The sequence below is a fragment of the Mus musculus genome, chromosome 16, assembly GCF_000001635.26.
Source record: "Mus musculus strain C57BL/6J chromosome 16, GRCm38.p6 C57BL/6J".
Taxonomy (NCBI): Eukaryota; Metazoa; Chordata; class Mammalia; order Rodentia; family Muridae; genus Mus; species Mus musculus.
The window spans coordinates 31399434-31465913 of record NC_000082.6 but is presented as its reverse complement, the minus strand read 5'-3'; the positions used below and the strand labels follow the sequence as shown (position 1 = coordinate 31465913).

Below are 66480 nucleotides of genomic sequence, written 5' to 3'. Positions count from 1 at the left end.
TCACACCACGCGTCAGCGGTTAAGACAACCGAGAATGCTTCCAAGTAGGGAGTACAGAACACCACCTCAGGGACAGGGAGAGGTTGCTTCACTAAGGGCTCATTTACACACCCTGGGGACAGGCTCCCCCCTGTGGGGGTACAGGGTAGCAAATGGAGACAGTTTATGACACTGTTGAATCTCAAGAGGCTTCACTGGAAGGAAACAAGATATAAATAGGAAATGACAAGGTGTTTTCCAGACATGGAATAACCCTACCTGAGAAATGGAATAAGTGGGTGAGCTGAAACCAAATTCCTGGAAGTATTGTGTAGGGCCCAGGCTTCCTCCAAGGCTCCTCAGACCACTGGCAGCCAGATGATGAGAGCAGTTATGTGAGAGTCTGCCCATCCTCACTGAGGGCTCCCAGTGGTCCCCACCAGTGGGCACAGGTACTTGAATGAGCTCCAAGCCAGAAAGAGACTTTTGGAGGTTCTACCAGACATCTGAGTGTTATTACAGTATACACAAGAGAAAAAAGACCCACGAGGCGCCAGAGGCTTTATCTTCTCCTCTGTCACTGTGCTGGCTAGTTAAAGTTGACATGAAGACATCTGAGAGGAGGGAACCTCGGTTAAGAAATGCTTCCGTAGGATCAGGCTGTAGGCAAGCCTATAGGGCATATTCTTAGCTAGTAATTGATTGAAAAGGCCCAGCCCATTGTGGGTGGTGTCATCCCTGGGCTGGTGTAATGGTTTGCATATGCTTGGTCTAGGGAGTGGCAATATTAGAAGGTGCGGCCTTGTTGGAGTAGGTGTGTCACTGAGGGTGTGGGCTTGGTCCTAGCTTCCTGGAAGCCAGTATTCTGCTAGCAGCCTTCAGATAAAGATGTAGAACTCTCGGCTGCATCTATACCATGCCTGCCTGGATGTCATCATGTTCCCGTCTTGATGATAATGAACTGAACCTCTTGAACCTGTAAGCCAGCCCCAATTTAATGTTGTCCTTTATAAGACTTACATTGGTCATGGTGTCTGTTCACAGCAGTAAAACCCTGACTAAGACAGCTGATATCCCAAGTTCTATAAGAAAGCCAGGGTAAGCAAGCCAGTAAGTAGCACCCCTCCATGGCCTCTGAATCAGCTCCTGCCCTGTTTGAGTTCCTGTCCTGACTTCTTTCAGTGATGGACTGGTACACTGTGGAAAGTGTCTGAGTTAGGGTTTCACTGCTGTGAAGAGACATCATGACCATGGAAACTCTTACAAAGGACAATATCTAATTGGGGTTGGCATACAGGATAATGGACCAAACCATTATCATCCTGGCAGGAAGCAGGCAGACATGGTGCCAGAGACAGAGTCGAGAGTTCTACATCTTGATCTGCAGGCGGCAAAAGTGAGATGATGTGTTTCATACTGGGCATAGCCTGAGCATGTAAGAGACCTCAAAGCCTGCCCCAACAGTGACACACTTCCTCCAACAAGGCCACACCTCCTAATAGTGCCACTCCCTATTGGCCAAGCATTCAAACTACCAAGTGTAAGCCAAATAAACCCTTTCCTCCCCAGTTTGCTCTTTGGCCGTGGTGTTTTATTGCAGCAATCGAAACCCTAAGAACCTCATCCCCTTACAAGTGCCAGGCTGGGAGGATGAGTTTCCAGTCTGTCTGGCTCCCTACAACTTGTAGGACTGAAAGTCAAGGGTTGACAGGGAGGCTCAATGGTTGGAAGGCATAGAGGATCAGGAACAGCTCCTCGGAGCAGGCCTCTGTGAGCCTCTGTGGGCTCCCACGGCTCCTACGTGCAGCTAGTTCCATGTGGTCCAGCTGCCAGGGAGATGCTCTGTGGGTGAGCAGAGACGAGTCTGAGGTTTTACCATCTGACCCTAAGGAGCAAAATACTCTGTGCCCCAAGCTCCTTGTTTGTTGTTCACCTAGAAACTTTATTCACATAGAAAACATACAGGATGGGGCGGGCTGGGGTGGGGTGGGGGGATTAATTACGGTTCTAAGAAGCTTGCAGAGAGTTTCTTTGAGTAGAGCTTGGTAGAGGTCTTAATTTCAAACCCAGGTGGCAGGTGAAAATGTATCTCATTCTTTCCACTCGGAGATATAAGGGTTTAGATGAGAATGGTTTCCAACTGCTCATGCATTTGAATGCTCGCTCCCTAGCTGATGGAACTGTTTGGGAAGGCTTAGGAGGCATGGCCTTGTTGGAGGAGGTGTATCACTAAGGGTGAGCCCTGATATTTCAAAAGCCACCACTAGACCTGGTGTCTTCCCCCTCTGCCTTCAGATCAGGATGTAAAATGCCCAGCTGCTATTCTAGAGCCACACCTGTCTGCTGAAGGTAGACATGAAGGAACCCTCTAAAACTTCCAAAAAGCTTTCGGTTAAATGCTTTCTTTTATAAGTGTGTCCTTGGTTACGGTGTCTCTTCTCAATAGAAAAATAACGGAGCTAAGAGCTCACACTCTGTCCCTGCACTGCCAAACCCCAGGGACTCAGGAGTCTCGGAATGTTCCATAGTACAGGCCCTGAGAGATTCATGGCTGTCCTAGAGCATGAGGGAGGTCTCTGAGGTGTGGTGGGGGTGTGTGGGGGGGCAGAGTAATGGTTGGGCTTGAATGTCACCGCCATCCCGCCCAAATGCTGCTTGGATCTTCACTGCAGTGACACACACCACAGCATCTCTTCCCTTCTCCAGCCTTCTGTTTTCTAGCTGTTTCCTTGAAGAACTAAGGTCCTGGGCCCATTCTACCTACTGGCTCCAGGTGTTTCTTTGTGGTGCTGGGGAGAGACCTGGAGCTTCCAGTTTACTGGGCTCCCACCACACCCCCTACCGGGACTCTGTAATTTTGTTTTGTATCTTTGTTGTTTAAACCAGTTTCCGGGGAGCTCTGTATGCAGCTAGCCTTGGACCCAGGGACTGAATGGCTTTTGAGATCCCACTTAAGCCAAACAGCCTTTGGATGTGTCACCCACCCCTTCCACCTATTCCTGGTGTTGCAATTCAGAACTCCCCAGAGTTCTGAACTTTCCTCTTAAGGACGCTCTCTCTTCAAGCTCCAACCCTTAGCCCATCAGGCTGGGCCCTCTGGAAACCCAGCCTCCCACAGAGAGAGCCTGCAGCCTGCCCAGCCCGATTTGCCTTCTCCTCCCCAGGTGTTGGTTATGTCATAGCACCAGGCTGTCCTGACCATCAAATAGTTCCTAAAGTGGTGTGGTCTTCCCACCCCATCCCCCACCACCTCAATTCACACGGCTAGGAACTCCTTGGGCTAAGAAGAAAATCTCACCCAGAATTTTCTGTAGTCTGATGAGAGGTAGCTCTCAGTAGTACCTTTCCACCCCCACCCCCACCCCCCATGTTGGAGAAGAGGTGGGGCGGGGTTTGTTGGAGAAGAGGTGGGGCGGGGTTTGTTGGAGGTGGGGCGGGGTTTGTTGGAGAAGAGGTGGGGCGGGGTTTGTTGGAGAAGAGGTGGGGCGGGGTTTGTTCTTTACTCTCTCTCCTTGACGGCGCCCTTGCATCTGCACGACAATCCTGTTTCCTCAGTTTACCTTCCTCCTTGTTCTTTTTCTCCCCTTCCGGTCTTGCTTTGTATCCCAAGCTGGCTTTGAACCCCTGACACCTTCCAGCTGTGACTGCAGATATGCAGCACAGAGCCTGACTTCCACCTTTGCTATCCCCTACCCTACCGCACCCCTGCCCTGCCCCCAGTACTAACAAGGTCCGACTCTGCTTAGTTTCTGAGGTCAGGCAATATGGGCATGTCTTTGTTTCTTATGGTGGGTCCTGCAGCCCTCTGTCACAACTTTGGCCAGACATTCTGAGCCAAAACTTTCCTGCAGAACACAACCGAGGAGGAACGAGGCCAACCAGCCCTTAAGTGATGGCTTCGTTTGAAGCTGAGAAAGGCAGCCAGTCCGCTCTGCTTCTGAGGAGCTCGGCGTGCTTACCCCAGGAGTTGTAATTAAGTGTACCTCTAATTTGATAAGTGAGACTAGCCTGACATGTGAGAGAGTAATTAAGTCTCACCGAGAGCAGCAGCAAGCATCTCTGGGCCCTAGCATCTCCGGAATTCTCTCTCATTCTCTCTCATTCTTTCTCTCTCTCTCTCTCTCTCCCTCCCTCTCTCTCTCTCTCTCCTCCATTCCTCTATCCTCCCCTCCGATGCTTCCACTAATGTGGAGGCAGGATGACCCTGAGCCCCGCCTTGGAATCTCTCCTGCCCCTGCTCTCCCAACCCTCACAACAGGGCCATGGCCATTCTACAGTACTTCGGACATGGCAGATGAATGTGCCATGAGGAAGTTGGGCCAACACTCTGCCTTCTCCGAACTCTAGTCTAGAAAGAGGTTGGCCTTAATGCTACCACTGTGTCCATTCTATTAACTGAGATAAGTCTAGCCCAAATCTGCACTCCTAATGGGAAGTCTAGGAAGCAGGCCTAGAGACAGAAACTAGAATGCTGGGTTTGTCTTGTCACTCTGTCTTTCTGGCTATGATCTCCCATAAATCTTGCCGCCTCCCTGAGGCTCTGGTTTCTTATCTGCAAAGTGGACTTAGCATTCCCCTACCGTACATTGCCTGCTTCCCATGGAAGATGAATGGGGGACAGAGCAGTTGTTAGGGCACGTGCAAGTGGGCAGTTGGTGGCACCTCGCCAGAGGTGACAATTTCTTGGCTGCTTGAAGGGAGCTCAGGTGGCCATCCAGCCCAAAATGTGTCTCCTGGTACACCAGTGACTGGAATCGCCTTTTCAAAGAGGGAGGTGTAGGGAAATCTTGTCAAAAGAGGGATCTGGGCTTTTAAACCTCTCTTAGCCACCTCTGAATATCAAGAACACTAAGAATGTTTAAGTTGCTCTGTGGAGGTCTGGGTCAGAGCCAGGTGCTAAAGGAAGGATGTTAGACAGAGGAGGCAGCTTTAGCTCAGTCAGTCTTTTTGAGCCCAGGAAAGCCTTTCCCAGGTAATGAGGCCCCTATCACCAGCAGGGTTCAAGTGCAGAAGAAGCCTGGTCCCTGTCCCATCCTCGGACGCTCACCCTATGCCTTCTGAAGCTGCCTCATCCTTTAGTGCCTGTGCATGCCAGGAAGGCTCTCTGTGCCCTGGGGTTGACTAGGTCATCAACACCCGAGTCCTGGTGCTTCCCGTCGCTCTTCAAGTAAAACTGAGACTATCTGTCCCAAGCTCTAGTCCTGTGCCTCCCGACCTCCTGGAGGGTGTGGGCCCAAGTGTTTCTAAAATCTGTCCTCTGAAATGCCCACTGGCCACAGTATCTATCGGCCCTGCAAACGCAGGCTGCGGGCCAAAAGGTGACTGGTGGATTCCTCCAGGAACACAGTCTCCCTGGGCGCCATGCTTAGAATACCAAGGGGGTGGGGGTGGGGGTGGGGGTGGGGTGGGAGAGCTGGTTCGCGTGGCCGTACTCTGTGATTGTTACTATGCATGAGCTTAAAGATTCCTCTCACTGTTACATAATCGAGGTATTTTTTCCCCTCCTTATTTTAGATCCTGGTACCATCTGCCCTGCTTTTCACGCATCCTTGGCTCTGGGCTGGAGGTGAGCTCAGGCTTGGCTAGTCAGCTCGGTCCCTCAGGTGATGAGAGACTTGGGAAAGCCTGTTTTCTTATCTGTAAAATAGATCTTGACCCCACCCTGCCTGCCTTCCTGCCTGCCAGCCGGCCAGGGCCGCCGGGAAGATCAGGTGAGAGGAGGCATAACTGGCTGGGTAACTCTGTCTGGCAGGGCACAGGAGTCTGGTTCTTACCTGGCTCCCAAGCTGGGAGAGCCGGCTTGCTCACCTGTCCAAAGGAGAGCACAGGGTTGAGATACAGGAAGTGAGCAGGCTTCACCTTGAGAGTCTCTAGAGTCCCTGCCATAGGGCGGGGTGGGCGGGGAGGGGTGGGGAGGGGGGCGGAGCCCTAGCAGCTTATGACAGGCAGGGTACCTGGTCACACAGCCTTGTGGCCTTGGTGTGGGATGCTAAGTTCAGCACATGTTGAGCTTCTAGAAGAGTCTTGCAAAACAAACAAACAAACAAACAAACAAACAAAAACAAAAAAACTTGTTTCCAGTCATCAAAGAATTGGTTCATGCTCGAGGCAGCAGGCCAGTGAACTCAGGGCCCAGCCTGAGCCGTACCCCACCCCCACCTCTACCTCCAGCCACCCTGCATTCCACCCCCTGCTCAAAGGTTTGCTTTCTCTCATCTTGCCTGTGGTACTGTGGCACCAACTGAGGCTCCAGGGTACAAACAAAGGTTTTGACAGGTGGGATGCAGTACACACTCCTAGATCCTCTCCCTACCTGAAAGGCCACAAGAAAGCAGTCAGTAAGACAAAGACTGCTAGGCTCCTGGCTATATTGGTCAGCTTGGCAGTTAGAACAACATGCCATCATAGAGGATTAAGCAACAACATACAAAAAACATGCTCACATAATTCTGGAGGCTGGACATTCTGCCCCCACCCACTGATGCTGGGTGAGTCACTTTCCTCTACTGGGCCTCAGTTATATGATCTATAAAATGGGAACAGCCTGTGATCTGCCCACCTCATCTGTTTCATAAAGATCAAAGGTAGTTCTGTGGACAAGCAGGCTGGTAGTTGCAGCAAGTGAGGGTAAGTGGGAGGTTTCAATTACCATTGAGATTATTTGGAAAGAAGGTACCCTGGACTTTTGTTTTCTGAGGCGGGGTCTTATCATGTAGCCCAGGCAATCTTGGAACTCACTATGCAGACCAGGCTGACCTTGAATTTACAGAGATCTCACTGCCTCTGCCTATGAAATTCTGGGATTAAACGAGTGTGCCACCACTTTTCAGTTACTAGAATAAAGACTAAAAATCAAGGCCAGCAAGATAGTCAACAACTAGCTGTAAATAAAATAAATCTTAACAGCCTGACTAGGCAGTCCTCGTTTACAGTTTAGTGCGAAGCAGGACTCAAGTATGTGTCACCTCCAGCCCCCTTCCGGTTCTCAGTGATGGATGGATGTACTGAGTGTAATTCCAAGCCACTCTGCGAGTGTTATGACCAATCTCTTTATTAAACACGGATACAAATTCTCCCAAGGTGTAAAATGCCACTGAAAGACGCCAGCAGGAGGCAGGCTCTGCAGTACAAATGCATCCCGCTGTCAGGTAAATTCGTGGACCCTGGGGCCCTGGCTCCCTCTCACCTTCCCTCTCAGGCCCTATCTACTTTGCTTTGAAGACAGGAGCTAGAACAGTGCACCTCTGTTTGTATCCAGAGGGGTTAAAAGCCCAAACCGGCAGGCTGAATTCGCTCTCTGTGGGACCCTCTTTGTCTCAGCACTGCCTGCACCCGCCTGTGGCTGTCCAGGTTCCTTTGCTTTCTCCTGGCGCTGGGCTTCAGTTTCAGGCTAGACACTGCCAGGAGTGTAGGATCGGTTTCCAAGGGGGTCTTTGCTCTTCTCTTTGTTCCCTGGCAGTGTCCAAGTAGGTGGTCAAACACTCTTGAAAAGACCCCAAGTTTGTGTGAACGAAAACGCCCGGGCCTGAGCAGGCTCCAGTTGAGGGGGCAGCGCGCCCTCTAGTGGCAGTCCTAGACTTTGCAACAAGATGCACAAAAGTGTAAAGCTGAGATGTGTGTAAAGCTGGCACTTAAATACCCGGCCCAAGACTTGCTGCCACCTGGAACGTGGTGGGATTTGGTTTGGATCCAAATACTGAGACCCTAGGAAACTTCAGGGACAAGCAGCCTTCAAATGCAAAAGTCCCTTGATTGAGAACACAGGCTCTCTAACTGTGTCTCAGTTTAATTAAAAAGAAGTTCCCAATACAAAGAAGAGGTGACCACCCTGAAGTCTATGGAGCAGGTGTGTGTGTGTGTGTGTGATGTGTGTGTGTGTGTGTGATGTGTGTGTGTGTGTGTGAGTGCATGCACACACGCACCCACATGTGGGAGCACCACATGAGCACACAAGACAACAGGCATCTAGACCCATTGCTGGGCAAGTGTCTCAGTGCCCAGCCTTGGCACCACTGGTCTGTTTGCAGCACCAAGCATAGCACCAATCCTGTCCTAGGCAAAACCAAGCTGCGCTCTTAGCCGGACAGCATCTTCACCCAGACCTAACTCGAATCTTTAATGAGAATGTCAAGATCTCAGCTGAAAAGTCTCTGGATTCCCCCACCTGGAGCCAGCAGAGAGTCACTGACTGCTGGCCACCAGTCACACAGAGCTACGGACGCACAGAGACATAGCACACAGTGACCTTTGGTGTGACTGGCTCAGGAGAAGGTACAGAGTTGGTCACAGGGTTACTGGACTGATGGGTTCAAGTGTCTGTGGGACACAAATGTGATTTGCCTTTGCCGTAACACTGGCGGGACTCCGTGGACACAATGAAAGAGGTGTCTCGTATGTCCTCTGCGATCTGCAAATTCTTTCATGCACACAAGAAAAAAAAATTCTGTTCTGTTTACTCATGAGACTTACATAAGGATCAAATGGGATACAGATTTCGAATGGATGTTTTGGCTGGAAAATGATTTTGGATTCTATTCCAATAACCTGCTTTTAATATAAAGATATTTCCCCACAAATCTTTATATAAAATCAACTCGAGATAGATAGAAGCACCATATTGGCCCTGAGGTTTAGGGCCACCCACCTGCGCCCTCCGCCCGCCCCCCCCCTAATTTGTGAAGGCCCAAACCATTCACCACATTGAACACGTAAGGTTAAAATAGGTCTTCCTAAGACAGTGGGTAATCCTCAACAGCTAATCAAAAGGTAAACTCCCTCCCCTCATCTTTCTCCCTCCCACCAGGTTCCCTGGCGGAGACCGAAGGGACCTCTTCAGCTCTTCAGTGTATGTAGATCTTGTCAGAGATGGCTCCAGGAAAATGGGTCATGATCTGCATCCGAAGCCACCAGTAGTAGTCCATGGGATGGTAGCGGGTATACGGGGTGGCGGCGGTCAAGGCGTGTGTGACAGCGTTGATGACAGAGGAAGTATCTGTGGAACCGCTGTTGCAGTAGGTTTCCATCTTGGCAATCTTTTCATCGAAGTACTTCCTGCCATAGTCCTTGCGGACGACCTCAGGCAGGTCATCCCACATCTTCTTGGCGATGGCCTGGATGCGCTCGGGGCTGTAGAGACTGGTGGCCGCTATGAAGTTGCCAGGTTCCACCACACTGACCTTGACACCCAGAGGGTGCATCTCATAGCGCAGGCAGTCCGAGAAAGCCTCGATCCCAAACTTGGTGATGCAGTATGGCGAGCGGGCGGGGTTGGCCATGCGGCCCAGCATGCTGCTGATGTTAACGACGCGACCTGTAGAAGACAGCAAGCGTCTCTTCAGATGGTATTGAGTGACATGGAGGCCTGGCAGGGATAGCTTTAAAAGCATCTGGAGTCTGGGGCCTCGGACCACCCAGCTAGTCAGTATTTCCAATCTTCCTCAAGGACTCTGCTGTGCCCAGCAGGACAGTGGACTAGGTAACACCCAACTAACTGATAACCAGCCAGAGCCTGCCCCGTGGTAATGCCATGGGGTAAAAACACAATGGAAGAGTGAGGGAGAGGGATGGCCATGTCTGTGTGGACCTGCAGGCTCACTTTAAGGGTCTGATGCTGGTCAGGGAGAAACACAAACCAACCACCACCCCCAACCCCCGACCCAGGGAGCTCAAACCTCAGCCTTCCCAGCCTGATACACACAGAAGTAATATGCAAAGCCAAGGTGGGTACTGACTGCTGGCAAGGGTCAGAAATACAGTCCAGGACAAGGCTGGCAAAAGGGAGCCTAGAACACTCCAGAAGAGAGGAGGACCCGGGTTGGTGGACTTTTCCCAATACCAGATCCAGAAAGAAGTGGGCTGTGGCATGAGCAGGGGGCAGAGTCTACAAAGATAATACTGAGGCTTAACGTGACCGTGGCATTGCCAGACACAGGCATACAGAAAATGGGGACTTCAAATGGGCTCTGTCACAGGGCTAACCTGGGAATAGAGGGACCCATCACAACTTCTGCATCGGGGGCAGTGAGGGTGGGGCAGATCCTACTCAGCCCAGGCTGACCTGAGACCAGCCTGCCTAAGGAGCGCCCCTAGGAAGGAACATGACGTCATGGAAAGGCTGAGCGTCCTTTTAAGGCTATGAGCTGCACCCTGCTCATTCCTGTGCTGCCAAGGCCTCGGGACAGCTCTGGGGATGTGGTCCCTCTTTTTCTCAACGGCTTGCTGTTCCAGGGAGAAAAATCAGATCTCGTTCTCTCTCTCTCTCTCTCTCTCTCTCTCTCTCTCTCTCTCTCTCCCTCCCTCCCTCTCTCTCTGGCTATGGAATGAATATGCTAACATTTGTTTAACATTACCCTGGATAGAAAAGCACGTAGACTCAGCTGGATCACAGATCACTGCTTCTCTGGAATCGGCTCTTTCAAGAGCGAGCCGCTACGATCCGTAAGCCCTGGGTGCACAGACCTTTGCCCAATCTCTTCTGTGTGTTTTTGAGACAGGATCTCACTACGTGGCTCAGACTGACCTTAACCTCAGGCTCTTCCTGCCTTAGCCTCCCGAGTGCTGGGTTTACAGATGCACACCACCGTGCCCAGCTCGTCTGCTCCGGTTCTGAAAGCTGCAGACCCCCTTTCCTACTTGGCTACTTATTCACCACGCCCACCACCATTCCCAAGCCCACCATGGCTCTGAGACTCACTACTATGGATGCTGGCAGGCACCAGGATGGGTGGGCAGGAAGATCTGTCTTCCTGACTTACCTTTGGCTCTTCGGAGAAGGGGAAGGAAGGATTTTGTGGTGCGCACGGTTCCCCAGAGGTTCACTTCAGCCACCTCCTTATATGTCTCCATGCTGGTGAACTCCACCTCCCCAAACGTTGAGATGCCTGCGTTGTTAACCAGGCCCCACATTCCTGGACAGGAGAGGACACAGCCAGTCACTGTGTGGGAAGTCGGGAGACAGACTTGGGAGCTGTGGCCCAAACGCCAGCCTGCCTCCCTCTTCTGTGATCTCTTCATCCCATTACCCCCTCCCAGCCTCTTACCCAGGGCTCTCAGGAAACATTTCTAGAGTCACCCAAGAATGAAAGGGGGGAGACCCCACATCTTGGCTGATGCCATGTCCCTTAGATGGAATATTCAGGCTTCGTGTCACTGATGCCTGAACCCATCAGTTCTCAGCCCTTGGCTGAGCCTTGTAGATCTCTGCCTGTGTCTTGCTTCCCTCCAACACTGTACTGGTTGGTTGTTGTCAAGTTGACACAAACCAACCAGTATCTGGTGATGTTGATTGAAAAATGTCTTCATAAGGCTCTTAGGCAAATCTATAGGGCATTTTCTATTTGGAAGGGCCCAGACCACCACGGATGATACAATGTCTTGCCAGGTGGTTCTGGGGCGAATAAGAAAAGAAATTGAGCAAGCCAGTAAGCAGCACTCCTCCATGGCTTCTGCTTCCGTTCTTGTCTCCAGGATCCTGCTTTGAGGTTCTACCCGGACTTCCTTCAGAGATGAACAGGGATGTGGAAGCTTACACGCCAAATAAACCCTTTCTTCCCAATGTGCTCTTAGTCATGGTGTTTATCACAGCAACAGAAAAGTAATGGAGACAGATTTTCCCTCTCCCTCACGTGACCTCAAGTCCGCAGCCTGCACCTAGTCACCAGTTAGCTAAAGTCCGCAGCCTGCACCTAGTCACCAGTTAGCTATTGTTTCTATCTGCCCTCTTGCCAGCAGCCAGGGAAACCTCAGGAATTTCCCAAGCTAGGCTCACAGAAGGCCACAAAACTCCAAGGTCACCCATTAGGTAATAGGCTCTGCTGCCAAGCCTTGTTCATAGTCAGGCCCCACCCCTCTCCACCTTGGGACTTTTAACAATTCTCTCTTCTCCCATGTCCCTCCTCTGAGCATACTGCTGTTTGCTGCTGTTCACATTTTTAAGGGCCCTTGACTCAGTAGCCTATTTGCCAGCATCTCTCTTCTTCCCCTCTCTGGAGGACTGTGTAAAGGTACAGGCTCTGAGGAGATGCGGAGATGCTATTTCTCATGGTCCAGTTGGCTGTTTTATAACAAAAGCAGCTAAGGGACAGCTGGCTTTTGTAGGCCCAGACAACATTGGTTCTGGAAAGTTCTTGGCGTTTATTTTGTCTGTTAACAGCAAGAGAAACCAAAGCTGTCAAGGGAAAAGACAGATTTAAGTCTCATCATTAAGTCAGAGGCAGAGCCCAACCTGAGCCAAGGGGTTATTAGGTCTTTTTTTCGGGGTTTGTTTTGAGTTCAGTTTTTGGGGTGTAAGAAGTGGATGGCTAGAGCCCCAGGGCACAGCAGGGTGCTGCCTCTTTGAGCTCCCCAGACTTTGATCTCCTAGGACTTTGTCTCCTGCCACTAAAAGCCCTGTGCTCCTTGCAGGGGCTTCAGACGTGATGCCTGCTTGTCACCTGTGAGAACGAGGCCCGGGCCTCGTTCTCTAGTGCATCATGGGAAGGAGTTTGTGTAACTGACAGAGTAATTGATCTCCAGTTGCTTTCCCAAGTTAAAGCTTGGTCAGCTGACCTCTGGAGCCTTCTCCTTCAATTATGGGGAATTAAGGGCATTTACGAAGAAAAGGAAGTTGTTGTTAACTAAGTGTTCAAAGAGTACCCTCCTCCTAGCAGCTAGCTGCCTGCTGGAGCTTCCTGCCCTCAGCTCAGGCTGAAAGCTGTGACCCTCAGGCACAGCACACAAAATCAGAAGCGACCGAGAAACTCCACAGCTCCCAGGTCTGTCTCCTGACCTCCCCGAGTCTTCCCTCCTGTTGCCTTAAGCCTCTCTAGCATCCATGGCTAACCCATCAACCCACGCAACCACAGCCCTCAGTCCTTCCTCCCCTCCTTATATGAAATGCAACCTCTCCCCGTGACCCAGCAACCGCCCTTCAACCCGGTCTGCATTAGGAAGTCAGTGTATGTGCGTTGGGTGGAGAATGACTACAAACATCTCCGCGTCCCAACGAGCCTTCTTTGAGCTGGGAGGTGGTGACACACATCAGTGTAGCCAGCCTGGTCTACAAACTGAGTTCTGGGTCAGCCAGGGATACACAGAGAAACCCTGTCTTGAAAACAACAACAACAACAACAACAACAACAACAACAACAGAGCCTTCTTTTAACCATCCTCTGTGCTCCTGCCTGTAGCTGGCCCTCTGAGACCATTCCCTGATCCTATCCTCTGAGACACGCCCCCCCCCCCCCCCGCCCCTCCTCCCCACCTCTATCCAGTCACACACCGTGGACTCCAACCTCCACCCACTGCTCACCATGTATTACTATGGCTTCCAAGAGGCCGCCATCTAAGCCCCGCCCCATCTCCTTTCTCTAGCTAGACATCACCCACTAATGCCCCACGGATATCAGCTTTCTCCTTGGTGTTGGTGGCACCCAGTATCCCCAGTGCCAACTTTACACTTTGTTCTACCCGCCTCCACCCCTAGCAGGCACACCCAGCGTCCTCTCCTCAGCCTGGCTCCCCTGAATGCTGCCACCGTTTCCTCTTCTGCTTCGTGTTTGTGGAATTTTCCCTCGGCTCTGTTTGACTCAGGTGGGGCAGTATCACACGACCTAAAATGCAAGTGTGCATGCTCTACCTAAAAGTAAAAGTTTTCTATCTGGCGCTGCTATCCAATAAGGATTAATTACGCATGACCTGGGAAAGTATGCGGCAAGATAGGTCTGCTGAGCTGACGAGTTGCGGGGATCTCTGGGGGGGGGGGGGACCGACCTAGTCGCTCTATGGAATCTTTAGCCAGCCGCTCTTCTAAACAAACTCCAACCGCACTCCTGCCGGCCTTGAAGGCAGCTGTTTTCCCAGAATGGCCTCAACCTTACCTCCGTGTCCAGACAACTCCCATGTACCCGTGGGGTGCATGGATCCACAACTCCTCCTACGGTCCCTTCCATCTGAGCTCCACGGTCCTAACTAACCCTAACCACAACTAACATGCTGAGCCCCCGCAGTGCATCTGCTCTGCTCTGTTAAAGGTATCACGTTCAGTCCTCCAACTCCTTCACTTCTCCTGATCCACTGTGTCACCCAGGGCTGGAATGACAGCTACCAGGTCCTGGAGTGGCACTTATGGATGTCACCTGACCCTCATAACTAACTCACACAGTAGATGCTAATCCAGGCCGTAGCTGAATGGGCTAGCTGAGGCTCAGAGTGGATAAGCCTGTGCTCCTGTCACCAGTAACCAGGTGAGGACGCGATTTGGACCCAGCTCTGAGGACAAGCCGTCACGCTTAGCCCCACAGTGTTGTCAGTTTCCTTTGCTTTGGCAAAGAACCAGTTCTGTTTCCTCCTGAATTAACTTGGGTCCTGGTTTACCCCTCCTGTGCTATCAGAGACGACCCCTCCAGGTCTCCCTGCCCCCATCTCTACTCTGCACCTGTAGCCAGGTGAAAGGGTGACAATCTATAGGCTGGTAATCCTCCCAGTGGGACCTAACCTGCTTTTTCTTGATGGGCCAGAAACGTCAACTACCCCTGTCAATTATTTAACAGATGCTCAGTGGGTCCACAACACACCGGCTGCTCCTGGAGAACACAGGGCCCCAGCATGGCCTCTAGGAGGGCAGGTGGTGCCACTGAACTGCTGAGGGGACACCAGAGTCAGACCCCTAAGGAACAAACAGCCTCTTTGTAGCTAGCCCTGTCACAAAGACCCTTCCCAGAGAAGGTAGCAATTTTCAGCCTGGCAATTTTGGTTAGCCATACCACACAGGTGCTGGTCGCCCGGCCCCTTCACTGGACCCCACCCTGCAGCTGTGCAGCTGAGGCTAGCCCCCCTTTTCCTGACCTACCAAGAAGCTCCAAGATCAACAACACAGACTGGCTCTTCCACAGGGCCTGCTGTGCGGCTCAGCTCCATGCGTCTGGGTTCCACTTAAGTGGTCCCCACACAGGCAGAACTGGGAGGACACAGGTGTTCGGGCCTCGGGGAGCCTCTGCAATGTTTGACCTTTTGGCCACCAGCTCACCTTTCTGTGCCTTTAGCTTGGAGGCACTCTACCCAACTCATGTGGGTCTGTCTCCATCCTCCCTGGGTCCTAACTGCTTGTATCCCCTCTGGACATCCCCCCACCCGCCCCATCTTCTCACCCCTCCCTCATCTTGCTCTTAACATTGAAGACACCAGCTATGGAAGCCAGACACCTCTTGCTTCTTCTTCATCTCTATATCCAAATCAAGCCAGTCAGCTTTGCTCTCCCAGCACCACTAGCGAGCTCTGCCTACCGCCAGGTTCAGGGCGTACCACCCACATTCTCCTTTAACCCACCTTTCCCCACTCCAGTGCAGCCTTCAGAAGGAGCTTCATGAATCCAACCAGGCCTCAGGGCAGACCCTTTATTCTCCAGCATCTTCCACAAAGCAGACAGTCTCCTGCCTCATTGGCTCCCACCACCAAATCAACCATTTGCCACACTCCAGCACTTTCTGTCATTGCTCAAAGTCTGCCCTTCTTCCAACCTGTCCTTCCTAGCTCTCTGCCACCCTACCATCCCTGCCATACCCGGCACTGAACTCAGGCCCGTCCCCTGCCACTCAGTCCCTGACCATGCCCTGCTCTGGGATGGTTGAAATCAATCCACTTACTGAACTGTAAGGTCCTCAGGGACAGAGAGTGCCTCAGCTGTCCTTATTGTCCCCACCAGTGCCCAGTGCCTGGCCCAGAGTGGGCATTCAACGAGCATTAGATGAACTGGACTGAACCAGTATGTCCATCTGTCACTCCACAGATTTCAGACTTGCCCCTGGCCATATTTTACTGCCCTACTGCACAGACATGATTAACTTAATCCACTTCCTCTCACTGAGCAGGAGGAAGAGTTTAACAATAATGAAAGGAGCCTTTTGCCAGGTTGCCAGCAAATGGAGGGCAGCGTTGAGCAGGAGCCATAGAATAGGCTCACAGATGAAGCCCGCAGTCTCCCGGTGCCCTTACCCTTCTCAGGATCTTTCAGGCCGGAGCGGATCGTCTCCACCGCCTTCTCCACCTCTTCACTGTTGCAGACATTGAGCTGGATGGTTCTCAGTCGGTCACTCTTCAAGCTGTCCAGTTCCTTGACCCCAGCATCACCTTTGTCCTGGGGGAGACAGGGCTGAAGTCACCTCTGTCTGTCCCTCCCTGGGGCAGGCTCTGGATTTAGGACCCAGCCCAGATAGGGACTGACTCCAGTCGCTTGCAAGGCTTGCACTGACGCACGCATGTGGTGTTCACAGTCACATATTCAAAATAGCCATAAGCCAACCAGTTTTTAAATAAATATCCTGAATGTAAGGTTATTTTTACTTTTATGCAAGGTTGTAAAATGTAGTTTGGGGCTGGAAAGACAGCTAAGAAGTTAAACATGCTTGCTCCTCCCGCAGAGGACTTGAGTTCAGTTCCTATCACCTACATCGTGGCTCATAACTATTTCTATAGCCCCAGTTCCAGGGGATCTGACACCCTCTTCTGGCCTCTGGAGGCACCAGGCACACATGTGATATACATATATGCAGGCAAAACATTCATACACATAAAAAAATTAAAACTAAATATTTTACTTAGTTTATCTAGGGTGCAAATGAGCAAAGTACTGCCGTATATCCATATGATCAGTAATAATCTGCAGAAAAATGAGCTATGACACAATACTGCAATATAGAGAACCCTCAAAAACAGGCTAAGGCCAGATGTGGTAGGGCACGCCTTAATCCCAGCACTTGGAAGGCTGACAAATGGATTTCTGTGAGTTCCAGGCCAGCCAGAGCTACACAGTGTGAGACTCTGTCTAAAAACAAACATTGTGCTATGTGAAAGACAGAGTAAGAAGTCCTAGCATCCCTGAGTCTAATGTGAGCAACGTCCAGAGAAGGCTAGTTTAGGGGGGTGGAAGTGGCTGCCCAGGGCTGGAGGTGTGTGTGTGTGTGTGTGTGTGTGTGCGTGCGTGCACGTGTGTATGTGTGTGTGTATGTGTGTGAGTGTGTGTGTGTGTGTGTGTGAGTGTGTGTGTATATGTGTGTGTGTATGTGTGTGTGTATGTGTGTGTGTGTGTGTTGGGGGAGGGAGGAATAACTGAAAAGAACCAAAAGAGAAAACTGAGCCAAGGAAAGGCTCTCAAAGTAAACAGTAGAGGTTGTGGAAGTCTCTGACCTGGGCACAGTCCCCTAGTCACATGCAATTTCATGCCCTAGTACTTTCTCCATGTACCCTAAATGCCACTAGATGTCCCAAGGCAGCTAGCTCTACACTTCTCCAGCTATGCGTGGGCTGTCCCTTCTGTCTGTCAGGTCATCTCTCCCAGTCTCCATCTATGACAGCATAATTCAGTCCACAGCTCTGAACGAATGTGGCCTCCCTGTCAAGTCAAAGCCAGTATCTTCTCTGCACTCCCCCTGAGCATCCTTGAATATGCTTGCGAGTGATTTCGTTCCAGTTCTTCGGCTGTGTCTATGCATAGTGTCCTCTTACCCCTGGGGGACAAAGAGCTTCCTGGGTGTGCTGGCTAGTTTTAAGTCAACTTATCTCAAGCTAGAATGACAGGAGGGAATCCAAACTAAGAAAATGTCTCCAAAAGATCAAGTTGTAGGTAAGCTTATAGGGCTGGCTGGATGGATGGATGGGTGGATGGGTGGATGGGTGGATGGATTGATATGGGAAGGCCCACCCATCAGGAGTGATACCACCCCTGGGCTGGTGGCCCTGGGTTCTATAAAAAACAATCAGGCTGAGCAAGCCAGTAAGCAGCACCCCTCCATGGCCTCTGCATCAGTATCTGCCTCCAGGCTCCTGCCCTGTTTCCAGCTTTCTACAGAGAACTGTGATACAGAAATGTAGGTAAAATAAATGCTTTGTTCCATAGCTTGCTTTTGGTCACAGTTTTTGTCACAGAAATGGTAACCCTAAGACACTGGATCTTGGACCAGTCTTATTCCATAGCATCTAGCAAAATGCCAGGCCTATCAATATTATTTGACAAGTGAATAAGTGGCAGAGGAATGGATGGATGGGCGTGGGGACTGGTAGAGGGCTGGGTGGCTGGCTGGCTGGCTGGCTGGCTGGGTGGGTGGGTGGCTGGCTGGGTGGGTGGGTAGGTGGGTGGGTGCATGCATGCATGTAGCAAACAGCTACATAGAGCAAATGAGACTGAAGTGGGAAAAGTATAGGCTGTTTTAACAAGAGAGAGAGAGATTGAGAGAGAGAGAGAGAGAGAGAGAGAGAGAGAGACTGCTTGAACAGGGTAAAAAAAACGGCCCAGCCTTACCTTCATCAAACAGCCAGCAAATACAAGGAAGCCTTTTGAGTGCAGATGCTTGGCCAGTGAGAACCCAAATCCAGAGTCACAGCCTGTGATCAGGATAGCTTTGCCACTAGCCTGTTTTAGAGGGTTAGACTCACATTAGCAACCCAGGATCCTTCAGTAGGGTAGGCAGCCCCTCTCCCCCAGCCCTCTAGGCCAAGCCTCATCCTCCTAGCTGGCTCTCACAGTCTAGAGAACCACAAGTACCAAGGTACACTGAGACTCAGAATCAGGAGTCCAGGCTCCAACCTAGAGTCTGCTACCAACAAGACTGGTGGGAACTGACTCCTGCTCTCGGATCTACAGTCACCACGATGCTTGCTGTCCTTGTCATCTTCATCAAAGCGAGGTTCATGCAGCCTACTTCCTGAGTGCAAGGTGCTCTGCTCATCCCACCCCCACCCCAAACCATCCGTGGTTCTCAGCCTTCCTAACACTGTGACCCTTTAATACAGCACCTTGTGTTGAGGTGATCCCCAACCATAAAACTATGTTATGAAGTTACTGCTTATAACTATAATTTGTGACTGTTATGAATCATAATGTAAATCTCTGTGTTTTCTGATGGTCTTAGGTGACCCCTGTGAAAGGGTTGGTCATTTAACCCTGTCCCTCAAAGGGGTCATGACCCACAGGTTGAGAACCACTGCTATAAGAGTGTGATTATTTCATGTCACCAGTGAGGAAACAAGAGATGCTTTTGAAATGCCCAGTGCAGTTAATGATAGGGCTGGAACCCAGATGGGACTGAGAGATCCCAGAGCCTCACTCTAAACCCCTAGCTCTCGGCTTCCCAGTAGGCATCTTACAAGCTCCCTGGCTAGGAGGAATAGATTATGGCATTACTGCTCCCCTGTGCATGGGGAGAGGGTCTCCCCACGGATGGGGGCGCCTCAAAGAAGGGTTAAGGAGAATGTGGGTCACAATGTCCTGACAGCTCCCAGGGAGCTGGCTGCCACTCACCGCATCTGCCTGACTGGCGTAGGTCCGACGGGTGTCAGGGCTGAAGGATGCTGGATAAAACAACAGTGTGTGTCTGTAAGAAAACAGGAAACCATGAATGCAAGGCCCTCATCCCTCCTCAGACCCCACTCCTGGGCAGAAATACTGTGGAATGCCTTCAACCGCCATCTAGGCTAAGGTAGCTCTGACTTTCTCCCCACCCTGGGGACTGCTCCTGCTGCATATAGACCTCTCCCCGATTCCACCTCAAGCCGGGCAGGCCACCAGCCATTACAGCAGCCATCTCTGACATTCCTGAGAAGAAAGCCAACCCAAAGGCTACTTTTTTCTAGAGGCTGTGCCAAAACTTGACTGGCTCATGGCCTGCTCCAGAAATGTTCACTCTCTGCTTTCCAGGGTGCACAGATGGTCAGCGCTCCAGGGTAATCAAAGTGTGCATACGCTTTCAGAAAACAGCCTTCTGCAGGCTGCTGAGAGGGCTTAGCCCGTAAAGGTGATTGCTGTCAAGCCGGACAGCCTGAGATTCATCACCAGAACTCCGGGGATGCTAGGAGAGAGCACTGATTCCTGCAGGTTGTCCTCTGACCTCCACATGTATACACAGACACACACACACACACACACAGACACACACACACATACAAAGCAAAGCCTCCTGCAATTTCAGTGTTTTAATTCTCCCTAAGCTCAATGCTGCTTCCCCATAATTGTTTTTAAGCATTGTATTTGGGAATAATTACAGATGTACATACTGTTAAGAAAAAATGCATAGGGGCTGGAGAGATGGCTCAGTGGTTAAGAGCACTGATTGCTCTTTCAGAGGTCCTGAGTTCAATTCCCAGCAACTACAAGGTGGCTCACAACCATCCCTAATGGGATCTGATGCCCTCTTCTGGTGTGTCTGAAGGTGGTGATACTGTATCATTGTATACATAAAATAAGTAAATGAAGGAGGAGGAGGAAGAAGAGGAGGAGGAGGAGGAGGAGGAGGAGGAGGAGGAGGAGGAGGAGGAGAAGGAGAAGGAGAAGGAGAAGGAGAAGAAGAAGAAGAAGAAGAAGAAGAAGAAGAAGAAGAAGAAGAAGAAGAAGAAGAAGAAGAAGAAGAAGAAGAAGAAGAAATAATAATGCATAGAGTAGAATGAAGGCAGGCTTGTAATCACAGCTACTTGGGAAGATGGATCAGGAGGACCACAAGTTCAAGGCCATCCTTGGCAACTTGGTGAGACCATACCTTATTATAAAACGTAAAAATGGGGCTGCAGATACAGTTCAGTGGTCACATGCTTTCCTATTGACGACAAAAACCTAGGTTCAATCCCCTAGAGAGAGGAATGGGAGAGAAAAGGGAGAGAGGAGAGGGGAGGGATGGTGAGAGGGAAGAGAAAAGGAAAGAAAAGCAAGTAAGCAAAGAGATGTTGGGTACTACTTGCCCGATGTCCATTCATGGTAGCATTGCACAGTGTGCAGCATCATAGTCAGGATACTGACAAAGATTCAGCAACAATGCAGAACTTCTTGCGTCTTTCTCTTTACCCTTTTTAGAGCTACACACACACACACACACACACACAGTTTAATCTGTTCTCTACCACTACAACTACCACTTCAACAATGTAAAGCCAAACATGGCAGCTTAATCTGTAATCCCAGTACTCAGGGGGCTGATGCAAGAAGACAACTGGAAGTTCTAAGCCAGCCTGGGCCACAAAGTAAAATTCTGTCTCAAAAACCACAAAACAGTGGGGACAAAGTAAATGCTATAAAATGGATCATACAGTGCATAGCCGGCCGATCTGGCTTTCTACACTCAGCTTGGCTCTCTGGAAACCCATCCAAACCGTTGGATACAAGCTTTCCTTTTTTGTGTTTAAGTCACCCTCTCTAACTTGGGCTATTGTATAACTGTTTACTTGCTGAAGGTCATCTGGGTTGTTTCCAGTTTGGATTTATTATGAATAAAGCCGCTATGAAGATTTCTGAGCAGGATCTTGTATAAACATATTTCTCTTGGATAAACTCCCAGGGATGCAAGCATTGGGTCATATGGTAGGTGCATACTTTGTTTCTAAAGAAACTGGGGAGCTATTTGCAGCTCTAGAGTAACAGAAGCATGCCACATTTCCAGCAGAGGACCCAGCGCCGCCACACACTTCCCAGAATTTGATGGCATCACTACTTTTAGTAGTGTGAGGGCATCGGATCCCCTGGAACTGGAGTTACGGTTGTGAGCTGCCATGTGGGTGCTGGGAATTGAACCCTGGTCCTTTGGAAGAACAGCCAGTGTTCTTAACCACTGAGCCAATTCTCCAGCCCCCTCCTCTTAAAATTTTTATTTATTTGTTATTACAGATTTTTCAGACAGAGTCTCATGTAGGCCAGGGTAGCATGAACTTTTTACAGAGAGCAAACTGACTCAAACTGCCCAGCAGCCTCCTGTCTCAGCATCCCAAGCCATGCGATTACAGGCGTATGGTTTCATGCCTGGCCACTGCTGTTTTATTTTAGCCATGTTGAAAATCATGCATGACTATCTCGTCATGGTTTGACTTTTCAATTCTCTAGTAGCTAATGATGTTTACCTACCACCTGTCTCAGGTCAGACGGCTGGTAAATACCACAGTGGGCGTGAATGATTAAGCAACACGGTGGTTCAGGAAGGGGGAAAGCTAACAGCTCTGCAAGCTGGGAGCTCAACTTCAAGGTGGTGATGGGGGCGGGGGCCTACTTCCTGGGCTGACATTTTTGCTGTGACTTTACTTAGCAGGAGGGGATGGTGGGGGTGTTTTAGACCTCTGTCACAAAGCCCCTAACCCACTGATGAAGGTGGCTTCATGACCTAACACCTCCTAAGACCTTCTCACACCAGCTGGTATGGCTGCTTTGAACTGTCAACTTGGCAGAATTTGGAGGCGGCTCCGTCTGTGAGGACACTTCCAGAAAGGATTCGCTTAGGGTAGGAGAGCTACCTCCACTGGCTGCAATATCTAAGGAAGGGCTCATATTCAAAGAAGCCTGACGGAAAAGCTGCTCTCCTACTCATGATTCTTCCTGAGCTGTGCACACTACGGCTAACCGACTCCAGCTCCCTCTGCCTTCCAGTGATGATCCCGGGATCTTCCAGCCCCCCCAACCCAACCCCCACCAGCACTGGTTTGAAACTTCGGAGCAGTTGCTGGGGCCTCTGGCTCTCTGGTGTGTACACAGGCATTGTCCAGACTGGCCAGCCTCTACTGTGTAAGCCAATCTAATGCATCCCTTTAAAAGTCCTCCTTCGGGCTGGTGAGATGGCTCAGTGGTTAAGAGCACCAACTGCTCTTCTGAAGGTCCTGAGTTCAAATCCCAGCAACTACATTGTGACTCACAACCATCCGTAACAAGATCTGACGCCCTCTTCTGGAGTGTCTGAAGACAGCTACAGTGTACTCATATATAATAAAATAAAATAAAATTTTTAAAAAAGTCCCCCTTCCCTACTCCTCTAGAACCACAATCCACCAGCGCCGAGGGGAGCAGGATTTCGGCGTATGCCTTTGGAGGTCACACAAGCGTTCAGACCACAGCCCAGGGGATACACATCCCGAGTTTGTCCACGCTCTGTGCGGACTCTTCTTTCACTGATGAATTTTGAACATATTTTAGATGCTTTAGGAGGTTTTCCAACCCATGAAGCCTAAAATCTTTTCTGCTCATCTATAACACACCCCCCCTATGTTTTTTCCAACATAATGTTTTTATTGATTCTTTGGGAATTTCACACTGTGCACCCTGACCATACTCACTTCCCAATCCTTCCATGTCTGCCCCCACCCTTGTGACCTGCCCCCCAAAATAAAATTAAAATTAAAATTAAAATTAAAATTAAAAAGCAAAGCAAAATAAACAGACCTAAGTCCGGTTTATGTTATCTATATACTCAGTGGAGCTTGATTAAACTCTTCAGTGTCCTGTCCGGACTGTGGTGGCACTGGGCTCTACCATTATCACCTGTCAGTGACACAGTTTTATGTTTCCAGAGAACTCACAGCCCCATACCCTCTGCACCCAACCTGGAGAGGCAGAGCGCTGCAGAGGGCTGATTCTGCCCGCCCCTGTCCAGCACGGGACAGCTTCAGCTGGCACGAGTGTCCTGCTGGGCTCTGCCTGGCTGTCTGTCCCCTCTCACCACTGCCAGACATGCCTCCTCTGCTCCGATTTCAACGCTCTCAGTCTTGCTAGGCTTCCCACGCCTGTGCGAGATCCTGGGCCTGGGGCTGCTTCTCGGGTGAGGAGCAGTCCTTGCTCATGACCATTTAAAGCAGACTCCCCAGGGGGAGGCAGATGGAAGCACAGCTATTCTGTGACAAGGGCCTGTGGCAGACACCACTGCTGATCTGAACACTTGCATCCAGAAACCCTAGGCCACATAGGAAAGGCTTCCAGGATGATGGAGGTGTCCATTCTAGCCTTTGCCCTTTCGTACACCAGGCTTCTATCTGTGTTATTGCCCTCACCATGAGTGTCGATCGGTATCCAGTAACTGAACTGGTTCCCACCAAAGGAGCCACAAGTGAAGTGGGCTCAGTCTAGTTAAGATTGGGTTAGAAGACTGACCCAAGTGCAGCTTGGGAGAAGCATAGTCTCGCAATGGCCTCTAGGGGAAAACATTCAGTAAGAATCTCCAGTGTCACCCAGCTGCCAAGAAGGGGTGTTCAAACCCAGGGTGGGCAGCTGAAAACACCAGCACCCCCTCCTATACGGCCGGACCAGAGCCTTAAGCTGTTCTGCTTTCGACCTGCCTGGGCAGATCACTAGTGCAGGTATAGGTGGAGTGTCCTGGGTGGGAACACATCAGGACACCATCTTCTGGAGGCACCAGTGTCTTCTGGCACAGCCAGATTCTCCTAAACACAAAGGCTACCAGGGCCATTAAGTGGAGCAGATTGCCAATTGTCGTGGCGAAGCCATAGCCAGCCACTCCTTGGGACGTCTTCATCTGCGTGTGTCCTGTGAGACTACTCTGAGGCCGGTGACCAGCAGTGGCTGTGCTGCCGAGGCATTTCACAAGGGAAGGTCACTTAGGAGGAGCCGGGTAGATGGAACAAAGGTGACAAGGAGATGGGTACTAGATGGCATGGCCTCCAAAGAGAGATGTGACTGTGACTATAGAGATAGACACAGGAACAAAGGGTGCCATTTACAGGAGAATCATTTCCACTCACTATAAAGAAAGACTGTATAGAGAGCTGTCCAAAGACACAAGACTTCCCATCAATGGACACATTCACATGCATCAAGCCTTGGCTGGAAGACGCTGGTCAAGGTTGCTAGAGCAGCAAGATTCACCCTCAGGGATGACTGGAGCATGAAGCCCTGGGCAATGGAGACTTTAGCAAACTGATCAGGCCAAAGATTTTCCCTACAGATCTTAGCACAGGTTACTCTTACACGCGTTCACGGCCGGCCAGGAAGAACGCAGCAAACCGGAATCTTCTGCGGCAAAACTTTATTGCTTACATCTTCAGGAGCAAGAGTGCAAGAGAGCAAGAGCTCTATTGCTTACATCTTTAGGAGCCAGAGCGCAAGAGAGAGCAAGAGTGCAAGAGCAAAAGCAAGAGAGAGAATGGCGAAACCCCGTCCCTTTTTAAGGAGAATTATTCTCCGCCTAGGACGTATTACTCCCTGATTGGCTGCAGCCCATCGGCCGAGTTGTCGTCAAGGGGAAGGCAGAGCACATGGGGTGGAAAACTACCCTTGGCACATGCGCAGATTATTTGTTTACCACTTAGAACACAGGATGTCAGCGCCATCTTGCAACGGCGAATGTGAGGGCGGCTTCCCACAGCACAGGTTACCCCTTGTGCCAGCCTCTCTTCACACCTGCTGTCCCTCTCAGTCTTTACTGATTACATGTCCCCACTACCCTAGGGACATTTAATTCATTCTGGCTTAGCTGATACCCCCCAACACACACACACACACACACACACACACACACACACACACACACTGTGCCCCCTGCACTAACCAGGTAGCTCTCCATCTAGCCACACAGTGTTCCTATAGCAGGTTTCTTTCCCTCAAATGAGCCAGAAATCAACTAATGCCCCACTTCCCTTTAAGGACAAATCTTTGGTAGAAGTATTTTAATTTCCTTTTTTTTTTTTTTTTTTTTTTTTGGTTTTTGGAGACAGGGTTTCTCTGTGTAGCCCTGGCTATCCTGGAACTCACTCTGTAGTCCCAGCTGCCTCAGTTTCCAAAGAGCTGGGATTAAAGGCGTGTGCCTATACTGCCCAGCTGTGGTTATTTTCCTTGTAAGAACATCTCAGAAATCTTTAAAAGCCACTTTGGAGACAGAATTTTCTGTTTTTCTATTTGTATGAATGCCTACATATATGTATGTGCACCATTTGTGTATGCAGTGCCTTCAGAGGCCAATAGAGGGCATCAGATCCCCTCCAACTGGAGGTAGACCCCTGGGAACATCTGGGTTCTCTGGGAGAGGAGCCAGTTCTCTTAATCACTGAGCCATTTCTCTAGGTCCAGGTCTTCCTGTTTTTATGAATCACTTGCTTTAAGAAATAAAGGTGGGTAGTTTCACTATATCCCTTAGCAAGGCACCAGTACAGCTTGGACACTCTGCCGGCCAGTGAGCTCTATAGATTCTAGAGTGAGAGAGGACAAGAGGGAAGAGCCACAGGACAGAAAGTGCTGGGTCCCTGGTGCCTAAGGGATGGGGTGTTCTGCCCTGCTGGGAACTGGACATCTAAAGACAAGAAGGTCGAGAAGCCTGCGGTACAAGTCATTTTCCCTGGCAGCAGGCAAGGTCTGCAGAGGGTGCACAGCTCTTCCTGAATGCACGGTGCTTACACTGAAGATGAAGGGGAATTCTCCCTGATCAAGGGTTGTACTTATGTGCAACAAAGCAGAAACTATGCCAAGTCCTATCAGCAAGCTGGACAAAGGCAGTGTGATGTAAGAAGAGCAATTTGTGCCCATGACGCCTGTAGCATGGTTCCCGCCAAATTCCCAGGCAACCTTCCTGGTTAAGCCTCTGGACATGGAACTCCTGATGTTGTAACTTTCAAGGATTTGAACAAATAAAAAATAAGTATGGATGGATTAAAAAGAAAAAGGCAGAAAGTCACTGCTTTCCAAAACCCTTCAGCATCCAGGAATCTTGTCTCCTGCGTGCAATGGACAGTGCTCCACATGAAGGCACAGTTTAAATCCCTCACGTGGCAATGGTGGAGAACCGGAGTGTGATTTCCAGCCAAGCCTTTTGCTCTGGAGCCCATACAAATGGGTTTTAGCAAATGCTGAGGGAGTTTACAGTGTATGTTCTAAAGACATATATTAGCATAGAAAACATCCATTTTCTTGCTACAGGGATTTAGCATACAACTAGATGTTCTGTTTCATGTCCCTCAAATATAACCAGAAGTATACCTTACTTTGTAGCAGCAGAACCCACAGAATTCCCCCCTCCCTGCCCCGAATAGGCAAGATCTACTGACTGTGGTTATACACATACCTACACCCAACACTTACAGACTAAAGTAGGAGGACCCTTGAACCAAGGAGTTGGAAAACGGCCTGAGCAACATTGTAAAATGGTGTCTCCAAAATACCAAAGGTCCGTGTGTTTAGTCTGAACTTCATTGATAATCCTTCTAAGTCATAGCAGTTAGGATGTCAGGGCATTTACTTAAGAGTGTGAATGGAAAAAGACCAAGGAAATGAGCCACACAGACACTGGTGACGAGAAGGGCACACCTTGATCCTGCAAACTCCTTGCCTACGTGCTAATCTGTATGTTACCACCATGGCACACACACAGACCCCACACCAGGAGACTCTTCAGAATAGCTGACGAGTAGCCCTCCAGGGTCAAGACTGTGACTAAAGGTGATAAAGGAGGAGTTGTTGCTGATGGGAAGAGACTAAGGGTGCAATGGGGGTGGCTGGGGCTACACTGTGTGCTGTGTGGCAAACAGGCCCATGGGGCCTTTGGTGGAGGCTGGGTGAGGTCTGCAGCCTGGTTATCAGCATCAAATGTGTGGCAATGTCTTTATGTTCTTGATCACAATGTGATTTGATACGGTGCGAATGGCTAAGGTCGTTGAGTGAGGAGGACCTATGTGTTGTTTTTGCAAGTTTTATATGATTCTAAGAGAATTTCAAAGCCAGGCGGTGGTGGCGCACTCCTTTAATCCCAGCATTTGAGAGGCAGAGGCAGAGGCAGAGGCAGGCAGATCTCTGAGTTTGAGGCCAGCCTGGTCTACAGAGTGATTTCTAGGACAGTCAGGGCTACACAGAGAAACCCTGTCTCGAAAAAACAAAAACATTTTTTTTTTCAGATAAATAGGAAAAGGGTTAATTTTCTCAGTCACTAGTAACCATGTGTACACTAGGAAAGTGCTCTATCCCTGAGATACAGCCCCAGAGCGGACAATACTCCTATTTGCCCCGTGAGCCACGGGAAGTCCTGTCTCCTGAGCACTGAGGTCTGGCAGGTAGTGAAGATGTTTAGGGTGGTCTTCAAGGCCAACCCTCCCTTTGGTTGCTTACCTTGTCCCATTTTCTCTGTCACGGACACTTAGGGCTTTTCCTGGGAGCTGTGACAGGGGTCTGGAGAGACGGGCAGCTAGCATCGTGGCACCAAGTTGTAAGACGCTCTGCTTCCTTCTGGTGGCTCTGAAACACAAAACGCATGCTCAGCGCCTTCCACTTGGGAGTTTTAGTCAAGAACAGCCATTTTCTTCTTCAAGTTATTCAAGTTAACCAACTAGGCCCAGCTCGAGGTACACCCTCATGGGATGGAAAATCGGGACACAAGGTGTACCAACAGCTCTCAGGGCAACCATGAATGAGGTGTCACCTAAAAGTGACAGGCAACATTGAATTAGGCCAGTGATCCTCAAACCCAGCCACCGTGGGCTGACTTGGGGACATAACCAGGGGAAAGGCCTACCTAGCTTTGCGACATCATCTGTAAAGCTCAAGAACTGTACGGCTGAGTTTTCAAAGTCATAAAACCATAATGCTTTCAGGACGTTCGTGTTGGCCCACATTTGTAGCTGTCCTTGGCTGTATGTGACCTACAGGCCACAGGTCTGACACACCCGGTGGGGAGTCCTTTGAGAACATCACGTAATCATTTTACAATCTCTTAACCACTGAGCTGAGGTGGGCGGGGCCGGGGTTTCTTGCTCTGTGACTGCTGTTCCTGCATCCAGGTTCCTGATATCGATCACAACATCCATCTGAGGTGACCAGGACACTGGCCTTCACTCACAGCATAACCCCATCCTCTGCTGATTGCGTTTGCAGCCCCATGCTGAACACCACTGGCTCAGTGCACCACTCCCTCTCACCCCAGCCAACTTAAGGCTATGAGACTGAATTAGTCAGAAACCCCTAGACTCTAGCGCCTAGAACAAAGAGTCTGGAACTACAGATGAGGGCAGAGACTCTTCACATTATGACATTTAAAACATTAAAACATTAAACACACACACACACTCCCCAGGTAGGGTAGTCCACGCTTGCAATCCCAGCACGTGGGTGGCTGAGGCAGAAGAGTTGCAAGTTGGAAGTCAGCCTAGACTACTATACAGCAAGTTCCTCAGCAGCCTGGACTATAAGACTCTGCAAACAACAACAAACTCCTTGTCTTAGTCAGGGTTTCTATTCGTGCACAAACATCATGACCAAGAAGCAAGTTGGGGAGGAAAGGGTTTATTCAGCTTACACTTCCATACTGCTGTTCATCACCAAAGGAAGTCAGGACTGGAACTCAAGCAGGTCAGGAAGCAGGAGCTGATGCAGAGGCCATGGAGGAATGTTCTTTACTGGCTTGCCTCTCCTGGCTTGCTCAGCCTGCTCTCTTATAGAACCCAAGACTGCCAGCCCAGAGATGGTCCCACCCATAAGGGGCCTTTCCCCCTTGATCACTAATTGAGAAAATGCCTTACAGTTGGATCTCATGGAGGCATTTCCTCAACTGAAGCTCCTTTCTCTGTGATAACTCCAGCTGTGTCAAGTTGACACTAAACTTGCCAGTACACTCCCCAAAGCAAAACAATAACAGTAACAAAACCTGCACACAATGAGAAAACAAAGACCACACATCCAACCACTCATTTTTCCTCATCTAAAGTTAAACTGAAGTACTTCATACATCACTCGGTGCCACCTAAGGTCCCACTCGGCCCCAGGGTGATTAATGTCACAGCTACAAATCAAACCCAGACAAGACTGGTAATGAGATGGCTGACTAATCAGCCAAACCACTGCTCGTCACAGGAGGGAGCACCGGGATTTACCTCCTGTAACCTGAAAACGAAGAGAAGCGGAGGTCTCCTCGCTTGTGTTATGTCTCCATTAGTGACGCTGGTCAGCTTGTATGCTGGCAGCTCCCTTGTTAACAGTGACACCTTCTGGCTGAAGGCCTAGGAGGGGCCAGTGGGATCTTATCCTACATCTATGAATGCTGGAAGCAAAGCATGAGCCACCACACCTGGTACACAGACTTCTAAAGCCACCAAGGTGCTTTAGAGCCTCGATGCTCCATCCGGATGACATTATCAAATCTCCTGTAATCACTTCCCAAAGTTCCCTCCTCTGCAGGTGAAAAATAGTTCCCTTAGGATCTGAGGAGGTGGCTCAGTGGTTAAAACTACCAGCTGCTCTTTCAGAGGACCCAGGTTTGATTCCCAGCACTCACAGGGCAGTCACAACCGTCTTGAACTCCAGTTCCAAAGAATCCAACACCCTCTCCTAACCCCTTCAGGCACCACGCATGGGTGTGGTGCAAAGACATGCACAAAGGCAAAACACTCACTCATAAAGTAAAAAGTTAAATAAAAATTTACGGGCTGGTGAGATGGCTCAGTGGGTAAGAGCACCCGACTGCTCTTCCGAAGGTCCAGAGTTCAAATCCCAGCAACCACATGGTGGCTCACAACCATCTGTAACAAGATCTGATGCCCTCTTCTGGAGTGTCTGAAGACAACTACAGTGTACTTACATATAATAAATAAATAAATCTTTAAAAAAAATTTACTAATTTCCATAGTGAGAGAGGACAGTCAGTTAAACCTACCCCCTTTCAAACTTCAAACCGGGATTTAAGGCTCAAACCGTACCTAGCTCATGGCAGCCTGAGACTAGTCAACAAGCCAGCCCGGACAGTGCTCACCAAAGGAGGCAGGCAGCGGTGTTTAGCTGTTGAATTCCCGAACAGGCAGACAGGACCCCTTAGACTTGTGTTCTTTCTTTCTCTTCTTGAACTTGGACTTCATCTCTTTTGTACTCTTGCTCCTGTGAGCCACTCCCATTCCAGACCCCCTCTTGTGTTTGTTTTGTTTTTTGAGACAAGGTTTCTCTGTCTGTAATCCAGGCTGTCCTGGAACTCACTCTGTAGACCAGGCTGGCCTCAAACTCACAGAGAGATCTGCTTCCTGAGTGCTGGGATTAAAGGTGTGTGCCACCACTGCCCTGCTCTCTGCATCACTTTGTTCACTGCCCAATTTGCTCACTTTCCAGCAGTGTCTGATGCATGCCTAATGAGGCAGCTTTCTCCAGTCTCAAAGCCTTGGTCTTCCTTCTCCCTCTCTCCCTCTCCCTCTCTCCCTCTCTCCCTCTCTCCCTCTCTCCCTCTCTCCCTCTCTCCCTCTTTTCCTCTCTCCCTCTCTCCTTCTCCCCTCCCCCTCTCTCCTCCCTCTCTCCCCTCCCCCTCCCCCTCTCATTCTCCCTTCCCCTCTTCCCCTCTCCCCCTCCCTCCCCCTCACTGGATGGCTGGTGCTGATGCTGGGAGGGGTCTTCTGTCCCTTCAGTCTTGGGAGTGCTATTCATTGCCTGTTGTGGTTTGAATATGGTTGTTTCCTAGAAAACTCCATGTTGAATGTAGGGGAGAGGGGCTAGGGATGGAATCTAGGGCTCCATACATTTAAGCAAACGTTCTTCTATGGAGCTTTCCCCCAAGCCAATCAGACTAAGATCTGACTGTCATTGTAGCAGTGTTGGGTCATGGGGTAATTAGGCAGGAGGATCTCGAATTCAAAATCACCTTCAACTACAGAGAAAATTCAAGACTAGCTTGGGCTCCATGAGATTACAGAAGCAAATACAACCAAAAACTGAAACAAACAAACAAACAGGCAATCAGGAGCCAGGCTGGCAGCTCCTATAATCTCAACACTTCGGAAGCTGGGGAAGAAGGAACCCACATTGGAGACCAACCAGCCTGGGCTACAAATGAAGCTCTCCCTGTCTTTAAACAACAAAAAAATGATTAGTAATTAGGAGGAATTAGTGCCTGTCCCCAGGGAGACGTCACTCCCATGGGGCTGCATGAATTACTGTCAGAAAAGGTCTTTATGAAGCAATCCATCTGCTGCATTCACCACATTCATACAAACTCCCACTTCCTGCTGTGAACAGCCTGGGGCCCTGAACAGCCTGGGGCTCTCATGAGAAGGTGTGCTTTGGACTCCCAGGGCTCCAGAACCATGATTCAAACTAAACCTCTTTTCTTTCAAAGTTATCAGTTTCGGGTATTCTGTTATAGCAACAGAACCATCCAAAAGTCACTCCCCCTTTTACGGTGCTCCCAAGCAACACACAGCACAGACTCTGTAGGTCCACGCCCCTTAATCCTCACACTGCCCTTAGTTTACTTAACCTTCTTCAACTGAGACAAAACCTTGTGAGACCAGAGGCCTGGCCCATCTTTTTGGCCACTCTGAGTAACGGTCAATGTCCAGAACAACCGGAGGAGGCACGGGCAAGCCTGTGTTGATCACCTTGAGGGTAGGAAGGCACCATGTGACCCATACTGACAGTCCCACGGCAGGGCCCTGCAGGGAGAGCAAAGCCTGACTTGGCCCCTGTGGAAGACCCAGGCCAGAGCCGGCCTCATTCTTTCTAGGATACCATTTCTGAATAGCTTACTGGACATACATAACTCCACCTCCTCCCGCCACAGCCGAAGCCCGGTCACTCTGCTGCCGGCTGATTTCAAATGCAGTCTGTAATTAAAGACCTTCCCCAGCCCCTGGCTCACTGCCCGTGGAAGAAAAGGCTTCAGTATAATCTCCAAATAGAGGGTTGCTTTCAACTTAGTTTTCCTCAGAGTCAGCAAAATGTAAAGTGCTATAGTCAAAATAGCTTAAAGTGCCTAAAAACACAGGCCTTTGAATCATGCCTACTTACTAGATGGTCTCTCACACCCAGGGCGGTAGACCTTTACATCTGAAGGCAGGGCCTCATTCTGAGCTATACCCCCAGCCTGGACTTGGTTTCTGGAACACACCTGAGGACTTTTCCAGTTGCTCTTGCTATATCTTAAAGCCTCAGGCTGGATTTCACTCTCCATAGAACAGGAAGTTATGGGATCTGCCTTCAGGTTTGGGAAAAGAAATGGTTACAGGAAGTAGGTGGGTGGCAGAAAAAGGAAGTGCTCCTAAGGGCTGAGGGTGCCTTTAACCTTGAAACTCAGGTCCCAGAGTGAAAAGGGCACAAGGGTCTGATTCAGAGAGGCCAGAAGCATAGGATGTTGTCACAAGATAAAGACGCTAAGAAAACTTGGGCCTCCTCTCAAGAGGCCCACTCCAAGATCCATGTGGGAAACCCAAGATGAACCCCTTTTATCCTCCCAGGTCAGTCTCGATTGGTGGTGACTTGTGCCACGGCCACTAGGAGTGGACAGCTAAGCAAGACCCGGCTCTGACCCATATGCATGTATCCTTGTCGGCTACTGGGTTAGCCCTCTTGCGCTGTAAAGTGAGATCCTGGAAGAGGCCACAGCTGCCTGCCTTCCAGTGTCAGAAGTTAGGTCTCCCCTAATCCTGTTAGGGTAAGCTATTCCCAGAAGATGAAGGACATCTGCAGTGTCAGGAGTATCGGAGGTGGGAATTTGGGTATGACAACTAAATGGGCTGTTCTGCTGTAACATGGGAAAGAACTCTGCCCCACCGAGGAGGGTAAGCTGCACCCTCTGCAGGTATCCCACGTTGAATTACCCAGGTCAGAAACCAAAGTCCCAACCTGGCAGCTCACGGCTAATTTTTGTCACCTTACATTTCCAAATAATTACTTGCTTCAGTCCAGTGGTCTGTTGTGGTTTGCTTCATTTTGTTTGGGGTGTCAGAGACTGAAGCCAGGACTCTGTACATGTTCTATCACTGAACCCCACCTCCTAGTCCAGCTTAGCATCCCAAAAGTTAATACAATGAGGCAGGGAACTATGCTTGAACCAAATAAAAACATCGCACAACTTCTATCTTAAACAGACTGCCGCGTTTGCATTTGCCTGGACACTGCAGGAGTCTGAGTTGTAAGATGCTAAAGCAGAGAGACAGAGATTGTGCTCTGGACATTTTTCTCCTCACCATTTGGTGGCTTTGTTTGGCCTGGCCACAGGTAATGAGAGTTTCCCAGAAGTGCCTCAGAAGAACCAGGCAACATATTCTAAAAACCTTGTTCAAAGAGATGGCTGCTAGCCCTCTGATAGAGAATGGTCTGGACCGGACGCTGAGGGGATTCCACAGGCTCAGCATCCTGAGTGAACATGCCTGGATCACAACTGCAGATGTAAAGTCACAACTCATCTCAACTGAGTCCATAAAGCCAAGGACTCAGCCGTACACCCGTTCAGCAGAGACACACCTAATGCTGGCACCTTGGTCTGCCCAGGGGACTCCGGGCACAGATGAAGTACTGTACGGTTGTCACCATACGGAGGCTATTCTGTCAACTCCCTCTTCCCAGGCTCCTCCGAGCCTGCAGGATATACTCTCCACAGCTGTAGCTGCACAGGGAGATGGCCTGTCCTTGACCCTCGATGACTTAGGTCACCCAAGATGACCCATAGGAAAGAAATGAGGTAGAGGAGCTATGCTTAGGCTCTGTACGTTGGAGACCTAACACCTGCTGAGGGTAGGGAGCTGAAGGAAGATTCTGCTGAACGCTGTCATTGAGTCTTCATCTGCCTTCTATTCGGAGAATGTCTCACTGTTGACCTTATAATGACAAGAGGATTCCTGGCACACTACAGCTTCAGAGCCATTGCCTTTCTTGTCCCTCTGCCTGGAAACATTTACAGAGCTCTCATCTCAGTTCCTCGTGCCTGCACCCTGCCCTAGCCTGGCAATTGCTCTGTGCCTTCTTTGCTTCTGTTTTTTTGCTTTGCTGCTGGCATTTACCCCACTACATCCTTCTATACATTATTTTTACCTTATCCGATTGCAAGCTCTTGGAGTAAGGGGATTCCTGTAGCAGTTCTCTACACACCGAAGACACACAGTTGAGCGAATTAAGAGGGTTTTAAGCCATGCCTTTAATCCCAGCACTTGAGAGGCACACTCGTGCCTCAGATATATGACTTAAGGCTTTGTTCTTGGATGCACTCAGCATAACTGGGGCCATCTGAGTGACCACTGTGTTGGAACTGTCCGTCGGAGCCTGGTGGGGTCACCAGTGACTCCTCCTCTCCTTGAATCAACAGCAGATAGAAATAGTTCGGCTGTGAGGGGTGAGCCCTCTGAGGGCCCCTCCATCCTTGCCTGACTTTAGAAGCTGATTCTTTTGTAGACCACCCAGTGTCATCATCCATGGTTCTCTGTGCTCTTATCAACTCTTACTAAATCAATTGCTATACCATCACTCTTTAACGTCCAAGCCTCCCTTATCCTATACCAAATCCGACTCATTTCACACCTAACTGGTACAAATAACATCTCTTCCAAAAGCACCTTTTCTTTTTTTCTTTCCTTTTAAGATTTATTTATTTTATGTAGAGGAGTACACTGTAGCTGTCTTCAGACACACCAGAAGAGGGCATTTAATCCCATTACAGATGGTTGTGAGCCACCATGTGGTTGCTGGGAATTGAACTCAGGACCCCTGGAACAGCAGTCAGTGCTCTTAACCACTGAGCCACCTCTCCAGCCCCAAGCTACCTTTTCTAATTGCCTACACCAAAAACCAGTCTCTCAACAGGGACTGTAACCCCAGCTACTGGAGAAGTTGAGGCAGGGGGTTAAAGCCTTCCTGAGCTATAAGTCTAAGGTCAGCCTAGCTAACTTAGTGGGACATCAGCCCAAAATAATAAAAATCAGTTTGAGGATATAACTCAGTGGTAAGCACTTATCATTCATGATGTCTTAGTTTCAACCCTTCTCACAGGAAAAAAAAAAAATCAAACAACACAAAACACCCCCCCCCTCTGTTTCTCCGTAATTACAATCACCTAGTCGGTGTATATTGGCATTCATAACTACTCACAAGCCCACATACGCTGTGAGCACCCCACCAATAGGACTCAGGTGGTGAATCGCCTATAGGTTTCCTCTATAGATGAAATCATGTACGAAACATAAATGTCTCCGTTCGGCTTCCTGGCCTACGGTGTCTATACCCAGTCCTTCAGGACGAACCTAATGTCGAAAGAAAGGCATCTGCTGCGTCACAAAATATCCTGGCAAGAGGAAGCCTGTGTAACTCGTCCAAGTGAGAACCTCTGGGCTAGACAGTGACTCTGCACCTGCTGACTATGGGCCGACTTTGGCTCACTGGCTGGAAAAACATGCGATGGATGACAAGCCGCCTCCTCCTGGAAGGAGCAGCCACAGGGTTAGGGAAAAGGACGTCGGAGCCCCACCCAGATGCGCGGACCCACGCAATCCTGGCGCCTTCCAACAGGCAAGGGGTAGGATGGAGTCGCACAGGCTCCTCCTCCTCCACGCCGCGCCTGACGTCGCAGTAGATCGCGCAGCCAATCCCAGAGCTGCGGTCCCTTCCAGCCGGCAAGAGGGCGGAGACCAAGGGGGCTCGGCCAAGGCTGGGCTCCAATTGGCTGAGGCGGCACCACCTAGACAAAGCCGCACTGTCCTCCAGCCGTTGCGCTGGGGTGACTGCCGGCCAGGCGCTGCCAAGGCCCCCGTCACTCGGGCAACCCCAGACGACCCCCGCAGCGCCGCCACCAATGCCGGGACCAGAATTCTCCTCCTCTTCCCCCAAGCACCGAGGCCCACCCAGTCTCCACCAACCCTGGCTCTGCTCGCGCTCACGCGACTGGACCCGTGGCCTCACCGCTGTCCAGCATCCTTTCCGAGCACAGCAGGCGCGGAGGAGGCGCTGCCAAAACCCAGAGAATAGAGCCTAGTGGAGGCCACGGGAGGAGGAGGACGGACGTAGAGCAAGGTCGGGAGATGGGTCGGGACCACGCCGTGCCTTGTTAAGGCTGCATAAGTGGCTTCGACCCAGACTCGGCCTTGAACTACGAAGTGACCTTGGGCCAGTTCCCTCCACTCGTGGGGCCTCGGTTCCCTTCTGTGAAATCACACCGGCAGTAAACGATGAGTGCTGAACGTTTCACCTGGGGCCACGCGGCCGCGTGATCAACCCCGGGCCTCCGGTAGCGATAATAAAGGACCTTGTTCCTGGAGGCGCGCACGGAGGAAACGAGAGGCCAGCAGAGGGTGGCGGCTGCAGACCACCTGGGACCGAGGCAGAGAGAGCAATCGCTCCATCTCTGCTTCCTCTTCGGCCGCAGGGCTGTCTAGAGGACACGATGTCCCTTCCCCACCCGCCTTCCAAGGACCCGGCTCAGTAGCCGCGCCGGGCTAACCCAAACCGAGCAGACTGCGCTGGCGTACAGCACCCGCCCTACCGCGGTGAAGACCCTCCCTCTTACCCCAAAGCAAGCCGGCAGGGGGCTCCGCAGCAAGGGCTGGACGGGTGCGCTCGTCTGAACCCGTAGCTCTGCAGGTGCTCGCGCTTCTGGCTTGGAGTTGGCTCGTTGCCTAGGCTCTCCAAGACCCTCTCCCGACCCCTAAAACCGCGGCCTCCTGCTTCTGACACCCGGATGTGCCTTACACACACTCCGGTGCGTGCGTTAGGGCTGCGCCGGGCGGGGCCCGACGGCAGACAGCGCGGAGGCGGGGAGTGCTCAGGCGCAGCCTCCTTAGCCCTCCTTATCCCGGCTGGCTCTGCTCCAGTCAAGGGTGCCCATAATCTCTAGACACCCCGGAGGTAAACCTGCTCATGCAGGGCCATCCTGATCCAAGCCTGGTACAGATCCTCGCTGTCATCTGATCTTCGCTTCCTGGATCCTGAGGGGAGGCAAAAGGTGCGAGAAGGTTTCAGCCCCCCACCCCCACCCCCAAAACCAGGGGAGATGGTGCCGCTCCAGGAAGTGAAGAAACCGCGTAGAGGACGAGACTTCTTCCAGGTCTTTTGTATTTGCTGTCTTTAAAGCTCATCGGGGCTAAATGGTTAGTTGGTTGACTTTTCGAATGTCATTTAAGGAACCGACACTTAAATTTTTTTTCTTCTGAGGGTCTTTAACATATCGCACTTTCCCAAGGTTTCTCCAATAGACTGTGCGTGTGGTCTGCAGGGGCAGCCACCCATAAGTGACTCCTCAAATCCTACTACCTGTTTCCATTATGAGAATCAGGCTGAGGAACGGCACCAGCATCTAATAGCGGTGAGCTATGTTTAGATAAATGACTTAAGGACTGCGCAGAAAGGGACTGAACGTCCCGGGGAAGTATGCGGACAATGGGGGACAGAGGCTTTAAAGAAAGCTGCCAGCCCCGTCCCTGGATCTTGAGGATTGAGGCTGTGTGTTCCCATTTTATACCCATTTCCTGGTACCCAGAGCGCTGAAGACAGGGAGAATCCTGAAAATAGAACGCCTTGGTTCTCTGAGCCCATTTCACAGACTCAAGCCAGACTCAGGTGACCCAGAATGCCGCTCAGTAGATGGTGCTGTAATCCAGAACAATAAATCTCTAGACTGTACACTGTCACATGACTTTAATCATTCGGGAGACAGGCAGACAGTTCTCTGAGTTCAAGACTAGTCTGATCTACAGTGATTTTTCGGGATAGCCAGTGCTATACAGAGAAACCCTGTCTCAAAACCCAAAAACAATGATAGTAATCATCGACGTCGTCATCATCATCATCCAACCCCCCCCAACAAAACCCCTACAATCAAAAACCTATAATCATTAGAGTATACTGTGTCACCAGGTTACTCTTTGAGGATTATGCCATGCTAGAAGAGTTAGTCGTCCCACCTAGGAAAACCGTAGATTCTAACTTGGGACTCAGAATTATGTGTAAAGGGTTTTTTTTTTTCCTTTTCTTTCTTCCTTTTTCTCTTCCTTCCTTCCTTTCTTTCTTTCTTTCTTTCTTTCTTTCTTTCTTTCTTTCTTTTTTTTTTTTCAAGACAGGGTTTCTCTGTATAGCCCTGGCGGTCCTGGAACTCACTTTGTAGACCAGGCTGGCCTCGAACTCAGAAATCTGCCTGCCTCTGCCTCCCAAGTGCTGGGGTTAAAGGCGTGCGCCACCACCTCCCAGCTATGTAAAGATGTATAAAAGACTCTGATTGTTGAACTCTTTGGCTTTACCTTAGACAACTCTTACTTCAGAATCTTTCCAGCCCAGCTTTGCTGGTGTGACCTGAGAGACCCCTGCCCCACCAGTCCCTGTGCCTCCTGGCTTCAGGGCATCCCTGCTGTCACAGCCCTCTGTGATGCCCGCAGCAACCCACTGCCTTCTGACACTGGGTCAACCTGCAAGTGTAAAAGAGCCACCATACTGGGACTCTCTGACTGAGATTACCCCCCTGAGACACAAATCTGACACTGATTGTGCCCCTTGGCAGTGCTGAGTTAAGTCTAATGTACTTCCTGCGATGAAATACCATTGGAGTCTGCAGTAGTGAGCGACGTGACCGACTCAGCTACACATCTTTTTTCAGGCCACCCTTCCCATTTGACTATAGCCAGTCACCCCTGTTCCTGGAGATTCACTCGGTAGCTTTGAAATGAGTCTCCTGTTTGCTGTGATAATGCTGACATACAGAGCAATCCTCTTCCCTAAGAGAAAGTCCTACACACATTATCAGACCATGTGCATGAGTTATCAACCTCATATCAACCAACAGACCACAGAACACCCCCAAGAGTTGTACAGATCACAAGGCCACCCTGAGAAGCCTTATCTACCAGGACACTGCCTTCAAGTAAGCAGCCCCCACCCCGATGCCTTTTGTAATATCTGGGTGGCCAAGCCATCTCTCCTAAGAACTTATAGAAAGACATGCCTTGGTTGCTTGTTAGACTTTCTATGCACAGAGGGTTGCTTCCATCCCAAGGGAATCACTTGACTCTCAAAACTGGCATCTAAATTAAACAGAAAGTAGGCATGGTTAATGTATTTTGTCTATGGAGAGTATTCCCTGTGAGATTTTCTTCTCCCCACTTTATATACATATTATTATTGTTGTATTGTTGTTATTATTGGCAGATATAAAGGTAAGCATCACCACACCTGGCTCTTTTCCCACTTTTAAACATTTAAAACATTATAAAAAGTGAAATTCTCTGTACACCAGTCAACCTTATGATTAGTGAAAATGTTCTTTAGCCACCCCATTACCCATGTAAAGGAGATTCGCATCCCAAATAAGCTATCTGTACACATGTCCTCCTCTTCCCACTTTGGGAGGCAGGGGGACCCAGATGAAGCCAGTGCTAACTTCAAAGAGGCTTTCTGGCCGTTACTGCAAGCTCTTTCTACCCTGCTAATGAAGAACTGGTTTGTTGGGTTTGAGACTTCATGCCTTCATTTCCCAAATGCTCTACCCTCGAGGGCATCACTAACAACGTGGAGACAAGCAGAAAATGGCCACTCCCAGGAGAAAGTCATAGACTGGGTGAGAGTCAGTCACAACTGGGCCCCGGCCACATCTCAGCTCATTTTCTCCCTAGTACAGTTCTGCCTGCCAATTTGGGAACAGAAGAAAAGGCTTGGCTGTGAATCTGAACACATGAAGCAGAACCTGTGGGAACCAGGTCATTATAAACAAGACATGTGCCAAGATTCCATCTCCTTCCTGCACCTCACGTCCAGACGGAAAACCTGGGGGTCAGGCCCTTTAGCACCTGTGCATTTCACCTGGACCGCCAGAGGGCGCTGTTGCAAACATCCAAAGTAGGTTTGGGAGGGAAATGATCTTTGCCATGTACAGATATGAGATGCATGCATGAGCTAAATGAGTTATCAGGAATCCTACTGTTAAGTCTTCTGAAAGAGGGACAGAGACATTCAGTGAGAGTGAGGAGCTGGGTCCCCAGGGGAAGTTTCATTGAAGAATCAGCTTTCTGAAAGACTCAGAAACTGCAGCACCCAAGTCCCCCTGCTGAATCGGATTCTCACCACCTCCTAGCTCACACTTTGTCCAATGCCAGCCCTTAGTTAATATCATTCTCCTTTCTGGACTCTGGCTCCGTGTGCCTCTACTGCATCTGCTTGATGCAGACTAAACCACGCCCTCAGCCACCTCCAAGTTCTCACTGAACTGTGGTGCTCTGTGAGGAGATTGATGGGGCGAGAAATCAGTGGGTCCATCTGCTACTCCAGACCCCGCAGATTTTCTGTTTTGATGCAATTGGGGTTTTCTTTTAAACTGGAGGTCTGGGGAGATAGGATGGGTGTGTTTGGGGGTAGGGGTAGCCAAAGCCATGACATGACTGAGTCTCAAATGTGGTTGCACATGTGTAATCTCAGTACTTCTATATCAATATGGAAGGCTGAGACAGGAGAATTTTCCAGAAGCTCAATGAACCAGCCAGGCTGGAATACAATGCTCAGAAACAAAACAGATCCTGCCTAATGGTGGAAGGGAGGGCAGACTCCCTAAAGTTGACCTCTGACCTACAAGTGTAGAGGTACATGAATGCCTGTATACACAGAGAGAGAGAGGGGGGGGGAGAGAGAGAGAGGAAAGAGAGAGGAAAGAGAGAGAAGAGGAAAGAGAATTTTACAAGCATCAAGTAGCTTATTTTACAATTGGTGGTGAAGACAAAAAGTCCAATAAGAGTTTCTGAATCAGTTGTGGGAGGCCCAGGTGGTGTGTTGGGGAAAGACCTTGACAGTTGACCCTAACATGACAGTTAAAATGAAGTCTACAGATCAAAGAGAACCAGAGGGGGCTTCCCATTCCCTACAGAGAACCCACAAGTGAGCTCAGATAATGTTTGAAGTGCAGCAGAGGTGGGGCGGGGCAGGAATTAGGGAAGTACACAGCCACCCACCTCCTTTTTGTCTCAGGTTTGGGTGTCTGGGCTTTAAAAGCATTTCAGTTCTGGGAATAGAGCCCAAGGCCTTGTGCACATAAGGCAAGTGTTCTACCGCCGAGATACATCCCCATTCCTTTCCTGCCCGCCCCCACCCAACAAGCATTTTCTTGTGAGTGCCGGGGTTACAGGTGTGTGCCACCAGGCCAGGCTTTATTGGAATCCTTGAAAAGGACTGAGTACAAGTAGATAATAGTCACGCATCTGAGCTGCTCCATCACACCCCAAAGGACAGCAAATTGAAATTCCTTCAGCTCCAGACACTGAGCTCTTGTGCCCTCAGTACTGTGCTGTTTCAGAAAGTCAGTAAATCTACCGAGGAGAGTCTGCTTGCTTGCTGTCTCTGTCTCTGTCTCTGTCTCTGTCTCTGTCTCTGTCTCTGTCTCTCTCTCTCTCCTCCCTCCCTCCCTCCCTCCCTCTCTCTCTCTCTCTCTCTCTCTCTCTCTTTCTTTCTTTCTTTTTTTTTTGTTTTTGTTTTTTCGAGACAGGGTTTCTCTGTATAGCCCTGGCTGTCCTGGAACTCACTCTGTAGACCAGGCTGGCCTTGAACTCAGAAATCCGCCTGCCTCTGCTTCCCAAGTGTTGGAATTAAAGGCGTGCACCACCACGCCCGGCCGAGAGCCTGCTTTCAATAAACAGTAGCACTTAGTGGGTAATCACTGTGCCAAGTACCTCTGCTTCACACCCTCAGTCTTGCCACTATCCTGAAAGCAATCTGAGATCTTTCATATTTAATATATATTATCTATATCTACATCTCTCTATATCTATCTATCTATCTATCTATCTATCTATCTATCTATCTATCTATATTACCCAGGTTAGGTATTTCAGGGAACGAGGAAGGCAGCTTCTGGGTATTGAACTCAGGGCCTTGTGCATGCTGAGCGAGCACACTACTACTGACCCCTCCCCCAGCCCTATAATCCCAATTTATGAGGCATTTGGAGTAGAGTCTTTCTACAGCACAGTCTCTGCAGTTTCGAGGTTACACGGTAACTCCTTACAGTGGTTCTGATACAGTAGCCAGCTCCTGACACTCTCAAGAAGTCATTTTGGTATTAACTGACCTAATGAGCACATTAACTTTTTTTGTTTTTATGAGACAAGCTGTGCAATACAAACTTCCCTTGAACTCACAATCCTCCTACTTCAGCCTTCTGATTTGGGGAACTATAGGTGTATACCACCACGCCTGGGCCATAGAAACCTTAAATGTACATGGAACACAATTCTCAAGGCTTAAATCAGATTTTATTTTCTATACTTCTAAGTCTAATTTTTTTTTAAGTTTTAAAAATAAGATAAAGTTACATGTTTATTTTACTTTTTTTTTTTTCTAAATAAGTGTCTTTCATTTCTGTCTGATGGTACCAGAGTTAAAATCTGGCTTTTCCAGTTGCAGCGCTACTTAGTCTTTCTGTTTGGATTTTGTTTTTTCTTTTGGGCTGTTTGTTTGTTTGTCTGTTTGTTTTCTTTTTGGTTTTAGAGACAGGTTTTCTCTGTGTAACCCTAGCTGATCTGGATCCTGCTCTGTAGACCAGGTTGGCCTTGAACTCACAGAGATACTCTTGCCTCTGCCTCCCAAGTGCTATGATTAAAGACATGCACCAAAACAGCCTGGCTCTGCGTCTTTTCTTTTGGAGTTGCCAGGACCTCTTTCTAAAAGCCTGTTTACTCTTCCCCAACCTGTTTCCCTCTCCTAAGCATCCCTGGAGGTGAGGGGAATTTTTTTTCTTCTGCAGGCAACTCTAAGAGTCAGCCTTTTCTTTCTTTCTTTCTTTCTTTCTTTCTTTCTTTCTTTCTTTCTTTCTTTCTTTCTTTCTTTCTTTCTTTCTTTCTTTCTTTCTTTCTTTCTTGTGAGACAGGGTTTCTCTGTATAGCCCTGGCTGTCCTGGAACTCACTCTGTAGACCAGGTTGGCCTTGAACTCAGAAATCCACCTGCCTCTGCCTCCCAAGTGCTGGGATTAAAGGCGTGTGCCACCACTGCCCAGCTCCAGCCTTCTTTTTCTTACCTTAGCCAGTGCACTGAGGCCTCTTCTGCAGCACCCACCAGCACGCCAAGCCCCCTCCAGACAGTGACCAGCCAGATGCCCCGAGCCCTCTTACTCCCCGCAGGGTGTAATAAGTGCCCAGGGAAATCTCTCCGGGCTTGATGTGTCTGCTTCCAGTGCTTTACCGGGGAGTGAAAATTCCCACACAAGTCTGACAGAAAAGCCACCTAATGATAAGGTACAGTATTAAGCCGGATGTCTGCGTGTTTGTCATCGAACGGGTAAAGTTCAGCTTTGTTACTGTTTGTTTTAAGCTTAAACTGACCGTGAATTTGACCCTCTGGCAAGCAGAAGATCAAGGGTAGACGCTGCAGCTAAGGGACACACACACACACACACACAGCCAGAGAACCCTGAGCAAGGCCAGGAAAGTAAGCGGATGTCTGGCATGCTGGGAACCCCTTGGGGGCATCTCTTAGAGTTGTCACTGGAAGCTGAAAGGGATTAAACACAGTGGAAAATGGAACTGGGTTACATTAGTGATCCAGGTTGGTCTCTTCAGAAAGGGGGATTGGTCACCTCACCAGTAACCAACTGAGGCAGCTAAGGCGCTTCCTGAGGCCAAAGGGAACACAGAACAGTAGTAGATGACAGTCATAAGTGGCAACTGCCACCACGTGACCAGTCACTGTGTCTGTTCTGAGAAGTTAGTCCTTGTTTCCTTGTGAGGATGGTTGTGTGTGTGTAGCAATATCTACTATGCTTCCTTCTGTTTCTTTTTTTAATTTATTGATTTTTTTTTATTTCATGTGCATTGGTGTTTTGTCTGCAGGTATGCCTATATGAAGATATCAGATACCCAAGAACTGGAGTTACAAACAGCTATGAGCTGCTATGTAGGTGCTAGGAATTGAACCTGGGTCTTACGGAAGAGCAGCCAGTGATCTTAACCACTGTGCCATCTCTCTAGCCCCTCCTTCTGTTGTGTAACATAAGATGTATTGAGTTGGGAGCTGGAGAGACACTTGGTATTTAAGAGTGCACAGTACTCTTGCACAGGACCAGAGTTTGGTTTTCAGTGTGGATGTCAGGCAGCTTAGAACTGTCTGTGATGCCAGCTTCAGAGGGTCTGACACTGTCTATTGGCCTACGAGGGCGCTTCACTCATGTGCACCCCACTACCTATATACACATGCACACACTTATACATACTCACCACACATATACATACCACACACAGACACACATACCACATATATACACACCATACACATATATACCACACACAGATACACACACATATAAATCACACACATATACACATACACACATATACACTGCACACATATACACATGCACACACACACACACACACTCACACATATACACTGCACACATATACACATGCACACACACACACACTCACATACATACACACCACAATATACATACACATACATACCACACATATACACATACATATACTCGTGCATACACACACAAACCCCCCCCCCCCACACACACACACTGTAAAATAGAGCCAGGTATAGTAGTACGAACATTTAATCCCAAAACTCAGGAGGCAGAAGCATTTGAATCTCCATGAGTCCTAGACCAGTGAGACTCTGTCTCAAAAGACCAAAATAAACAAATAAGAAATTTTTAAAAAATCATAGAAAAAGTTGTCTCCTATTATTTAAATAAATTAATAAATAAATAATAAACAAAATCAAATACAAATTTGTCTCCTAATATTACCAGCTGGTCTCCTCTAGAGAGTGGACTTTTTAAGATGCCAGACGCGTGAGTCAAGTCCTTTCAAGCCTCCACTGGACTGAGGCTGTAGCTCGCTGGTTAGAGGGCTTACAGAGAGTAGCTGAGGTTGAGTTCAGTTTCCAGCAATGGAAAAATGAGCAGTTATGAGCTCAGTGAGATGGCTCAGCAGCTAAGAGTGCTTGCAAGCAAACATAGAAGCCTGAATTCAGTCCCTGGAACCCACACGGCGAAAGGAGAGAATCAACTCCCACAAACTGTTTTCTGACCTCAAATATGTACATGAGTGCATGCACATGCATACACACACATATATATACACACATACACATCCATACACACACATACACATCCATACACACATACACATCCATACACACACACATATACACACACATACATATACACACATACACATCCATACACACACATACACATCCATACACACACATACACATCCATACACACACATACACATCCATACACACACATATACATCCATACACACACATATACACATACATACACATCCATACACACACATATACACACACATACACATATATACACACATACACACACATATACACACATATATACACATACACATCCATACACATACACACACATACACATCCATACACACACACATATATATATACACACACACACATACACACACACACACACACACTCATAAATAGGTGAATGTTTTAAATTTCTCCCCTGTATGGGCCATTTCACCTTCAAGACTTAATACTTGAGAGGGTGGAATACATGAGAAGGCCATTCATAACATTGATAGTTTAATAATATATGTACATACATAGTATATATTTGTAACATTATATGAATATACATAGTATATGTTTTATATGAATAGACAACCTTACTAACATACCCACTCAAAGTGATCTGACCCCCTCCCAAATTGGACCCTGAGACAAACTTGAAACATATTCTTCTCTGTAATGATCACTCTTTCTTTTTGAGAGTGGCAGTGAAGGACCTTAAGCTGGGGCCTGGAGGACAGGCCAAAGGTCGGGGGTTGGCCTCAAGCCAACCCTGGACGTGGCAGTGCTTGCTTTAACCCTGTCTATGCCCTAAAGTCTCTGTGGTCACTGTCCTCCAGGTGTTCTCTGCCTGTGGAGGGGACAGCTCACTCTGTTCTAGGACAACCTGGGCTCAGTGACACAAGAAGATGTGATGAGGTGGGGGCCGGGACAAGCCGGGAATCCTGGACCAGGGAGTGAAATATGAAGGGCCACTTGCAGCTAGCCGCTTGCCAGGCACCATTTGAGATGTGATACATTATCTGTCAGCTTCTGCTGGTGGTCCATGGTCCATGGCCAGAAGTATCTTTCCAATCTGGACAGTTGGGGCCAGCATGTTGTTCACCCCTTTCAAATAGATATATGAATACCAACTCGATCACAGCCTCTGATGCAAAGACTGCTGATGGTCAGTAGTCCCTTTAGAAATGGTTTGATCAACGGTAGGTACCCTTTGCTGTAGACAGCTGGAGTTTCCTATGTCCAGGCAAGGACAGAGCTCTACTATGGAAAAAAAAGAAAATCAAGTTTTACAATCCAAAGAGGATCATCATAGAGCCAGAGCGCGGACAAAAGACATGCTATGTCTGAATAGGTAAGGATATGTGGGTGTCGCCAGGCATGGTGGTACACACCTTTAATCCCAGCACTCAGGAAGCAGAGGCAGGTGGATCTCTGTGAGTTCCAGGCCAGCCAGGGCTGTGTAGAGAGAGAGCCCTGCTGCTCCCAGACTCCCACTGCTAAGTTGGACCCTTTCTTTGACTTTTGCTCAGAATGCCTAACTTCTCTTCCTCCTAAGAATCTCTCTCCCCTGGCAGCTGTCCAACCCTGCTGTCTTCTCTGCCAAATACCATCAACAAATGCGGGTGGTGGGGGCCAGGGGGGGCGGGGGGTATTTTTCCTCTAACTCATTATTTTGAAAAGAAGTTTAGGTAGATGATATAGCTCTGTGGTAAAGCATATGCCTAACTTGCATTTAAAAAGTTGTTTATGTGTGTGTGTGTGTATGTGTGTGTGCGCGCCAGAGTACAACCTTGGGTATTGTTCTTCTGTCCACCTTGTGTTTTGAGACAGAGCCTTTCACTAGCCTGGAACTCACCAAATAGGCTAGGCTGGCTGTCCAGTGATCCCCAGGGATCACCTGTCTCGTCGCCACCTCCCCAGTACTGAGATGACAGGTGTGTACCATGCTACATACTTCTCACATGGCACATACTTCTCACATGGTACATACTTCTCACATGGTTTCCATGTCTCAGGACGTGGAAAGCAGCTCACTGACTGAGCTGCCTCCTCAGACCCCACAAAGGTCACATTTGCAAACACCTGCAATCGAGAGTTACCCATCATTAACAATGTGTCACACTTACTTTAACTCTGTGTTACATGTATGTGCACGTGTGTAGATGCGTCCATATTGTTGAATCCATTGCAGAAATGACACATCACTTTCTTAAGACTCCACTCAGTGAGCATGGCGTGCAGTGAGCTAACATGGTTCTTCGGTTTCTTAGTCTAGAATATGAAGTTTGTTGTATTCGTTTTTTTCCTCACTGCTGACAAAACACCTTGGTGACACAGCTTCACACAGGTAGGATTTCAGCCCATCACCATGGAGAAGGCAAGGTGCGATAGCCACAGTTGAGTTCGTGGAGGCAGGATCATGGTGGCTCCTCATGTCTTCTTGGGTCAGAATCAGGGATCTTGAAGAGACGAAAAGCAATAGGACAGATTCCATCTTGTCCTCCAAACTCTATTTTTAAGCTGCTGTCCTTGGAAAAAGCTTCTGTCCAGAAAGCTGCTGTCTGGAAAGCTACAATCTAGAAAACTGTCTGCTGTCCTTGGAGTGATATGGCCCCCACCCTTGGGCTCTGGGAAAGAGACCCTCATTCCTTTACCCTCTCATTAGTGCCAAGGCTTGAACACCCCTGCTCGAGATTTTTGGTTTTTTCCCCCTTTATAAACCCCCTTAGCCCAGAGCTGGGGGTCTCTCCTTCCTGTTCCATCAGGCATGTAGTGTGGCCCAAGCTGGAGCTTGAAGAAAGACTTTCATGGGCTTGCATCAGGAGTTGTGCTTCTTCCTAGTAGTCTCTTTGGGGTGTTTGCAATCTAGGCACAAGAAGCTCAGGCTAGAAATAAGGTCAGGCTATAACAACGCTTAAGGCTGACCCCCGGGAGCCCACTTGCTCCAGCCAGGACTCACCTCCTGAAGGTCCCACAGACTCCCAATACAATGCTGTTAACATGTGATACACTTAAATACATGCCAGCAAAACACATCCACCGAAAAGAAGTATTTTGTTTTTTAAGCCCCCAGATGGGCTTGCCTGATCAGTTCCTCCTAACCGGGATACTCGGGTCAGATATGTATGTGGTGCATGAATACTTCCTGCATGGTGCTGAGGTGGATTTTAGGCACACGCTGGGGAAAGCCTGTTTCCTTGTGTCTCCTGAGGTCTGGGGAAGAGGAGGGGAAGCAGCAGATGAGGAAGGAAGCTGTGCCTGTTGTCTGTTGTTCAGAGAGCACTAGGGGCAGAGGAATGGCTCAGCAGTTCAGAGCGCTTGTGGTTCCTCCAGAGGACCAGATTCTGGTCCCCAGCGCCCAGAGCATGGCTCACAACCACCTGCAAACACCGTTCCAACCTACTTAACACTTTCTTCAGGCATCCATGGGTACCCACACCTACGTGTGCACAAGTAGACACAAACACGTAAATGAAAATAAATCCCGTTTTTTAAAAAAAAGTTTCAAGATGCCAAGCGGTCTCAATGGTCTCAAATGGTCAGGTTTCAACCCCTGGATGAGGTGTTTTGAACTATGTCCCAAGCATCCCCCAGACTCCAATATATGGTTAACTTCAAAAAAGAGGGAAAGACAATCTCAAACACAAAGAATGCTTATTGTCCTCTCCCTGTCTTTCATAGTCAGCTCTGCATCAGTCATTTTACTTAGAGGTCCTTTTCTGTGGCATTTTAGTCTAGGCTCTGCCCCACAGTTACCTGGCAACAGCCAGGTGTGCCTGACTCACTATAAAAGGGGCTGCTCGTCCCATCCTCTCTCTCTCGCTCTCCTGCTCTTGCTCCCACTCCTTACCCTGTCTTCTTCCCCCCCCCACCCCCCCCATTACCGTCCCTTGTCTCTCCACGTGCTCATTGCTGGCCTCTACACCCCCTCTCTGCCTTTCTCTCTCTCTACTCTCTCAAATCCCCTCCCCACGCGTGTCCCTCAGAGGGAAGGGACGCCTCAGCATTGGCCCTCAGAAGCACCCCCTTCCCCCACACCTGACTACACCCCCACCAAACGTGTTCCTTCTCTCCTTATCTTTTTATAAACACAACATTTTCCCTTTCCTCTCTTTTTTCTACTCACCAAATGCTCTGCCCTTAACTACGTGTATCCGGCACCTGGTCCAGCCCCACCTATCCCCCTAATCCCCTAGCAGTGCAGGGGAGAGGACATGACCAGGCCAACAGGGCGGTGGCTGTTGGGACCTTCCTCTCTGGCAGCTCAGATGGGGGCTTGGGACCTGGACAAAGGCAAATCACTGTAAAAGGCCCTGACTCAGGAGGATGTCAGTGTTATGCCGAGTCCACGGGAAACCCAGACAAGCCCAAGCATTTCGAAGTCCGATGCAACTTGCAAAAGAGTCTTTTATTGTTTCCAAGTTCAAACTCGGATCACATGCCTTGCACTCACAGGGTGAATGCTGGCAAGTGATGCCTGAGTCACTGGGTTTATATACAGTATAGTCAGGAATCCCCTGAATGTTCACAGAAAAGGGGAGTGGAGGGCTGTAACCATTTGGTGGGATGGAACTGAAGCCAGGAGGGTAGTTAATGGGTGTCTGTTTAGGGACTAATTTTGTGGCCAGTTGTAACTATCTGTGACCTCTGATTACCCTTTCTCCATGATTTAAACTCAGGGTCCTAATCTCCTTAGAGTTTGTTATTTCTTTAAGGTCTTAAGGACAGGCACCTGGAGAGTTCGGCTGTTTATCAGGAAAAGTGGTGGTCTTTGGAGATGCAGAGGAGGGGAGGGGTATGCCTGGTGCTGGCATTTGGCTCCTCAGAATACTTCCATTGGGGGTGGTGGTGGTTATGGGTTGTGTCGTTCTAACGCTAGGCTGGGTTCTCTTGGAGTGGTCAGGGAAGGGCAGGGAGCCCGGGGCTTGTTGCAGGAGGATGCAGCACAGAAACCAGCTGTCTGCATATCTCGATTGCCTCAGGCTGGAAGGAGGATGGAAGCTTCTGTGAGGGAAAACGCAGAGGCAAACTGTCTGTACACAACACTGAAGTCTCTCTGGTGAGACTTTTAAGAAACAGGACAATTATCCGTAGAGAGTTAGCATCCGTAATTCGGGGGTTACAACACCGGCTGAGAGCTGGAAGGAGGCTGTAGGCCAGTCCAGTGGTCAGGCTAGAAGGAGGGGCCGATAGAAACAAGTCCATCTACAGGGAGAAATATAAGGATGAGAACTTCATTCTGAAGCACCCAGGTTCTGGTATCTTGTCCATGGAAAAGCTGGACCAAGCACAAACCATTCCTAGTTTTTCTGTCTACGCTGCCAAGCCCCAGCGGTTGGGCAATAAGCCTGGCTCTTTGGGAAAGTGAACGATGGCAGAAATATTGTCCAGGGAAGAAGGTCACCATTGCTGACTGTGGACAGCTCTAATACCTCTGCGTGTGCATCTCCATCAGCAGACCATTCCTACAGGAGCTCGGGAGAGTTCCCTCCACCCCATCTCCTCACAATACCCCACAATCTCTGAGCTCTCATTGCATTCCTTTAAGGTCTATATTTTCCTTATTCTCTTCAAGTCTATCTGGATTGCAGAGTTACATTTATTATTATAAATAAAAACTAAACGAAAAATAAAAAGAGTCACTGAGTGGTAGTGCACTGCTCTAGTCCCAGCACTGGGAGGCAGAGGCAGGTGGATCTCTGAGTTTGAGGCCAGTCTGGTCTACAGAATGAATTCCAAGACAGCCAGGGCTACACAGGGAAACCTTGTCTCAAAAAAACCACATTACCACCTCCTCCAGCAGCGCCAAACATGGCCAAGCATGGATGTACCTGTGTAGGCCAGAGGTTGATATAAATTTTCTTGCTCTTTCATTCTTCAGCTGTCTCAAAAATTAGTTAACTAAAATAAATGTAGAGTGGTTATAAAGAAAACTCTGTTGAAAGCATGATAGACGGATTAAAGAATAAGGTGATACGCTACCCTAGAAAGGAAGCTAATATGATAAAAAAAAAAAATAGACTTCCTCCTACCCTATTTACCTAGAATCCAGTACAATTTGGGAAGAGAAGGAAGAAAAATTTAACCAGTTGATTCCAAAGGAGAAAGCAAGCAAAATTAATCAGGGGAGGAAGGAGAAGCCTGAGAGCCTGGCGGGAAGATGGAGTGCTTCAGGCTCAGGGGGAGACCCTGCCTCAAGCGAATACAGTAGAGAGTAACACGGGAGGAGGATGCCCAGCGTCAGCTCCACGGAGGCCCACTCCTTACACACCCGCGTGTGCACACGCACAAATAAAAAATAAGCTAAAGGGTGATAGAGCAAGACAGTGGATAACAACCTCTGGCCTACACAGGTAGTTCATATTTGTTGTTGTTTGAGATAGGGTTTCCCTTTGCGCCCTGGCTGTTAGCATTCTGTCTAAACTCCACCCCACAGTTACCTGGCAACAGCTAGGTATGCTCCTCCCTACAGTCACCTGGCAACCGCCAGGTAGGCCTGGCCCACTATAAAAAGGGCTGCTTGCCCCCTCCTCTCTCTCTTGCCTCTCTTGTCTTGCTCTCTTGCTCCCCCTCTCTCCCTATACCCTTCCCCCCTCTCTCCACGTGGTCATGACCAGCTTCTATGTCTTCTCTCTCTCTCTCTCTCTCTCTCTCTCTCTCTCTCCCTCCCTCCCTCTCTCTCCCTCCCTCTCTCTGCCTTTCTCTGCTTCTACTACCCTCTTAACCCCCTTCCTCATGTCTTTTTTTTTTTAAAGATTTTTTTTAAAGATTTATTTATTTATTATATGTAAGTACACTGTAGCTGTCTTCAGACACACCAGAAGAGGGTGTCAGATCTCGTTACGGATGGTTGTGAGCCACCATGTGGTTGCTGGGATTTGAACTCTGGACCTTCGGGAGAGCAGTCGGGTGCTCTTACCCACTGAGCCATCTCACCAGCCCTCCTCATGTCTTTAATAAACTATTCTATACTATACAGCTGTGTGGCTGGTCCCTCAGGGGGAAGGGATGCCTTGGCATAGGCCCGCTGAGACAACTCCTCCCCCCCAACCTCACCACACCCCCATAGAACATATTTCCCCCTCTCTCTTTATCTTTTTATAAACACATCATTGGCTGTCCTGAAACTCACTCTGTAGACCAGGCTGACCTTAAACTCAGAGAAATCCACCCGCCTCTACCTTCTGAGTGATTGGATTAAAGGCGTGCACCATCACTACCCTGCAACAGATATATACATGTGTACACACACCTACACGTGCAGAGAGGCTCCAGGTTTGACACCCAGCACCACACACACACACACTTTTAAACTTTTGTATCAAATCATTGGCTAGGAGGAAACACTTGCAACATATAGAGAATGGATTAAAAAAAATCCACACAAGTTGAAGTTTAGACATATGAGGACGAGAACAAAAAGAATCTCATTGGAAACCATTACACACGTAGTAGAGAAATCACAACAAGGAAACAGGAATGGCTAAGAACTGTAAGAAAAATACACTCAATTACCATGATGAATCGTTTTAAAAATGCAAACTATCACTTTTTTTTTCCCAGCCGGGTCACTGAAAATTTAAAAAGTGATTGAGAGAAAATGAGGACGTGGTAACCCTCGTGCAGCCTACAGGGATGAAAGCTGCAGTCACCTTTCAAAGGAAAACTGGCAGCAAGCACAGTCCTTGTGGGCTCAGCAATCCCGTACTAGGATTACAGCCTAGAAAACCCTGATGCTTTAACAGTGCTGTGCACACGTGCTGTGTGAGGCAACATCTGAATAAAAAGCCAAAACACCCCAGTGATGGGGTACTTAAATTAGTTATGGTCCATCCATACCCCAAACACCATCTGCCCGGCACAGATCCTTTGAGAGGGCCCATATTCCGTGTAGACGAAGCGCTAGCTCCCAACCCTGTCACGTGGCTCTTGTTGGACGCCTGCCCTCCTGACACACAGCTGGTTGAGTCAGAGTGTCCACTGGTCCCATAGCGAGCCATCCGGAAGCCTTTCTAAACATTTGCAACTAGAGTTGAGATAGGGAGCTGATCTAAAAGTGTAACGCGGGTCCAGAAGCCACGAGTCCTGCCCTGTGGACGCAGACAAACAGCTGGCTGAGCTGTCCGGAAAACAGTGGTGAGGCCAAAAGGCAGAGAAGACCTGCAGATAAACACGGGAACCCTGCCCTGCCTCAATAGTCCCCCAGGCCCAGCCTGCTGCCATCCCAGTCACATGTTAAGCGCAGATCCCCTTCTTGCCTAGACTAGTTCAAGCTGGCATTGAATTTCTTATTACCAAACAAGTCCTGACTAATAAGACGTCCACCATGGAACACCGTTCAGCCATCGGAAAGAGAAGTCAAATATGCAGAGACAGGAAAGGCCCCTGAGGTATACTCGATAGGAAACCATCACAGGCTGCAGGACAGTGGATGTGGAGGGGCACTATACTGTGGCTATTAAAATTATACATACATATATGTGTGTGTGTGTGTGTGTGTGTGTGTGTGTGTGTGTGTGTGTGTATAATTTTTAAAATATTTTATTTTATTTTTGGCATTGCTGGGGAACAAACTCAGGGCTTCACATATGCCAGGCAAGTGTTCTGCTAAACTATACCTCTACTTCCAAATTTTAGTTTTAGTTATAAGAAAAAAGAAAGTGATATAGTGTCTAAAAATTATAAGATTTTAAACACAAAAAAGACGAGGCATCAAATTTCCAGTACCTATTATTTCTGCATGAAGTGACAGTGATATAAGTATTACATTATTTATTATATATAATATCACTTATGGTTTAAAAAATATTATTGGTGCTTGGCCTCAGACATACTAAATATGTGATCTACTGCAGAGCCAAACCTCTGTCCTCTCTTTTATTCTTTCAAGAGGTTTTTACTTTGAAATAATCTTACATTTGTAGGAAGGTTGCGAAGGTTAGAGAGAGTGGCTACGGACGGGACTCAGTTGGTGGAGTACTTGCCTAGCACGCATGAAGCCCTGCCTCTACCCCTAACTCAAAAGTCCAGCACGGTGGCATACACCTGAAACTCAGGTACTTGGGAGGTGAAGGGAGAGAATTAGAAACTCAAGGCTATCCTTGGCTGTGGAGAAACCCTGCTAACTAAGGTTGTAGCCTACCATTGGCCAGACAGCTCTTCTGGACTCCGGGCAGAATGGAGGACTCCCCTTACCAGCAGAGCATCTCCTTCTCTGACCTTGTCTGGGGAGCTCAAAACCCCCATACCCTCTACCTGCGGAATGCACATAGCCTTGGTGAGATTGCAGGTTCTGTAAGCACCTGGAATCCTTGGAATGCCGCTCCATGCAAATGAGACATGTACACACCCTAGAAATCTCTACCCACTCCCCCAAAACTATATTGCCCTTGATTCACTGTGAAGAAAGTTGAGCTGCCTGTCTAAAGCTGGTCCTGGAGATAAGACTGTCACCTCTGTCACAATCAGCGGCCATCTGAAACTATACATAATTCATTAATTCTCCTCCCTTTACCCTCATGGGCCAGTGGCCAAGGACCCTGGGGAGAAGGGAAGACCACACTTGGCTGACTTTGACTTAAGACCAGCCTGTAATTCAGGAGACCATACCTCAAAAACAAACAAAAAAACAAACAACAAAAACAAACAAACATTGCTTCAAAGGAAGAAAGGAAAGGAGGGAGGAAGAAAAGGACGATGGCGGAGACGAGTTCCAGCATACCCCTTACTCAGTTTCCCTGATAGTGACATCCCGTATGACCATCATGTCCTTGTCAGATGTGGAACTAACTCTGGCCCATCGTTTTCTTTTTAAGATTTGCTTATTTATTTTATGTATGTGAGCACACTCTCACTCTCTTCAGACACACCAGAAGAGGAAACGAGGGAAGGCTTTACAACGCCTTAAGCTGGCAGGCACACTTTTGGGCAAACAACCCAGGGTAGCACCATCAGCTAGGAAGATAATATGTAGCCTTGTTGTGATGGAACGAAGCACTCATTCATGATACTTTTTCCCTCTTACCACCAAAGGAAAAGGGGAAATGTTGCACTTCAGTGGCGAGGACATGAGAAGAGACCCCTGAGGGACAGTTAGAGAATACTTGATGGATATCCTTCAAAGCTATCCCAATCTTCAGAACCAAAGCCAGCCTGAGACAGATGGAGGACCTAGGAGCCATGGTGACTAAAGGCAGTGTGGTAGAACAGACCCTGGGACAGGCAAGGGACATCAGTGAGAAAACTGATGAAATCTAAACTGAACCTAGAGGCATGGCTCAGTGGTTAAGAGCACTGACTGCTCTTCCAGAGGTCCTGAGTTCAATTCCCAGCAACCACATGGTGGCTCACAACCATCTGTAATGGGATCCAATGCCCTCTTCCGGTGTCTCTGAAGACAGCGACAGTGTACTCACATAAATGAAATAAATAAATCTCTAAAAAAAAAATTAGATTTGGGGGCTGGTGAGATGGCTCAGTGGGTAAGGGAGATTGTCTCCAAGCCTAATGACATGAAAGAACCTAAGAGCTGTCCTCTGACCTCCATACTAGAACTGTGATACAATCATGCACACTCACTCACACCCTTAATTAAAAGGAGAAGTGAAGGCTTTGTAAAGTCAGGGTTGTTGTTCAATACATTTTAAAATTCTAATAATCCCACATGCATTCTCTCAACAAAAGTTTATTAAGTACTTCTGCAGGGGGTTCCAGCTACTGATTTTAGATGCTGAAAATAGAACGAAATTCATTATTTATGAAGCACAAACCGTAGCCAATATCGAATACATAGCAGATGGAGAAGCAGCTACAAACACACAACCCTCAGGCCCATAGTTCTAAAGAGCTAACGTGGGACATAAGGAGGAGGTGGGGACACTGCAGGACACAGCCTCTGCAGAAGGGGCCAGTGCCTCCACAGCTGGTTTTGAGTCTCAGCACATATCTGAACAGTCAGGTTGGACTTACATGAAGAGTTTGAGAGCTAACCAGACGGCATCTGAGATGTCTCAGCAGTCTAAGCATGCACTAGGCCCTCTCGTGAATATTTATTATGTATGTATCTGTGAAAGCATAACCACACAGAGGAGGCATGAAGCCCCTCTCTTCAGCACTCACCAAGGTAACCCATCAGGGAGAAGTTTGCCACTGGGAGTAAGACATCCCTTGGACACTGCTCTGTAACTACCAATACCTTCCCCTCCATTACACTCCCAGCATAGCACAGATGCAGGCCTTAACCCAAATTTCAATGGAGTCCAACAGGGCAAAGTTGGCTTGAAAGCAAGCTTGTGTTAAAAAACAAAATTCCAAACATTTGATTTATCAATGAAGACTCAGGAGCCAGATGCTGGGGTGAAAGCCTGTTAGCTCAGAGAGACAGAGAAAGCATGGAGCTAACCTTCCTATTCCACCAACATCCCAAAAGGAAAGGGCTCCTTCTCCATGCTGTCTTAGATACCCTTCAATTCAAAGGGACCCTCCTTTCTCTTTCCTGGTTTTCCGGATGTTCACCACGTGTCAGCTGGCTGCTTGCTCCACGTCTTGACCTATCACTGACATTATTTAGCTCTTGTTTATAGAAAACTCTTGAGTTAAGTTGTGTGCTAGGGCTGAGCCACACCACAACAAGAAACAGGTATTCCCAGTTCACAGTCTCAGGGTTCACAAAGCGATCAGCAACAGCAAACCACAGCATTTGTCTAGTCTTAGCCAAAGTCAAAGCTAACTAAAGGGATTTTTCATCCAGGATACAACAGGCAGCCCTAGGGTAACAACAATTTGGTCATCCAAGAAACGCAGTTGATCCTGTGAGATTTTAGGGTCAACGTCTGGGTTTTATCAATCCCTACAAGCCACCTGCCCCTACTGTGTCAATTGTAGAGATATATAACAGTGACAAGCAGAGAAAGGTTTATTCAGCATGATCATGTTGGGAAGAAGGACAAATGGAGACCCAGTGATGCCCCCATTCAAGTCCACCATCTTTGGGTACTGATATGAGGCATAGCTTTAAACAGAGATCGAGGGACAAACATAACTAAACAGTTCCTGATCAAGTGTGGTCTTTACACATCACTGATCAATGCATTGGTTCCAATCTGCCCTATGGTCTGCTTAGTTGACAGAACAGTGTGAAACCTCTACCTAGGAAAAGTCCAATAACAACAAGGTGGATTCACATCTTGGTGGGTGCACAGCTAAACTAAGCATAGTCAAGATACAAAAGAGTGGAGAAAACAGGCAAGGAGAACAAGCAAAAGGAGGCATTTATAACGCAGTTCTTTCTTAGAAGAAATGAAGTGTGGGGACTTTGCTCTGGTGATCTCTGCATATTCACGTGGGATGGCACAATGTCAAGAGTACATTCCTGAGCATGCTCAGTCTGTGCCATAAAGTCTTAGATGAAAATAGAAGGATTTAAAGGCTGCATCAGCACAGGACTGTGTCCCTGAAAGTTTTTGTCTTGTTCACTTACTGTGTGACTCGCCTCCACAGGCTCATATATTTGAATGCTTAATCATCAGGGAGAGGTACTATTTGAAAGGATTAAAGGATTAGGAGGTGTGGCCTTATTGGAAGAATTGTTTCATTGGCTTTGGGGTTTCAAAAGCCCATGTCAGGCTCAGTGTTTACTGCTCTCTGCCTACAGATCAGGATATAGCTCTCAACTCCTGCTCCAAAACCTACCTGCATGCCTCCATGCTACCTGCCATGATGATAATGGACTAAGTCTCTGAGCCCCTAAGCAAGTTCCCAAGTAAATGTTTTCTTTTATAGGAGTTACCTAGGTTGTGGTGTCTCTTCAGAGCGATAGAACAACATCTAAAGACTGTCACTAACTTCTTCTCTGGCTGGCACCAAAGTCTCAGCTTTCCTTTCTTCCAGCATGGGATTCTAATGGAGATTTTAACTCTTTGAGGACCATTGCTTTAGCTGTCTTATAGCATAAGCAAATGGGTTTAGAAATATATATATTTCTCACTTGATAGTAGGACCCTCTTCTTGAAGACATCACAGACTTTGGTCACAGGCCACTGAGAAATCAAGTTGGTACTGACTAGGAGGCTTCTTCCTTGCTGTCTAGATCTCATAGTCCTGGAAGATGCCCTGAGAGTTACAGGGGTTAGGGAGTCAGCAGCAGTCTTACCCAGTGCGAGAACCATGAGCCACAGTGATCACTGTCATGACCAGACCGGAAGAGGTCACCCACTGCTTTCCAATCAGATTTAAGGCACATCTCCCAGGAGGAGACATATGCCTAGTACTGTAAATCTAGCCAAGAACCCAATGATGGGGAGCTCATAGCCCCCCCCCCCCCCCACACACACAAGGACAATCCTACTACTATTATTTTGCTAAATAGTGTCAGACTGTTCTCTAAATTCATATCTCTATACCCACATGTGGTGGTTTGAATGTGATTGGCTCAGGGAGTGGCACTGTTAGAAGGTGTGTCCTTGTTGGAAGAAGTGTGTCACTGTGAGCATAGGCTTGAAGACCCTCGTCCTAGCGGCCTAGAAGCCAGTCTTCATCTATTTGCCTTTGGAACAAGATGAAGAACTCTCAGCTCCTCCTGCACCACGCCTGTCTGTCTGGATGCTGCTATGCTCCCACCTTGATGATAATGAACTGAACCTCAAAACCTGTAACCCAGCCTCAATTAAATGTTGTCCTTACAAGAGTTGCCTTGGTCATGGCATCTGCTTGCAGTGGTGAAACCCTAAGACACCATAGATAGGTGTAGCTCTCAGACTTCATCTGAGGAGTTTCTTCCACTACACTGGACGGCAGCTAACACAGAAGCTCACAACCAATCAAACTGTGAGCAGTAAGTGTCTGTGGCATGCAGCCACAAAGGGAGCATGTTTGCCACACTCATTCTCTGCAAGGTGCAGAACCATTTTAGAAGAGTCTCTTATTCTGGGTTTCATTTCTGTGATGAGACACCATGACCAAAGCAACTGTTATAAAAGCAAACATTTAATTAAGGGAACTGAGGAAGAGGTAGAACTGTCATGCCACGAAAGCAGAAGGATCAGGCGTGAGAGCTACAGAAGAGAGACTGCCAACATGTAAGAGACAGGGGTCATGGCCCAGGAGGGCTGCAGACCTGGGTACGGGCAGCCAGGATGGAATATTGATTTTAGTAAGTAATAATCTAGGAATATTGGAGGGGAGAGTTGCTACCAGCATGGAGGATTGATGTAACCCAACCATTGAGCAGTTTAAGGCATATTAAATATAAAGGTGTGTGTGTGTGTGTGTGTGTGTGTGTGTGTGTGTGTGTGTGCTCTTGCGCATGTGTTCCTTTCATTAGAGAATCCAGAGCACTGGGGAGGGGAGGGAGGAACTAGTGCAACACTGGTAGAGAGATTAGAGCAGATTATCAACTACCACTACAATACAACATCTTCTCTCCTGCATCAACACTCGTTCTGTAATAGTTCCCTGGGAGAGCCACTTCTAGATGCCCATTTCACTTCTTTCAGGTGTCTTCTCCTTGAGGTGAGTGGGATAGGAAGCATATGTCTGCCCACCTCCTAGCCTTAGTCCTGAGGGCATTGAGGTAGGGGCAGGGAGGCCATGGAGCCTCTCTTCCATTCTGTTCCACACTGTTCTTAAGTTCTCTAAGGGAAAGGATTTACCCGACACCTATACCAGAGGAACTCCCTCCTCCTCCTTGGTCAGGTGACCTGAACTTTCAGGGCCAAGGACAACAGCACCAGTTGCTGTGGTGGTTTTGCCCTTTTGCCTGAACCTTCACAAACATGACGGAGAAGCACAGAGTAGTCTTAGGCACGAATAGTAATGGAGATTGCTTACACCGCTGGTTTTCCCCTTTTAAAAAAATAATTAAAGGACTCATATAGTCTTTTTAAATATATATACTTTATTTTATGCACATTGGTGTTTTGACTGCATGTATGTCTGTGTGAGGGTGTTGGATTGCCTGGAGCAAGAGTTACAGACAGTTGTGAGCTGCCATGTGGGTGCTGGGAACTGAACTCAGTTCCTCTGGAAGAGCAGCTAGTGGTTTTAACCTCTAAACCATCTTTCTAGCCTGATTTCATATTTTTTTTAAATCCAATCTGGTGCTTTTTCAGGTTCTCAAGAGCTACATAGCCAGAATCTGGAGACAGGAGTCAGGAGAGAGTCAGACGGGAGCCCAGTACCCCTTTCCAGCACATTCTCACATTCAAGAGGAACTGCAGTGAACCAAACTGGCCAGAGGGTGGAGCTGTCCATTAACTGAGAAATAATTCTATATATTGAATTAGTTGTCTAATTAAATATCAGCTAATAGTATACTGCTGAACATTTTAAACAAATAATATTGCCAGGTGTCAGTAGTTGCTTAAAATATTAGTAAATTTCCATGTGAGGGTCTGAGTGTGGTGATTTCATTTGGACCTAAAACAGGAAGGTATCTTCAGTTCTATGGGATCCAATGCCATCTCTGACCTGTGGATATAAAAGGTACATACATGGTGAACATTCATGCAGGAAATCACCCAAATATACTTCAAGACTACCCTGATGAAAAGGGCCTGATGCCCTGGGCACATGGAGGCCAGAAAAGGGCATCAGACCACCTGGAACTGGGGTGACAGATGATTATGAGCTATTGTGGGGATCTAGGAACGGAACCTGGATAGCTTGCAAGAGCAGCGAGTGCTCTTAACCAGTGAGCCATGTCTCCATCCCTCTAAGGTACGTTTTAAGACCTTTGAGTGTTGAGGATGTGATTCAGTTGGTAGAGTGTTTGCCGAGCATACACAGGGCGCTGAGTTCAACCCTAGTACCCCATAAACCAAGCATATGGTACATGCCCGTAATCTAAGCACTCAAGCTCTCAGGGGGGTGGAGGTAAAGGGATAAGAAATGGAAAGCTTATGTAGTGGTAGGCTGTTTTCACAACAGATATTAGAAAGGTACACACACACACACACACACACACACACACACACACACACACCTTCAAAGTCTTTGACTGAGACCCAGGTCAAAAGATTGCTCTTTAAAGACAGGAACACTCTCAAAGATCTAGGTTGGCTGACGACAGCAGGCCTTTGTTAGCAGGACCAGCTGACAGGAGATTCGGGCCTTCGCAGCCCCTTCTGCAAGACAGACCCAGACCTCTACTTTCCAGAAAGCTGCCTGGTCCCCAGAACCTCACAGCCTGTCCCATTTGCCAATGAGCTTTGAGTGCCCTCAAACACTGCTGGTGGCACGTGTCCAGAGTGAAACATCTGTTTGTTTTGAGGTGCAAGAATGGGGGTGGTTAGGGCCAGGCAGTGATGGCACATGCCTGTAATTCCAGCACTTGGGAGGCAGAGGCAAGGTGGATTTCTGAGTTCGGGGGCTAGCCTGGTCTACAGAGTAAGTCCTAGGACAGCCAAAACTGCACAGAGAAACCCTGTCTCAAAACAAACAAACAAACAAACAAACAAACAAACAGAATGGGGGTGGTCTTCTATATAAGCCCAGGCTGGCCCTGAACTAGGCTTTAGTGGTTCTCTGTCTCTGTCTTCCAGGTATCCATATTTATCGATGCAAGTCACTGTGCTTAGCAGGTCACAGATCTTGGTGCATCCGGAAGTCTGGTTGGTCTACCTTGCACTTCCCGGCTCCTGCCTTAACTGTGCTGTTTGGTGGAATCCAGACGGCGCTTTAAAGCTAATGCTTAGCGGCCTCAGTTGCCCATTCCATGGTGTTCATGCTGTAGCCAGAGAATGTGTTCTTGGCCAAAATCTAGCTATGGACTTGCCTTGCATGTTGGGAGCCCTTGGGGATTCACAGCCACCTGCCTTTTCTGTTTCTTCCATCCCGGTCTCCCACAGTCCTGCTGTCCTTCTTTTAGGCTCTACAAATACAAATTCTCTTATTGCATCCTAAATGGAGCTTCACCTAGTCCACAGAAATTCATCAAACACCTGCCAGTTTGCTGGCATTGCCTCAAATGCTGGCGATACATCGGGAGGACACACTCAAAGCCCTGAAACTAAAACTCTAGTGAGGGAGACTGAAAATAACCATAGTAAAGAAGACTAGTATTGTAGAAGACTTTTTTTTTTTTAAAGATTTATAAGTTCTGTTGTTTTGTTTGTTTGTTTGTTTTTGGTTTTCTGAGACAAGGTTTCTCTGTATAGCCCTGGCTGTCCTGGAACTCACTCTGTAGACCAGGCTGGCCTCGAACTCAGAAATCCGCCTGCCTCTGCCTCCCGAGTGCTGGGATAGATTTATAAGTTCTAAGGCTAAAACAGAGGAGTGAGGCACGGGGTGATGCCCAGGGCATGACTTAGCATGACCGAGGCTCTGGGTTCAATACTCAGTACCAATCCCACACCCACCGGCTAAACTAAAGCTAAACATGTTGAGTTAACTGCCAAAGATGAAAGACGGTGGCGCCGTTTTAGATAAAGACTTGGCAAAGGAGCAGAGGGCCACACCTGAACCTGGAGGACAGGAGTAGATTCTGTATCTAGATTTAAGACGTTTTTTAATGAAGAGAATATTAAAGCCCTAATGCAAATTAGGTACAGGTCCTTGGAGAAGGATCGTATGATCGAATGTTCTGGGACCGTAGTGGTGACTAGCAAGAGTTGGCTCCCTCCCAACCTGGTGCCTTAAAGCTGGCTCCTCCACCATCATTCTTACTCCTCTAGTAAGAATGTATTACCCTTGACAGTTATCAGGCTTCACTCCTTGTTTGACCGTATAAGGTTCCCCCCACCCCCACCCTACAAACCCAGGGTATGGAGAGGAAGCATCCTACAACACTCCTGTCCTGGCCAATGGCGCACAGCCACACAAACCTGGCTCCAGAGACCCTGACCACCTCCTCAAAGGCACAAATCGCCCCACCCCGTCCTTCCTACCTCCCTGCCAGTAAACAAACCAGTTCTCAAAAGTTGTTCCCGGGGTGTTCTTTCTTTTGCGAACCAAGATCCTGCCTGCACCCACCCGCCATGCTAAGCTTCCTTCCCTCTAGTTCAGTCAAGTGAGCAAAAGGCCTGATCAACCCCCCCCTTCCCCCCCCCCCCCCCCAGGGAGAAGCTGACATAGGCTGGCACATTGCCTTATGGGTAACTCAGCCTTTCTTTCATGCAGATCGTCTTACGCGGACAGAACAGGAAGGTGGGAGCACGTGCAATAAGTTAGAGGCCACATCACTAGAGGAGAGGCAATGAGAGGCAGAGTGGGAGGAGTCGGGTAGCTGGGACAAAGACTCCCGAGGTTGGGATTTGGCCTCACCACTCAGATAGGAGCCACTGGAGGCTTTTGAGCAGACAAGTATCATGATTTGACTTTGATGTGGACCGACTGGAAAGATGTGGCTGCTGTTTTGAGAGCAGACCGAGGCAGGTCAGAGTTGCAAGCAGCAGGGCAGTTAGAAGGCAGCTGGAGTAATTTAGGAAATTGATAGTGATGATCAATAACTGTCGATTTCCAGGGCTATGGTAGAGTTCAGTTTGAACATGTTAATTTCAAATACTAATACGTCCACGGGAAAAAGAATTTTAGAACTCTATCTGGAGGACAGGAAGAGTTAGTGTTTTAAATCGGGATTGCATTAGCGATCTCTGTGTGGACTACATAGCAAATTCCAGACCAACAGGGGCTACACAGTGAGACCCCATCTCAAAAACCAAACAAAAAAGTAAAGCTGAAAACTATCTGTGAGTCACTTTGGTGGAGGGGTGGTGAACACAGCAGCAGACACACGCCCCATTTCACACAACTACACAAGCTGTACATCTTAGGCTCCTCAGAGCTTGGTAGGATATGAAAACCCAGTTCTCGGCCAAAGGCTATAATACCCTGTCTTTGCCTCTTTTGAATGTATAACTCACTATTTCCAAACATCTCGCTACCCCTTAGCTACCGGGAGTCTGAGTGATTGTGCCAGTCACATACATTCAGGAGGATGAATCTGAGAAGAGGCACAGGCAGACGAAGACTTGTGGAGTATCAGGAAAAAAGTCCAGAGTGCCACACATCTATGGCATGGTTGAACAGTAGCAGTGTACGGGCTCTGGGCATTTATATCTCCTTGACTTCACAAAGCCCCCGTAAGAAGGATACATCCAGCCAGAGGAGTTACAAGTGGGCTTTCAGCAGCCTGGAGCCTGGCCCCAAGTGTGCTCCTAGATATAAGAAGACCTGCATGTTTATATACTAGTAGTTTCAAGTAAATGGAAGGAGGTGCACAGCAATTTGGCTGTATCTTCTGAAATTAAGCGTGGCAGTTCTACTTTTAGAAATCCATGATCTGAATTACTTGTAGAAGTGCCCAGTACTGGGTATATAATTATGTTCACTACAACATAGTATTATCAAAGAAAAATGGCAGAAAGTATAAATAGATACCAAATGGTGAATGGGTAATTAACTAAATTATAGTACACTCGTGCAGTCAAATATATCGTTGCATTCATTACCCAGGCAGAGGATGATGGGAAAGATCTGTAATGTTCACTTTTAAATAAGAAAAGAAAATTCGAGATCTGAAATGGGATATGACCGATTGCCTGGTATGTAGCTACATACATCTGTAGACATGTACGTTGATGCTCACATCTGCTAAGAATTTATTAGAAGTAGTCACAAGAAACCTTTGTGTTATAACTTTTGGTTGGTAAGAGGAGACATGGAGGGGCAGGTTTTTAATAATTAATTCTTATTTTATGTACATTGGTGTTTTGACTGTATGTATGCTGTGTAAGGGTGTCGGATCTCCTGGAACAAGAGTTATAGACAGTTGTGAACCACCATGTGAGTGCTGGGAATTGAACCTGGGTCTTCTGAAAGTGCAGCCAGTGGTCTTAATTGCAGAGCCAACTCTCCAGAAACATGAGTTTGGGGTTTTTTGTTTGTTTGTTTGTTTGTTTTTTACTTTGTGCTTCTGTTGGGATTTGTCATCAAAGCATTTAAGTATTTTTATAAAGTAACAAAAATATGTTCTGATGACATTAAGTACATCTGATGATCTCAGGCTGGAGAGGTGGTTCAGGGATTAAGTATTAAGTACATGTACTACTCTTCCACGGGACCCAGGTTCGATTCCCAGCAGCAACATCAAGGCAGCTCACAACCATCACACCAACTCTAGGGGCCCCTGTGTGACTCTTCATTTATATGCAATACACATACACACCATACACACAGCACAACTTAAAGTCATCAACTGCTGGAGAGATGGCTCAGCAGTTAAGAGCACTGACTGCTCTTCCAGAGGACTGGCTTCAATTCCCAGCACCCACATGGTGGCTCATAGATGTCTGTAACTCCAGTTCCAGGAGATCAAACACCCTTTTTTGGCTTCCATTGGCCACCAGACACTCACATGGTACACAGACATACAGGTAAGAAAACACCCACGTACAAAATATAAATAAATAAATAAATAAATAAATAAATAAATAAAATTTTAATTAGAAATAAAATAAACTGTGTGTGGTACTGTACACACACCTTTAGTTCCAGTACTTGGGAAGCAGGAAGAGCTCTGTGAGTTGAAGGCCTGTCTGGTCTATATCATGAATTCCAGAATGGCTAAGACTATACAGAGAGACCCTGTCTAAGAGCAAAGCAAACACAAACTTTTGGTTTGCTTATTTCATTTTAGAATAAGAAGGGATTCATGATTAAAACATGTCATTCATTGAAGTATATTTTCTTTTTTCTTTTCCTTTTTTAAAGATTTATTTATTTTCATGAGTACACTGCAGCTGTCTTCAGACACACACCAGAAGAGTGTACCAGATCCCATTACAGATGGTTGTGAGCCACCATGTGGTTGCTGGGAATTGAACTCAGGACCTCTGGAAGAGCAGTCAGTGCTCTTAACCACTGAGCCATCTCTCCAGCCCTGAAGTGTATTTTCTTTGTGGGTGGTTTTAGGAGGCTACCCACTGGACAGTGGAGCATCAGCCCTTCCAACTGTTGGGCTCTTACAGGACTGGCCCAGGCCTGCAGTCTTTGGGTAGTAGCCACCCTGAGGCAATCCTGACCTGTCCTGGTCTTG

At 48.4% G+C, this 66480-nt stretch overlaps 1 protein-coding gene and 1 long non-coding RNA gene across 3 annotated transcripts; one reads left to right on the top strand and one right to left on the bottom strand.

Annotated features, from left to right (window-relative positions):
• Positions 1 to 7012: 7012 nt before the first annotated feature.
• Bdh1 (3-hydroxybutyrate dehydrogenase, type 1) lies at positions 7013 to 43617 on the bottom strand. 2 transcript variants are annotated; one of them, NM_175177.4, is made up of 7 exons: positions 43402 to 43617; positions 27797 to 27922; positions 19250 to 19322; positions 18251 to 18361; positions 15949 to 16090; positions 10734 to 10886; positions 7013 to 9289 (listed from the first exon to the last, which is right to left on the bottom strand). In NM_175177.4, the coding sequence occupies exons 2-7, from the start codon at positions 27877 to 27879 to the stop codon at positions 8820 to 8822; spliced, it is 1032 nt and encodes a 343-aa protein (NP_780386.3). In that variant the 5' UTR covers positions 27880 to 27922; positions 43402 to 43617; the 3' UTR covers positions 7013 to 8819. The 2 variants fall into 2 exon arrangements, with proteins under 2 accessions (NP_780386.3, NP_001116155.1); NM_001122683.1 differs by lacking the exon at positions 43402 to 43617 and adding an exon at positions 36927 to 37161.
• Positions 36138 to 38038, top strand: Gm15743 (predicted gene 15743). Its single transcript, NR_152205.1, has one exon. It is a non-coding gene; the product is annotated as a predicted gene 15743 (long non-coding RNA).
• Positions 43618 to 66480: the final 22863 nt, after the last annotated feature.

What these genes read in the sequence shown, in the direction of transcription:
- Bdh1 (NM_175177.4), bottom strand. Translation starts at nt 27,879, where the DNA reads ATGCTAGCTGCCCGTCTCTCCAGACCCCTGTCACAGCTCCCAGGAAAA. An exon ending in GACAGAGAAAATGGGACAAG is followed by an intron (nt 19,323 to 27,796) that starts GTAAGCAACCAA and finishes GTTTTCTTACAG; the next exon opens with ACACACACTGTTGTTTTATC. An exon ending in ACGCCAGTCAGGCAGATGCG is followed by an intron (nt 18,362 to 19,249) that starts GTGAGTGGCAGC and finishes CCTCTAAAACAG; the next exon opens with GCTAGTGGCAAAGCTATCCT.